The sequence below is a fragment of the Heterocephalus glaber genome, unplaced genomic scaffold (assembly GCF_053883595.1).
Source record: "Heterocephalus glaber isolate CG9 unplaced genomic scaffold, H.glaber_assembly_v1.0 deba00000768, whole genome shotgun sequence".
Lineage (NCBI taxonomy): Eukaryota > Metazoa > Chordata > Mammalia > Rodentia > Bathyergidae > Heterocephalus > Heterocephalus glaber.
This window is the reverse complement of record NW_028258162.1, coordinates 13,699,203-13,771,291: the sequence shown is the minus strand read 5'-3', so window position 1 is coordinate 13,771,291 and position 72,089 is coordinate 13,699,203. Positions and strand designations below refer to the sequence as shown.

Sequence of the window (72,089 nt, the reverse complement as noted above, 5' to 3'; positions counted from 1 at the left end):
TCTTGGCTTAAATTAATCTGAATCTTGTTGTCCTAATAAATCAAATCGTGACTGTAACCATTTTCCAGGAGTTCTGTGAATCCTTCTAGCAAATGCCGAAGTGGTTTTGGGGATTGGAAATTTACAGTCCATGTTAGGAGTGGGATGAGTCTGTGACGCTCATGTTCTTCAGTTTGTTTCAGAAGTTGGAGCATCTTGGGACACGGTAACTAGACAGCAAACATAGGAAATGAAATTCACTCAGACTGCATTGGACAGAAATGTGGTTTAGGGAGAAAAAGGATGAGAAGTTAAGGGCTGAACCTCTGATTCCTGAATTGTCCTAAGGTCGCCCATGATATGAAACTGCAATTGTGTTTGCAATCACTTAGTAGAGGTAAAAGTTACCAGTGGAATTTAGAAATGATGGGTCTAGTTACAAAGCAATTGGATTACTGGATGCATAAAGAAATGCAGATTAATAATGAAAAAGCCAGATATGCAGTGCATTGATTATTAATATCTGTAAAAGGTACAATGAAAGGAAAACGTTGTGGTGGATGCTGATAACAGGTGAAGTCCAGATTTCGGCTATAGCCAAATGACCTCAGCACAACCGCTAACAGGAAAATCATCATCTACATCTACACTACTGTGAACAGGCCTGATCTCATCTGAAGGTAATTCTTTTTTTTCCTCTGGTACCGGGAATCGAACTCAAGACCTTGCACTTGCCAGGCAGGCATGGTGTCACTGAGCTACATCCCCAGCCCAAAAGGGAAAATCAGGTAGAAAGAAAAGATTTCTAACAAAATGAATGAGGAAAAACAAAGGAAGACTCAAGGAACTCCTTCATTACAATGGGACTCTTAAATAATTACTAAGAAATTCACTACAAAACAAAATTCTTAATGCAGTACACTAGGCGTTTGGGTGGACAGATGAAACTCCCTGCTGGTCCTCAATGTCAAAGAGTCCAAAACACATCTGATGTATTTGCTGTTGATTGGAGGGATTTCACGAGTTTTAAGGAAATATATCATCGAGAAACCTGACTTCAAATCCCTAGTCTTGCAAACCAATCAGGATAAGGACCCACGAAAGGGCCAGGGCCTCCCAGCTTGGGCTCCGGGTCACCACCCAGGCCTCTGAGGCCACGTGCCCATGAGTGAGCAAATGACCAGGGATGCAGAAGAGAATTTCCTGGGACTTCTAGACACAAGGCTCCCATGCAGAATGGTTCCAAAGCCTGTTGCTGAGGGGCTCCCAGAGGCTGTAGTAAAATTGGAAGAATACAAGGATATGATGCTGGTGCCTTTAGGCTAAGGTACAGGTTAAGAGGAAAGCGGAATGTTCACGTAGTCTTCCTGAAAAGTCATTTTCTCTCCTTGTCTGAATGTGCCATGGAGAGGGAAGCTGTGTCTGCTGTGGACCACCTCGAGTCTAGGATTGTAAAACAAGCCATCAGACACTTACTCTGCAGTTTTGATCAGACATGCCAAATGCGATCACCGAACCCACAGGGTGTGTCACTTTGGAGCAATGGAGGACACCTGCTGGAAAGAGAGTTTCTGCCCAATATCCAAGTGGACAGTAGAAAAGCACTTGTGGCAAAACTCTGAGGGCACAAGTTGATGGTGACTGCAGATACTTTAGACATGAAAATTTCCACTTGGAGAAAAATAATAGCTTTCTACTGGACGTTAATGAAGCTGCCCCTGTAACTGAATATCATATGTATCTTGAAATATGAATACCTATCATGTCTTGGGTGGCATCAGAAAGTCTCTAATAGAGAGGGTAGTGCCCAGAAGACTTCTATCACAGAAATGGTCTGCACAGAGCCATGCTCTCTGTGTAGTTTTCTCTGACCAGTGAAGAATTTCTTGTTTCATGAGTGACAATCCAAGATATATGGATATTATTGTACTTGGAAAACCACCACACTAAGACTGGTGGATGGAAAGACTGACTGAAGATGATAAAAACTGATCAGCTCCATGGGCTGAATTGCCTACTGCTTTTCAGCTCCATGGGCTGAATTGCTTACTGCTTTTCTTGTAGAGATGGAAACATTAGATGATAATTAAAGACCTTATATTTGGAATTTTTAGGAGTTCGTGGTCAGTGGACAATGGCCTCTCCACATACATGACCAGGCAGAAGGACAATAGAAGTCGGACTATTAAAGAGATGTGTGCCTACCTGGGGGCTGACTCTATGGAAATATTTATGGGAATGTAAGGGCTACTTTAAAGTAGGACCTGTTAATGCACATCGGAGGAACTCCTTTCAGGATAACAATATAATTGGAACTAACAAGGGGTGGGTATCTTGCTGTGCCTAATTGACATTGCCACCTGAAATGCATGGGCAGGGATGAGCTGAATCAAGACAGACATTTCCCTCTTAAAATATCTGAGGCACAAGCTCTCAATGAAAACTGATTTGATTGCAAAAAGAAAGATTTAAATTGCAAATGACTATGGGTCAAGTCCTCCAAGGTAATAGCCCCACACTCAGGCAGCAAGAGAGACTGGTGCCGGAGCCCTGGGAGGTGACAGCGGGGTCCTGGCACCTGCTCTGGACAGGACTTTGCATAACTGATGACAGACACAGAAGCTCAAAGCACCGCAGAGCTGGAACAGAGATCCGATGTCAGTTTGCACCACCAAATTACATTTCTTAAGACCAATAAATCTACTTTCAACCTTTAAGGAATGGTTTGACATAGTATTACAAGCAATGGAAACATCCATTTTTAGACGTGGGAGGGCTGGATGACATGCCCAAGTGAGTGCAATGGACGATCCCACTGGACAGATCTCCCTCTCCCTCTCTCCATCTCTCTCTCCCTTTCTCTCTCTCTCTCTATCTTTCCCTCTCTCTCCCTCTCTCTCTCTCCCTTTCTCTCTCTCTCTCCCCCTTTCTCTCTCTCCCTCTCTCTCATCCTTTCTCTCTCTCCCTCTCTCTCTCCCTTTCTCTCTCTCCCTTTCTCTCTCTCTCTCCTTCTCTCTCTCTCCCTCTCTCTCCCTCTCCCTCTCCCTTTCTCTCCCTTTCTCTCCCTTTCTCTCTCTCTCTCTCTCTCTCTCTCTCTCTCTCTCTCTCTCTCTCTCTCTCTCTCTCCATCTCTCTGATCTTCGGAAGGGGGAATGATGCTGGAATAATTATACAATTTTTTCCACATCCCTTCAACTTTCTTTTTTTTATATTTAATTCAGTGGTCCTAAAACTAGAGCTACAACTCTGAGTTCTAGCAGTTTGGATAGTCACTTAGTAAGAAATTGTAACTGTATCTTTTTTTTTGACTAAAACAATATGTATTTTAGTGGTAATATGGAAGACAATAATCTCATTAGTATACTTACAGAATTTCACATGCACATACACTCTAATGTAAAATAGTATACTTCAAAATAACAAATTATAAAATCCTATAGCATTCTGTTCAGAATACATGAAAGATAACATTTTGAACATTATCATCATCTATATGAGATTTCTTAGGAAATTCAGGAGATGGTGGTCTACTGTGAATAAGAAGAGATTTAAATAATTTTTAACCCACTGGTTGAAGAGTCTTTTAAGACATTTTTACTAGACAATTAGGTTTGTGACTCAAAGCTTTCATTATAACTGTATCTTTAAGCTGTTGTTTCAGATTATGCGTTCTCCCCTCTTGAGTACAGCGGAGTTGACAAGAAATATAACTGTGTTGCCTAGTGAGTGAAATAGCTCACTAGCTCTGCATCTGTGTAACCTTACCCTATGTAAACAGAAATACACCGAGAGGGACTTGCTCACTGTGGTCAAATCCAAAGCCCTTTCTAAAAGTGGGAAAACTGTGGTCAATATGAGTGCAGGTGACAAGAAGACGAGGCACAGGATTGGAAGATATACGCAGGAATACATGAGTTACGCAGCAAATCAAATCCACTACTTTACTTATGCCTCGTTAAAGATTCAAGTAAGAGATGATGTTGTAACCCAGGCAACTGTAGGAAATGTCTGAAAGAAGGAAGCCACAGATTGCCACTCGTACGCTTGGAAGCTGGCAAGGCCAAATGTAAGGTCAAAGCTTGAGTAGCCTCATTCTAGGAGATTATCTGATCGTATGATGTGAGGTTGAGTTGGAGCAGCCATGAATGACTGAGTGGGAGTCTACAAATAGGTCGCTGTCTTGCAGCTCTTACACTGCAGGTTACGGTTACTCTGCCATATGGCGGTATAATGTAACTCAGGCATTATTGGCAAGGTTATAGTGCTGCTGCTGATGGTAGAATGTATTAAAGAATTGAATGAAAACCCCTCAAGATGTGATATAAATGGAAAATGACTGACAGAGGCTGAACCTGATCTACCTGCCAGCAAATCCCTAAAAAAGGTAGTTCTGCACAAGCTTGTCATTAAGGTCAAAATAGCAAAAGATAGAGCAGAAAAATGAGTTATCACATAACCTCAAAATACAAAAATGTATGTAATGGATTAGTTGTTGCTTTAGATCTATCCTTGCTTCTTCCAATGTAGGCATGCTGATACTATTGCTGTTTCCTTCATGTAAGTGTCATACAAAATGTAGATGTTCAGAAAAATACGATTGTTTTGTTTTAAGAGGGAGTTGGCCAGTGCCCAGGGGTGGCTTTTAAGGTAAAGAGCCAGGCTCATTAAGAGAAAATTCTGTGTTTTCCCTCAGCTAATGGGAGCTGCTGTCTGAGTCCTTTAAATATCCTGTCTGACAAGCATATCCCTGTCTACCGAGGGTCTTGGTCCACACTGGCTTTCTGTGAATTTTGGCGGGCTTGGGCCTGCAGCACCTGCTGCGCTTTGAAGGGTCTCAACACTAAGGTCAAACAAGCAGTCGTTCAGTTATGTGCACATGCCCACTCTGGTCACTGAGGTTGGAAAATCTTCCCTGGCTGGAAGTAGTCTGTGTGTATTGTCACATGCAATTTTGGGGAAAATAAGATGCAAAAGGCGTTGCCGTGCACGGCCTAATGTAAACACGGATTTATGGGCCCGCTTGGTAGGCTTGTGGTTTACTTTCAGAGACCCTGGCAAAATTGAGAATGGAGTCATTTTCCCTTCTCATGAATGTTTCCTGGGGGAGCAGGGGAGCAACAATACTATCCAAGGCAAACATCTAACCAATACACCCAATATCCACTTTCTTCAGACAATCAAGCTGTGCTAGATAAAAGCATACACAATATTTGAACTCCATTCAGAGACCCAAGTGTCATTTTAATATAGCTCAGCATAATCCAAACATCCTTGAGGGAACGACTGAAAATAATTATTTTAAAATCACTAGTAATACAGCTAATTGCACCACCTTTCTATATTTTGTAAATCTTTTATGAGATACCAAAAATAATGATTTAAACATACCTGTAGCTACTATTACAATTCTTCACTGTGAAAGATCCCTGTCCAGCTCACTCATACTCTTCCCCCTTATCAGTGGCCCGGGTAAGAGCAACACAGTGATGTTTTTGGAAGCATCAAATTTACTCTGTTGAGTTTGATTTTTTAAAAGATCTTCCTTACAACTCTTCTATCTCTTCTATTATTTTTAGAACCATGAAGTTTTAGCACCAAGGGTCATGTCAGTGACCATGACAAATCAGCACAGGGCCATATCACAGGCTGGAGCAGCCATGTTCCATTCCTCCAGCACAGATGACTGAACTGTATCCTTCTTCTTTAGCAGGGACGAAAGGGATCCGCTCCTCTGCCGGACCACATGCTCCCAGGGGCCTGCAAGCTAGCCTGGACCGCAGGGTAGGTTTTGAAGTGATCGTGATTTTGTCTAGAGTTACCATCCAGCTTTGACTGTTGCTGTCATTTTTCTTTTTTTCTTCATGCAATTCAGAGCTTGACAGATTTTTCTGTATTTCCTATCTCACAGAGATATCATGTTGCTAAAACATTCCCTGGAATTTGTAACACATATTTCTGTATTTTATCTTTGTTCCTAGTCTACAATCTATCCTTTTGTGCATCCCCAAAATGAATACGTACATTAAATTTTTGATCAAACAAGTAAAAAACTAGTTCTCCTTAGAAAACATATATTGTTATCTTTGTTAAAATCACTTGCTTAACCTGGTAGCTGAGGACGCTCTTGTATGCAGGCCAAAATTTTGACTACAGAATTGCTTACTCTGCTATGTCATGTCATTTGTGTGGCTCTAAGTAAAACTAAATTGTACTTGTTGTTCTCTGCTGGGTATATAGTATGACAGTGACCACATTCCAAAGGATTCTTCTCCCTGCATAGCTTCAAGAAATTCCCTTAGACATCATTCTGATAATGCATAAATGCAAATAACTGTGTACAAACTAGGCCAGATCAGAGCTCTGGTATAACATGTGCATTGTCAAATGTGTAAGTCCTGCCTTGTTGCTGTTATTAAGATGACTTCTAGTTATTTTTTTGCTTACATTCTTTTTTTTTCTTTTTTTTTTCCCCCATTAAGTTTAATGGTACACTTTAGGTATAAAATACAGTTACATTCATCATTGGGATCTTGTACCCTTACATGTATGTTGGTTCTTATTTTTTTCCTCTTCTCCTGCTCTCCCTTCACCCCCTCCTCCCTTCCCTATTTGCAAAGACTTTGTTTCCATTTTTATCTCATATTTTTTCTTTTCCCTTCTTTCCTTTCCCCTACCCCTCCCACTTCCCCTGCTCCTTCAGAACTTTTCTTCCTATTACACAATATCAATTATACATTTTTAAATTATAATATCAAGACCTAGGAGACATTACCATAGATTTTACAGAATTTAAAAGGATATAGAAAGCACATTACAAAAATCTTTTTTGAAATAAATTTGACATCTTCTAAGAAGTACCTTGGAAGACAAATTAATGCAACTGACTCTGGAGGAAATATAAAATTTGAATAGTGCCTATTAAAGAAAGTAAATTCCTAGCTTGAAAACCTACCTATATGACAACAGCAGGCTCATAAACATTTTAACTGATAAATTATATCAAACAATTAAAGCAGAAAAAAGAAGGAGCACTTTCCCCCTCATTTTAGGAACTCAACATCATGTTAATCCTAAAACTGGATAAAGATAATAGAAGAAAAAAGCATGAACATAGATAGAAATTTGTTTAACAACACAAACTATTAGAAGTCAGATCTGGCAGTATGTAGAAAGTGGTTTTGTTATAGGGATGGCAGTGTTGGTTCAGCATTGGAAGATCCACCCCCAAAAGTCATCATTTTAACAGAGGAAAGGAAAAAGCCATAGGATCCTGTCAGTTGTTGGAGAAGAAGTATTGGACTAAATTCTACAGCTGTTCATGGTAAAAGCTATCAGGAGACCAGAAGTAGAACAGAACCTTCTCAACAGATCAAAGACATGTACTCTATACTTTCAGCAATTAGCTTTTTTAAAATTTTTAGATAATATTAGAGTTAGAGAAAAGTTTCAAAACTAGTACAGAAAGTTCCTACATAGCTTTGGCTGAGCTCTTCTGTGTTGACATCTTATACAACTCTAAACAGTGATTAAAGGAGAAACCAACCTTCTACGTCACTGTTAAGCAAACTGCAGATTCTGCTGATTTTTTCTGTTTCGGGAACCACTGAGGCTCCCAACTGACGTTCGCAGTGATGTCTGCTCCATCTCTTGCATTCTATGACAATTTCTTCTTTCCTTGTCCTAATAACCTCGGTGATGTTTTCTGCAAACTTCATTCTAAAGTATATTTCTTCCTAGTTACTTCCTTCTGTCGTCGTTTCCTTTTCCTACATTTCTTGTACCACATTCCTCTCTATTTGCAGCCCAGCAAAATAGAACTTCTCCATTTCATTCCATACAGAGCATCTCCCTGCTCTGTGAAATACGTTCCCCCCTTCTCACCATCTCACGAGCCAATTCCGGAATGTTAAATGGCTCATTGCATTTAGGATATAATAAAAATATTTAATGTAGCCAATAATGCTCTGATATCACAGCTGGAAATTTTAGAAAAGGATTTTACTTTGTTGAAACCTCTCAAATTACTTATTCCCTAGACCTTGTGTATCAAATGCGGTAGGCTACTTTCACTTAAGCTTAAATACGTCCCTTTCCTTTGGAGGATTTCAGTCCATGTTCATAACTCTCCTGACAGATTTTCGTCCAGTTGGCACCCTGACTAATTCTTGCTTATTTAACAATCTTCTGTAGCACTGTTCTAGGCTTTTGATTAAAGCAGTGATCATACTCACTTAAGACACTGTGTGTAGCACAGTACCTGGGAAGAAAGAGGAACTCAGGAAAATTGACAGAATAAATACACAAATACCCCATTCCCTCCCTTTGGAATGAAGATTTCTATCTCTAAATGTATGAAAATTAAGGCAAATTTTTTTATGTTTTATATAAATTTTTAAAAAGCAGTCTGGAGGAAGATTACTGTTCATTTGACAATATATTGGCAAGACACAAAACATTCAAATTATATTACAAACAAACTTTTATTTCCTCTTTGGTTTGTCTCATATCCATTTCCTTTGTCTTTTTTGTTTTGACATTTTTCTGATATTTTAAAATTAAAATTATATGCATATTTGGCCCTGCCTCAAGTGACTTACACAGCCTAGAGAGATTTCTTTAATACTGGCCAAGTACGGTCATTCCAACTTCATAGGATTCATTGCAAAAGCACCATGTTCCAACTCCTGGAGCAGAGAGGATTTAGTAAGGGCAGTTTATCATTTTCTATTTCTACAAATGTTTTCTTCCATAACAAAATAGTAACTGGAGAGTTGGTATCAGGGAACATAAGGAATCTATATAGGATTGCTATGTACAAGAACACATATAGAAAATTTCTAGATAAAACTCTTTGTAACCATGAAAATATTTGTATTCTTAGTAAAGACATTTCAAAAATATAAGCAGTAATAAGAACGTGGGCTGAACCACTGTGCATTTTCTATTTAGCTATGTTATTGACTGTGTATTCCTCTCTCTTTTTCTCTCTGAATGTGTATTAGCGTCATTGTTCCCTTCTTTTCTTCCTCCTCCTTTGTAGCATAATTTTCATTCTCTTACCATTGCCAAATCAGAGTAAACTGCTGACTTTAAAGTTACTCAACACTAAAAGCTTCATCATTATTGTCTAAGCACAGTGTCATCTTACATATCTATAATTTAATGATGAAATACAGAAAATGTATTCAGAAAATATATAATATCATTATATATTAGAAACTACATATTTATATTTCACTGATTGTTCTGTTGAAGTTCTTTTTCAGCATCTTCTTCCAATAGAAAAGGCAATCTAGTTACCCTCATTCCTTTTATCTACTGTGTTTCTTCAGACTTTCTGGAATAACTCCTCTACCTTAGACTTTATGACATTTACAATTTTTAAGGAGTATAACAGTCATAATTTAAAATTGTTTCTTGTGTGAATTTTTAATTGCTTTTTAGGATTAACTGGAGATGTTAGTTGGCATAAATACTCTGAACTATCAGCCTTGCACATCAGAAGAAGTGTATTAGTCCCATTCTTAGAACATTAACTGTGATCACTGAGCCAGGATTTGTTATCCAGATCTCTCCATTGTAAAGTTACTTTTCCCATTTTTCATGAATAGGCAATCTCTGGTGAGATGACTTCAATCTATTCATATACACTCTTTTCCCAGAAACTTTGTACCAAATAACTTTAGGAGTCATTAACCTGTTATTATCACTATAGTTACTAAATGATGACTTTACTCTCTTGTCATTTCTTTTGCATTTATTGATTGACTCTGAAACATAAATACACTTTTCTCACCCCTACCATCACTTGTTGAAGTTCAGGTAAGCATGTAACTGAATATTAGCATTATAAATGTTAAATTAAACCTAAAACAAGATAGTATACACAATCAGTATATAATACAGAGTCTGCCAAAAAAGTGTATACACAATTCAGCATAAGAAAACTAGTATGGTTTATCAACAAATGTATGGGAGACAAGAGGAGATTGGGAATTGGAGAAAACCCTCTACACTGCTGGCCTTAGAGAAGAGATGGAAAATTCATGTGCAGCAATCTTGATGACCAAGTTCACCCAGGCAGCAGTTCGCCATACTAATAGATGTCTGGGAGCTCAGGGCCACCACTATGAGCACCTCTTCTAATTGTAGAGGCCAAAGGTAACTTGTATGACTCTCAGGATGGCTCAATAAACAGCAGTGCATATGCACTTTTGGGGGATGGACTCTGTATTATGTGCCCACTGGAAAGAAAACTCAAATTAAGTGTATTTCTGCTTTTATTCACTTGAAAGAGACAATAGGAAATCCATCACTTTTCTAAGGGCTACTTTTTTTTATCTAACTGATGAGGATTTTACATTACTTAGTATCTAAGTCTACTTTTAGTTTTAATGTCCACAACTTAAAAAATTCCATCTGTGTTTGTGTGGAATAAAAGATCCAACAAGGAGTGGAAATTTTCCCTGTTCTCTTTTAATAACAGCCAAGTTGATTAATTGCAATTGGCCAAAAGCTGTTTACAAAACTCTAACCCCATTAACTTATTTTGGCTCTCATGGAACTTTTAGAGTCACTTACTTTCCCTCTCCCTTGTCTATTTTAAGTTCATATTCAGCAGTTTTTCATTTTTGGCGAGCATATTTGGAAAATGCACAGATTGAGCACCAGAGTGGGAGGAATTATGCAGCTGAAAAGCACCTCGTGAAATGATCACAGTGCTTCAGCTTGCTTCAGGATTGATTCTAGTCCTGAAATTTCCACGTCACCATGGTCTGTGGGTTAGAGGCTGTGGTGCTAGACTCATCACTGAAGAAAGGACACTCAAGGCTTGTGATTCCCTGGAGCAGAGCCACTACCAATTTCCCCTGAGGTTCAGGAAAACCCACAGAAACAGTCAAAATGTTCGGAAACACATTCTTATCAAATTCTTCCCTATAAATTGTAAACTCATGAGAATGTGGTTGAAAAGCTGAGCACTGACAAAACACAGCCCCAGGAACCATTGAGGAATGATAATTTTTTAAATCATTACTAATTCTTAACAAGAATCAGAGACAGGATGAAAAATTATTTTGGGTACCATACAAAGAATGTAAAATAGTTGAGCATATGTTAGAGATTTCAAGTTTTAATCCCACAGCATCAGTATATTTGTTGATTCTCTTGGCATCGTTCAAACAATAAATTACATGCATACAAAACAATTTGTTACTTTCATGCCTGTCATTTTTAAACTGTAAATTTTAACTTGATAAGTATTAAGGACACTTTACAATTCCACTGTGATCTTCCTAGAAATAAAATATTCAGAAAAGAAATATACATGATAAATGGCCATTCTATCTATATCTGTCATCCATGTTTGATACGTATATGCTTATATGTGCATAAATATCTCTATAAATATGTGAACATAGTAGATCACTTTTGTTGAGTGCTTCCTCAGAAACAAGTGTCAACCACATCACAAGAGTTACACCTTCCCGTAAATCACGCCCTCTCCCTCCGTGGAACGGAAGTGCCAGAAAGGGCACTTGCCTGCCTTGGCTCCACTCTCAGCAGGGCTCCAGCAGCTCAAGGCTGGGCCCCTAACCCCGGGACCACCGGCTATGTTCCAGGGAGTCCTAGGGGCCAAGCTCCGGGTCCTCAAACCCTGGGGCACGGACTGCGATTTCAAGGACAAGGGAAAGAGTTCTTCAACCAGGCTTAAGACTTACAGTAAAAGGAGCATAAGCTGATGACACGGGCGTGAGCAGTGAGAGTTCTGTCTCTCACCTTCCACAGTACTTCTCCGGCTTGAAGAACCTCCATTAACATTTCTTGCAGAACAAGTCTTATGGAGATATATTTTTGATCAAGGTTTGCTGCTGCTGACTTCCGCGGTCATGGAGCCCAAGCGAGTGTCCTGAGTACGGCGCTGGGAGCCCCCGGCGGGCTAGACCGCCCTATGTGACTTCTGCGGGCGCAGGCTGCAAGGGAAGGATTCCCGGGACCTGAGCCACGCGATGGAGGCAGTGACCTTTGAGGATGTGGCTGTGACCTTCACCAGGGAGGAGTGGGCTTTGCTGGATCCATCCCGAAAGAAGCTCTACGGAGATGTGCTGTGGGAGAACTTTAGGAAACTGGCTGCCACAGGAAGAAACTCAGGTGACCAGCAAATTGAAGATGAGTACAAAACTTGCAGGAAAAGTCTAAGATTTTCCTCCAATCTTAGACAGAAAATTTAAGCACTGAGAACACTGATCTTCACCAAAGCCGTAAACCTCATAGTGATCGTTTCTCCCATGGTGAGGGGCACATGGTGGCATCGGTACTTCACACATCACAGACATGAAGTTCAAATATGCTGCTCATGACTAAGGATTTTATGCATCTCAGAGGCACTGAAGACAACAATGCCAGTAAGTCTACCATATACTAGCCCATAAAGCATTCCTATGCAAACACAATAGAATCACAATTATTGCACACATAGTATCAGATCATAGGGCAATGACACTAGAAATGTCAAAAATGTATACAAACTATGGGAACTCGAGAATACTATCTTCTATTAATGAGTCTCAGAACAAATGAAAGAAAACATGAGTTTCTAGAGTCCAGTTATAATACCATTTGTAGGAAAATGGAATCACCTTGAGACCATAATATTAAGTGAAGTAAATAAGACACACAAGCTTAAATAATACCTGGTTTCTCATAAATGAGAACCATAATATAAAACTGAAGTGCAGAATAAAAGATAGGCAGTAGGAAAAATCAAAATGAATGTTTGGCAAGTGGGTAATGAACTGAGAGAGAGGAAGGAAGGGAGGGAAATGAGATCGGAAAAGAGTGACAAATTGTGAAGTGCTGTGTACACGCACCAAGTCCCTGTCAAGCATGTGCTCATCGTGTACTACACACCTACTGTAACTATACACGAAGAGGCCTGGTGGATTCAGGAAGGGCGGGGAAGGGTTAAAACCATGTTACAAACTATGTACATGTACCAACTCCTCACCACACATGTAATCATCATGGACTACCATGAAGCAACTTAACAATTAAAAACACTGGACTTGGGCTGGGGATGTGGCTCAGCGGTTGCACTGCCTGCTTCTCAACTGCAAGGTCCCAAGTTCGATCCCCAGTACCAAGAAAACCAAACCAAAAAAAAACATCGGACTCACAAGCTTAAATATCACAAGGTCTGTCTTATATGAGTAACTAAAAATAAAAATAATTTGAAGAGAAACATACAAAATACATAGTAGAAAACAAAGAGAAAGTTCTTTTTCCAGAGTTAATGGGGTCAAGGGATGGGGGGAGGGAGAAGGAGTGGAGAGTGTATGAAGAAAGATGAAGATGTTTTCTGTCTGTACCAGCTTTCCATGATGACTGTGATTAGTATGTACTGGGAACATTTACTAATACAAACAAGTAATAAAAAATCATGCCCTCTCATCTCTGTAACAGTTCTATAAGGTGGCAATAGACATTGTCCCATTTTGCAGTCCAGGAAACCAAGTCAAAAAGTGATTAAGTTGTTCCAAGGTGGATCAGATGGCAAAACTATTTGGAAAAAGGCACTATGTGCCATACTGTTTGTTCCTGAAATTTTCTTTGATGAAATGACTTAATATAGACACATTTCTTTCATTTTCTTTTAAGGAATACTTGTAGCATTTGGATACATACATATAATTTGCATCTATATTTTCATTTACATATGGTTGTTTATATGTTTAAACATTCACAAAAGTGTGGTTTACATATACCTTTATTAATTTTTAATGGTATTAGGAGGCCAGGCAGGCCCTGTGTGCTGTGCTGAAAGACACTTGGATTGAGCTCTGGCTATGTTCTGTGATGCAAATGCTGTTCTGTTAGTCACTATAACCTTCGAACACTGGAAGTCTCATGATCATGGGGGTGGGAAGCAAAACACTTCTTTGTGGCTTATTATTGCAATTGTGGAAAGGGGCTGATCTAATTTCTGTTCCCTGGTGCCTTGTTCTGACTGATGTTGACAGCACAATATACTAACGGTGGATTTCAGGTACAAATAGAATTCTTGAAGACAACAACTCAAACTTAAGGATTTCTCCCTGCTGTGTTATAACAGAGACTTACGTAGGCTATTTTATCAAGCCGACTGTTTTAGAATGATGAAACATCTGGTGATACCAGGCTATTTCATGGTTGGGTGCTGCCTATGTCACTTTTTTTGGTTTTAAATGAGGTATTCATTAGTAGTGACTAGCAAGATTTTCTGAAATTTCATGAGTGGCGATTCACACAGAAGTGTGAAAGGAAGTGAAGGAAAATCCATATTAATATAGATAAAGGATTTCTCCTTTTATAATTAAGTCCAATGTAATCAACTTTCCACCAAGAGGACTGCTGACTCTTCATGGAATGATGCTACAAAAGTTGTTCAGTGTTTTGTCCTCTTTTAAAAAAGCAGTCACTCAAAAGGGTCAATAATTCAGCAACCCTGAGAAGTGGAATTCTATGTCATTGACCTATGCACAGCCTCCAGCCCTCCTACCAGGGCCGTGAAATTATCCTGGGCAGCTCTGGCTGGTGAGTGCAGGGTGAGACACCCTCTCCCCATACCGACTCAAGACAGATTCCTTTTTATCCTGTGCTACTCCAAAAGAGCCAATAAAGCTACCTCTTTTAAAGATATTCTTATCACCAATTTTCTTCTTCCTATGACCCCAATGAGGCAGACACCCCATGACCCATGGTCCACAGTCAGTGCAGATCATTATTTCTGGTCGCCTATATTCCTACATAAAAATACAGCCAGCTGCACGGTCTGACATTCCACACAGCGGAGGTTCCCTCTACTCCGCTCTCAAGGCCACCTGTAAGGGCTCTGTAACTGTCATGCACTTTCTCTTGATGTCAGCATTTCATTTAGATCAATTGTATCTGCACAAAGAGGTTTTTCTTCTTCCATTTACTGACATTTGAACCTCCCTGTGATGCCAAAGACTGAAATTGGCCAGAATCTAGTGAATAAATTCCCACATCTTAACTTTTTGGGCTTTCATTAAAACCTTGATTTAATGAGGATAATGGGTTGAGGGGACGTGAGGAAGCAGAGGGGAGGGCCTGGCACCATGAGAGCGGACGCCCTGGTCATGAATTTACTTGTGTCTTTTATGTGGGCCTCATCTGATCTTGTACATAGGCTTTCCGTACAGAATCAGAACTCGCTGTGCACATCCAGCCTTGTGACTAAAAGACAGCAATCACGATGTTAGGTCCCAGTCAGCATTACCCCGGGTGGGAAGGCCAGATGGTCAGTGTTTACTAGGACACCACAAGTGGCCAGGTACTCGGGAGAGAGGGAGGGAGAGAGAGGGAGATTAGGTGAGGTGAGGATGGCAGGGTTAATTTATCTCTTTGCATAGTCACTTTATATGTGAATAACAAAACACCCAATTCTATGCCTAAATGTATACTATAGAAATGTCATTAGCTGGGTTTGGTTGCGCTCACTTGTGACCCCAGCAGACAGAGTCTGAATAAGATGATTGTGAGCTCAAGCCCAGTTTGGACAACATAGTGAAATCCTGTCTCAAAAAAAACGGGCAGGGATGGAAGTCACTGAGAAAGCCCTGGGTTAAATCCCAATACTACCCCCTCAAAAAAAACAAAAGCCATACAACTGAATGTACGTGGAGACTCAGACTGGAGCTTACGCCAGGAAGGATGGCACATACACCGGCAGATGAGGCAGCAGGTGGGCTTTCCATTCCCCTTCCCTGAATTTCCACTGCCTGACCCATGACTTTGCCTTGGAACCTCTGCCTGCTCCTCTCCTCCTAGTCTTCAGGCCTCTCCGCTCCTGCATGCATTCTTTGCATTTTTCACTTCTACAGGTTGAAATACTTACTTCTCCAATAGGCTACTCTGCCAAATGAAGATTTACCCTCTCTTGTTAATTATGAATTTTCTTTAGGCAATTATCACATCCTTCACTTTCTAGGATCTGAGGGATAATAATAAAAATGACAGGATTTCTTTTTATGTGAAAATTTTACTCTAGAAGGTGGACAGTCAGCAAACATAATGACTTAGATGTTCATAAAGAGTGAAGTGTCACAAAAGATAAAACCAGGTATTGTAATGACACCCTAGTGCCAGTGACTACTCCAGAGCTGACCAAGGAAAAGCTCTATGAAGATTTGTAAAGAACCGAGGCAAGAGCGTTGATCCTTACCAAAGGCTTTTACTATTCGAGCTTTGAGTTTGTCGCTCACCTTTGAACAAACATTCCGAACCAATCTACTTCGTCAATAATTAAAGTAATTCTGTGTGTGAGTTAATGCTTATTTCTGACATAAATGCTTAATTTGCTTTTTTAGTATGATGTGACATCATTACCTTAACTTCTTGTAAAAATTATTTTAACCCCAAGAACTAGAAGCCAGGTTGAAACATTACTGGAAGAGGAGTTGCCAAGGAGAATCTGGCGAGCAGAGCGGGATGGGTGAGTTAATACTGCTGGCTTCTTGAGCACCTCGCTCATTACCTCTCCTCGGGTGCGTACTGAGCACCTGCGAGGCGCTGGGCCTGTCCCGGACAGCTGGGGTTCTCCAGTGCACCGGACGGACTTTGTAACAGGGAGGGAGCTAACAGAAAGCACTGAAGCTTCCCATGAAAACCGATGACCAGTGAGATGTAGAAAAGAAAAGGCAGGGCAGAGAACCTAGAAGCAGGAGGCAGAAGAGGTTGGAAGAAGGAGTTTGCGTTTCGCCCTTGTGCACGGTCAGTCTTCCCGAGAACTGGAGGTCTAGGGAACGCTTGTGCAGCAAGGAGCCTGGCTCCGTGCTTTGAAACTTGGGGTCTCCGAGCCGCACTGTCCTCTCCTCTCGGTGGTCCAGCCCCTCCCGTCCCCTCATGAGGGAGCCTCTTGCAGCGTGGCGATCTCAGCCTCTCCGTAGCTGTGGTCCGGAGGTGGCTCTGCAGCATGATCGGTGCCCAAGCACCGCTGCTGGTGTCTGCCCACACGCGGGACAAGACACAAACGCGGAGTAGGAGCGCGCGAGTGCCTGGCGCTCAGCCTCTGGGTGTGAGTCCGCCGGTCAGGGCAGGAGCGAAGCTGGTACCGGTACCGGGAGAGGGGCCCGGGTCCCTCGCTCCTCAGGGGAACCTCTGGGAAGCCCCGGTGGCCCAGGCCAAGAGCCCGGGCGAGTCGCCGTGGTCCCCTGCGGGCCCAGAGAGGGCTCGGGAGGCCCCGTCCGCAGCGCAGTGGGGAGCCCGCTTAGGGGAGCCCTGTCCCAGCGCCAGCCAGCCCACCAGGAGCTGGGGTCCACCCTCCCCGGGAAAGGACTCACAGGAAATCTGGCTGCTGCCGGCGGGAGTGAGCAGCGGGGCAGCAGAAGGGCGGCCGTGCGCGAGGCCAGGATGTTGGGGCTGGGGGCCTCTGCTGGCCCTTTGAGGACCAGTGATTGTTGCTGTTGTTGTACCGTGAACGAAAGGAAGTCACCGCAGGGTTTTAAACAGAGGATGGGCTTGATTTGCTCTTGTTTATTTCGTTGTTGTTTGCTTGGTTTGGTTTGGTTTTGCTGCGGTGTACCAACTCAGGACCTTGGCTTGCGAGGCAGGTGCATGGCCTCTAGCTAGATCCCGGGCCTTGTTTATTTAGTTTATTGTAACCCAGCTGAGAGATGATTCACACTGTATAAAATTCGCCCCTTTTAACGCGTATGGTTCAGTGGTTTTCGTCTTCCCAGAGGTGTGGAGGCCTCGTGGGTCTCACGTCACCTGTGAACGTGCTCGTCAGCGCTGCGCACTTGCGTCCCAGGGTGTGTGCTGCATTCATCTTGCAGAGCCGAGCTCGCCGCTGTGCTGAGGCCGTGGTGGAACGGGCCGTGCGGTGCTCTTGCAACACCTCAGAGAGAGGCCAGGATTGCCCGCCGGGGCAGCAGGAGGTGAGGAGAGTCTGCGGGGCCCTGCCCGTGTTGAGAGGCAGCTCCGGCAGGATTCCCGGACGGGGGGTGGGATGACGGCATCATCTCCGTTCTCACTAGGACGCCTCAGGAAACGGGAGCCAAGCGCAGCCAGCTGCAGGCCAGACACTGCAAGACGACTAGAACCCTGGTGACTCGAGTTTTATCCAACAACAGTGGTCTCCACCTGCAAGGGGTTGCTAACCCGAGACGGAGATACTTTGGGACGATGGAAGAGAAGCCGAATTGCACTGAGACCCCGAACCCCTCGAGCGGAATAGAGAGCTAGGAGTAGCGATGCCAGCGACGTTAGTAGGACAAGCACCTGCCATGAACTTACAGAGAGAATTAAGAATATTTAAATAAATTATGAAGATTGACCATCTTTTCAGGAAAACCGTTACTGTATGCAGCACAAGAAGACTTAATCTTTGGTAATTCTAGTACAGGACAAAGTACACTTTATTTAAATTTTCCATGCAGCATATCTGATTGCTGTATGGTGCCCTGTATTTCACAGCATTTCTCTATACTAACTGCTCAAGTGCAGCTAGCTTCTAGATTTAGACTATACTGAGTTTAGTTTTAGGTACTGTTCATTATTACAATATGCTACCATTAAGTAGTAGCATTAATTATAATATTTGTGAAAGTAAGTGTGACAAAATATTATTTCATGAAGATAGCTTTCCAAGCCTGTCTTCTCTGTGCTTCTAAGTGAAGACATCAATTGCATACCATTACCAGGTGAAGTTTTGCAGTAACTGTTCTCTCTTGATTAGATGTAGACATTTTGGGGTTTTTTTTTGTTTTCAGGGATGAAATAAAATATATTATTTGTAAAAAAAAAACCCCAAAAAAACCTTACAAAGAGAAAAGTCGCTTTTCATCACAGTTTCAGAGGTTCCTGTCCACGGTTGGGCACCATGGCCTTCAGGGCTCAGCTGGGGCGGGGTGGGCAGGGGACAAAAATGACGGGGGAGCAGCGGAGGGAGGGACAGCCGTCGCCCCATGGCTAGTCTGGAGAACAGGGAAACAGGAAGGGCGGGCTGTGGCCTCCAGGACCTGCCAGTGGGCTACCCGCCGGAGGTGCCACCCTTTCCCCCGGGGCCATTCTGAGCCTGGGCACATTGGCCTCTGGGAGACGCTTGAAGTTCAAATTCGAGCAATAACAGACTACTCCGAGAAAGGAAAATAGCAGGCAAGCATGTACAAACTCAGTGAATTCTGACAACCGAACACATGTATGGCTAACATCATTTAGGGATTGATGTGCACAGCTACATTTCTCCTACATTTTCTGTGCTCCTGCTTCTCTATTTCCTTGTTCGACTCTGTCCCTTCCCGTCTCCACTTCTCTCTGTCATACTCTATTTCTCCCTTTGTGCACATATTTCTCTCTACATAGACTTTTCTATCTGTGCCTCTGTCCTTCTCCATCTTTGAAGCGCAGGTAGAGAGCTCTTTAATTTTGTCTTCGCCAAACTAAAGACAGGAAAGTTTCTACATCGAGTTAAGGATTAGCGTAAAAATCGCGCACTCCTGTCCTCTCCGTCTGCTTGTAGAAGCACCAGCTTTGCAGCATGATTTGCCTCCCAGAGCAGCAGAGACTGCAACAGGGTTGAGGAGGGTACATTTGAGGACAGAGACGGCGGACAACTGTCCCTCCTCCTTTAGGGCATTTGCTCCCTGGAGGCCTCATTTCACATCGCCATTAAAAAGCCTGGAAAAGCACCTCATCCAACAAGCAGGCAAAAATGAAAGCAGGCCAGCACCAGGTGGCTGCCGTTAATTTTTAATTATATTCCGTCTTTGCTCTGGCTTTATTTATTGCCAAGCAACCAGAAGGGTAGACTCCGCCAGAGGGCCAATCAGTAGTTCTGTTAACAGGAATTTCTTTATAGTACATTGTTCAAAAATAGATTACAAGTGAGACTGACACAACTCAGAATAGTTTTTTTCCTCCTTAAATGTTACCATAACACAATCCTGTTTCAACAAAGCCAAGGTTGAACAAACCTGAGGTTAGCTGTAGCTCTTTAAATTCTTATTGCCCTCACTTGAGGAAATGTGTTCGAATCAAGAACATCAGTGTTCACATTAAAAAGACACAAAAAAATAGAAAACAACCTACTGACCTCTTTCTATCCAGTTCAACAACTATTCTTTGTCATTTGAAGGCTTAAAAAATAAAAGAGAATTTTGCTGCTATGACAGATTGCCTTTAAATCCTCCACATACATAAACTCCATACTTTTCGCCAAAATGTAATCGTCATGCCCTGGAACTGCCCCAGTCTTGGAAGGCTGATGAAATACTTCAGGTTGGCTGCATTCCACTGAGAAGATGCCTTATAGGGTGAACAGAAACTAGAGTTTGTCGAAGATGCTGTGATCTTCTGGGAGAGGCTGATCCAAGAATATGTGGGGTGAGAAGCGAAGCATAAAATTATGGATATCAAAAATCCTTCTTTATAGATATAATGATCAGGGGTAAAATTATACTGATAAATAAAATCAAGAGAATAGTATCATCACTCCAAACTCTCTCACAGTATAGATTCTAGGGTAAATCTTCAGATCACATGCACTCTCAAACACAGATGAAAACGATTAGAATCATTTCTCAATAACATGAAAACAAATCAGAGTAAGTGCTGATCCCCGGGGAGATACACTGAGGCCTAGATGATATGTTGATTGATATTTAAATATTATATCACTATAGGTTTTTATTGTATTTGTATCAGATTACACGCTATTTATCAAATGTGAGTCAATTTCAGCTTTTCTAAGACAAATGAAAAAACATTTATGTAAAAACTATCCCAGTTTTAGACTCTAGTCTAATTGGGAAACATGATTATTTTTTTTCCCTCCTTAAGTTTTGTTTTTGTGTATGTGTTGTTATTTTTTCTCTTTTCCAAGATGGTTTGCAGCTTGGAAAAGCTGCTACAAGGAAGTGTTTTACATTAAATTACATTTAGACTTGGTTTGAACCAAATGTAAATCATGATGTAAGTTCTAAGCATTAGAATTAGTGAACACAAGCAATCCACATTTCTGTAAGGAGTTACATTCTTCCTTTTTCACCAGTTTAATGTCTACTCAACTCCCCAGACTGGTGTATTTATTGTTAGAGCACTTTTATGTTTCCTGTCTAGCAGTTAAATCCAGAGACAATTTGGTCCATGTGCTTCTAATTTACTAACACTTAGCTCATCGGACTCTGGTTTTGTGGAGGAAATGTGATGTCCAAGAAGCTGCTGGGAATCACTTTTCTTGGAAAAAGGAAGTAATGTTCTTTTATTTTATAGTTCACAAACTGACTTCTAAAGATTTAAATTCATTTCAGATATATGAAGCCTCAGAGTTCAAGCATGTTCTAAATCTGGCAAGGTGTTCTTCCATTTGATTTGAATAATGTCACAGTATGAGGCTGAAGGCGGACAACAAAACCTCTAGTCAAAAAGGGCAGAAATTGAATTTCCAGCATTTCTTTCTCTTGAAACTCCCTCAAATTGAGGCCAAAATGCCTTTGTACAGACGTTATCAATCCATGATGTCATCTTTCCCAGTAATTCTAGAACAAAGTTTAAAGTATTTTGAGTAAATTTGTTTGATATTCTTAAAACACATTTTAATATTTTTGAGCATTTTATTGCTTCATGGAATCCTTCCAACTCTCAATAAACAGCATGTTTAAGTATTGGAATTTTGTCTTAGAAAATAAGATATGCATTTCTTTCGGTGTTATTGGAGGGAGAGTAGAGTATGCTGTTGAGCTCAAAGCTTTTGTAGCCATGGTCCTGGGTCTTTCTTACTTTCTCAGCTCTGATTTTGTACAAAATATTTTGTCAATGTGCAACAATTTCTTCAAATATAAAATGAGTGATAAAGCTTGATACCATGCGTAAAACACAAGAAACAGTGGTTGGTAGCGTATTATATCAACACATGCCAATTTCTTTCTTTTTTACTATGACTAACAAGAAATCTACTATTATAGTCAACTAATCCATAAAATGAGTTTTAAAACATAATTTTAATCACATTTCAGAGAGTGAAATTCCTTTAGCAACTGAGATTTATTATCTCACTGGAGAATTCAAAGTGTTTAATGAATAGTGAAACCACATTTCACTAGACTTTAAGCATATTTAATGAAAATTGTAATCACATATGATAGACTTTTGACCTCCCTACAAAAAGAGAAATCTGGGGAGTTTCTAAGCACACTCTTTCATTTCTCCCACCTCAGTATTTCTTTGATCACTGCTTGTCTCTCAGGATCTTATCAGGTACCACCAACTCTATCGGAAGCCAATACCAATTCACAAGGACCATTGTAGAGAGGGACAACTGCTATGTGGATGCTCATTGCACCACAAATCATATTCTGGGGGGAAAAAAGCAAGACTAAAAGACTGTATGTGTAAACATATTTATAAGGACTGTAATTTTCAAAATTTCGTATTTTCCTGCTGCTTTTGCATCCCTACAAACAAGCTGTAAGGACCACACCATCGCTATTTCCAGGAACTTGAGGCAGCAGGTGATGAGTCTGGTCCCCAGCAGAAGTTTCCTCCCCAGCTGGGTCCTTCGCGGCCCTCAAGCCCACGCTAAGAGCTTCTCCTGCCTTTGCTTGTGTTTCCCACTGGACCCGCGTAAAGTCACCTGCCTGCAAGTCCCCACTCTCATTTCCCCATCAGCTTGGTTGAGCCTGACTCCTGGGAGCTCCTCCACTGCAGCACGCTGCGCCTCCTGCCTCAGACATTTATAATACAATCCTCCAATTTCAGGCAATTCTTTCTCTGGGTGTTGAAGCAATGTTTAAAGACATCACAGCAACCACATCCCCGATTAACATCCCCAATTAATTACAGTAATCTTTAAAGTCCACCCCAATATTCAAGTTCTGAAAAAATACTTTTAATTTACTATCTTATTGAAACACACCAACATTCAAGCTATGCTTTGTTGTGTCCCGATAACCCAGAACTGGACATCATGCATGAACTACACAATAGCGTCGTCTTACATCGCTGTTTGTGGTATCATCTTACTCCCCATTGACAGCACCCCCAGTTCCAGCTGCCCCACTGCTGGGAGGTGCTGTCTCCCGCTGGGACTTCAGGGTCTGTTTTCAGCCATTTCTGTCTCAAGTCCTTCTACCCCTTCAAGCAGTTCTAGGCTTGCCTTTGCTGTGACCACACTCTAGTTTGCAGTCAAGGTGATCTTAACTGTGCATTTCATGAGCACATTTTCTCCCTTCTTGCTTTTAACCTGAATCTGACCTCCACTACCACTTTTTCTCTATCTATCTCAAGGAAAGAAATATCTCTCTGTATTGCTTGGATCACAACTTATTATTCACAAAACATTATGCAAAATTCTAATTTCATACAGAATCCAAATTCATCATTAACACAGAATGCCTTTATGTTTATATAAACCTATGCATAGGGTGGAAACAAAATGAGGACCTCAACATCCATTGCTTCATAGGCCAGGGTAGGTAATCACTGGCATAGACTAATAGACTTCATTTTATTCAGTGCCAATAATAGACTTAAAAACATAATTTCAGGCATTAATTTATATGGGAGTGAGTTGTTATTAAAATATACATACTTTAAATTGCTTCTTTAAAATAAATCCTGACGTTTTGTTCTATTTTCTTGTGTTCTCATCAGTGCTACTGTAGACTATGCTCTACCATGATTATAATCAAAGTGTATATTTAATATATTCTTGACACATACCTGTCATCATTTGGAACTAAGTTGACAGTAGGGCTTGGCTTGACCTATGGGAAATATTAGCAGAATGACACTGCTTTCTCCCATAGGTTTTCTTCTTCACTGATGAGAACTGATTTTTAGCAGGCAGTGCAACGTTTTTAAGGAGAGAAATGTACAATGAATACAATCATTATTTCATATCTCAGATGGCTCTCTTTACAAATATTATTTTCATATACTCCACCAAAGAAGGCATTTTATTTTCATTAAAGCATCACATTGATCTAAAAGTCGTTCCTCTAGAATGTGGTCATGGTGTCAGAAAATCTGTGAGTGCCTTGTCCGGCTGGGAGAGTGGAGACTCGTACATCACTGTCATACCGCTGAGGCATCCATAGAAGCTGAAATTAAAGCTGTGTCTGAAGACAGATTGACACCCAAGGCCAAGTTTCCACCGTCGCCTGCAATTAACGATGGGATTTAGCTGGACAGGCTCATCTAGACAAGTTGAAAAATTATTTCATATCCTGAACTCAAATGATTAATAAGTATTTTACTCCTCTCAATAAATCACAGATTTACTGAAGATACATGAACAGGCTTTTTTATGTCCAAAGTCCATCAATAAAGAATTTTATATATGTTAAGGGAAAAATGACTCCTAAGTTACAAATGTTAAGTGAGCTGTTGAATTTCTAAAGCATGATCCCAGAACTGTCTTCCCATCAAAGGTGTGGGGCTTCCTTGTGCTCTAGTAATTATTCAAAATCAGGACCTACAGGACCTATTTTCAGACTGTTCTGTTTTTCTGGCTCCTAAGTTGTTCTCTAGAAAGAAATTAAACTTTTGGAAAAACAACTAAAATCGTAAAGCGTGTGTTTCATAGATAACTTCAATCTAAGTACAAAGCTAATGAGTGTGCCTGATATATTCTGAAGATCGGGCAGCAGAAAAATTTCTGCATATAAAGTAGCATAAACCAGGCATGATTTATTCCCCTAAATAAAAGAAAATAAAGTGCAAGATAATGTAACAAACATTATTATTATTATTATTATTATTATTTTGGTACCGAGGATCAAACTCGGGACCTTGCGCTTATGAAGCAGGTGGCAGAACCACTGAGCTAAAAATCCCCGGCCCCACAAATATTAATTAAGAAAGTTGTTAATAAGAACAACAGAACTTTATGTGAAATTACAGGTAAGTTTCTATAAACCCATGGCTACTCCTTTGCACAAATAAAATTTGTAATGATTACTAGTTAACAATTCGATATTAAATTTAAAACAATCGTATTTAATAATGTATAATATATCACATTTTGGATAATAATTTGATAAGCAGATAGTGTGCTAAACTATTAGACACAAATGACTAGATAAAAGAGACATCCTATCTCAGTACTCACAAGATCTTCACTACTTGCCTTAATAGATACCTGAAATACTGGCTCTTTGTATTTTCCTAAAAGAAAATATATGAAACCTGGTCGTTGTTAAATACGTCGAAAAGATAGTGGGAAACTGGTTTCATAAATGTTCTGCACAATTAAATATCAATATTTCTTCAACAACAACAACAACAAAAAAACAATTGCAGAAGACTCAGACTTTGTATGTGCAACTTACTGTGCCCATGACTAGGTTTAAAATATTTTAAAAATCACATAAGTTCTTCTCTGCTCTCATGAGTTCCATCCTCTAAAGGCAACCTAACCATGTAAATAAGTAAGTATCAGATGAGCATCTTGTGGCAGTGGGAAAAGGACAGAAGGAACCCAGCATCCTGTAGAACATCTCAAAGTTTGAGGACAGATGAAGTTCAGATACAGCCAACTTTCTAGAGTGTGGTCTTGGAAAAGTTTTCAGATGAATTGCAACAAGACTTACGATGGGAAACCTGATGGGAGTAGTCATAGAGAGACCATTCTAGATGGAAGGAACAGCAAGTGTAAGGTCCCAAAGCAGAAAATTTCTAGGAGTTTAGAGAAACTGATCGTAAACCAGTAGGTCTATACTGTAGACAAGCCAGCATGTCTCGGCTCCAGTCATTCATTCAGGAACCCAAAAGATTTTATCCTCAACAGAGTGGACACTCTGGATGAGATCAAAAGAAAGAAATAGAATGGTCACACTTTCCTCTGTCTGCTGTGTGAAAAATGGGTCGTAAATATACAGGCTCTTGGATGCATCAGTTGACAGCTATTTTCTGAAACATAAGTAAGAATTAACAGTGGCTAGATTTAGCTTTCATACTAATTTATAAAGATGTACATGTATTTGAAATTATAACCATTAGGAGTTACTGAGGAAACTCAGCCGCATTTTTAAAATAATATTTGTTTAAAGGAATTGTCAACTGATGCTTGCGTAGTTACGGTTGATCTCTTAATTTTAAAATTCACGTTGGCAAGTTGACCAGGGTGCAGGAAAGGGCGACACACATTTAAAAGACGCCAGCGCTTCTGAGCTAAAGACAGTGAGCGAGTTTGCTGTTCATACGGTAAAATAACTGCATTAATAGTTCATCTTAACAAACGTCAAGTTTAGCGATATCTAGGCAAATAAGCAAGAAAATAATGCAATGTATTACTTCCACCTTACAACCCCATAAAGCAATGAATAATTCTGCTTTAAGAAGTAAGATTCCACAAAATGAAAACATTTACCTTGGTCTTAATTGTTGATTATAATTTTGTCAGTTAGGTGGGAGAAAAAGGACTAGTGCAAAGAACAAATGGCATCTGAACGTACGTGCACATGTGCTAGGTCTCACATCAGAAGAGGTGAGAAAATGTGGATAACGATGTAACTGATTATACCAGCGATAGACAGACAGTGCTGGGGCACAAATCCTTAAAGTTGGCTAAGCCCAGATCCGGAAGATCTCTATATTTCATGCTAAGGAGCTGAGATTCACGAGGCAAGGACAGTGGTTGGATGTTTTTAGGTGTAGGAAGGCAACAGTTGAATCTTAAGAGGATGACAATAGTGCAAATGATGACAGTGCAGGTTAGACTAGTTCCTCCTCCAAAATTAATGTTGGAAAAACTATAAAAGTTAGCAGAAAACATGGTCTGAGCACAAAGCAAATGCACAGTGAAAAATCCAGAGATGCTGAAAAACAAAGGACAATAAATATGCACTTAGACTGTGCAGACTGTGAATTGCTGGGAAGAGCACTGTCTTTGTTGCCAGACATCGTGGGGAAATGTCGAGTGAGAAGAGCAGCAGCAGCCACCTCTGCTCGTGCTTGTCTCCTGTCTTACATGCGGACGGTGACTGCTGCCCCATCCCAGGTAAACTGGAAACAAGTTATCCTAGGGCAAGGAGCTGCTGGAAACAGGCGGTCTGCTAAGCTGTAGGTGCTCTTCAGCGTGCCCATGCATCTTGGCCATGCGGCGCCATCCCAGTGCCTCTTCTGGAGGTGACAACCAGCCAGGACAGTCCTCCGCCTTCCTCCACAGGCTTCACCAGACACGGTGGGGGCATCCCAGAAAAAATGAGTTCAAAGGTCAAACGACTGGATTGCTGAGTATTGTGCATAGAATTGTTATCTACAATAAATAGGAGCCAGACAGAATAAAAAACACTGGCAAGGAAGTAAGACTGATACAGCCGCAGAACGATGCATGCGGAAGTCTCAGTTGAGAAGCCCTCAGATAAAGACGCGGCACAGGATAAACATTTAAAGGTAGAAGCATCGATATTTGGGTAACAGAAGCTCTGCTGTTAAATAATAAGTCAAAGAAGTTGGGAAATGTTTGAGATAAGCAGGATACATTACTTTGCGTTCCCTACTGTAACAAACACCTGAGATAAATCAGCTTAATAAGAGAAAGGTTTATCTAGGCTCACAGTTATCATTTGATTCAGTTCTCTTGGGTGGACGAATAATTTACATTTTTAAAATAAAACTGAAGCAAATTCTTCAACTGAGACCATGTCTTGAAAGCTACTGTTTCCAAAAAGAAAAAGTGAAAAATCATTTGATATCATTGATTGTAGATTACTATCAATTAGGGAGAAAATTGTACATCTATAACTTCTAATAAAGTGGACAATATGTACTTCAAAGTTCATGTAAACATTTTGAGATATACAGAGCAGATTACCTCCAAAGGTAATAAATCAAATTGGCATCACTGGAAGGAAGAAAATAAGAAAGTAGTATTTTAAAACCTAAATGGAAAAATGAAAATTTTGAATCTCTAACTTTATAGTTAACCAAAGTGTTATGCAAATTAAGGTCAAAATACTTGTACTTGCAATAATATTTTGTGTAAATTTAGAAATATTGATTGGAAAAGGCCAAATTTAAAAATTATTTTGGAAGATATTTTCAAATAAATTCATACAAATTTAGTTGAAAATACAAAAATAAGATTAATTTATTAAAGGCTATTTTACAGGGGGCCTAAAGAAGTGGAGGAGTATTCATAGTAATGGTGATAGTCACATTTATATCAATAGGGCTAGGTTATCCAGCCAGATTGGTTGAATGCCTGTTGCATAATTGCTGGGAAGGTATTTTAAAATGTTAACATTTATCATCAGTAGAACTCATCTAAAGCAGATTTCTTTCTATAATGTGAGAGTCAGGCTCAGGGCTTAAGAATGTTGACAGGTTTCCCAAAAAGGAAGTAATTCTGTCTCAGGATTGCACATGGAAACCCTGTGGGGATTTCAGCTCCCACGCTGCCTGGCCTGCCCCAAAGACTTCAGACCCAAGCTGAGCATCAGCTCATACCTGAATCGCCAGACTTCCCGCTTGCTTTACTGAGAGCAAACCTGCTAGCCTCCCGCACCCGGGAGACAGTTCTTTACAACAAACAACACATCTCTCTCTCTCTCTCTCTCTCTCTCTCTCTCTCTCTCTCTCAGATAGTTACAGTTATATATGGTTATATCTATATAAGTATCTAGGAGATATGTGTAACCTCTAATAACTTACATCTCCTAATATTTATGTATCTTCTAATAACCCCATTTCCCTGAAGAACCTGACTAATAATTCAACAACACAGAATAAAACAAAAGGAGAATCCTAGGCATAGGAACATTGTGTTCAATTTTGTGCACATACGCTACCACACTTGTCATGTAAAAAAAAAAATCCATAAAATTGGTAAGAGTTTTATTTTAAAGCTAAACACCTAAACAAAAAATCTTGATCATATGGTTTTTATAAGAAAAAAAGACCAATTCACTAAATGTAGGGAACAAGAAAAAAAGTAATGAAAATCTGATGCACAATACACAAGAGGTGAGAAAGGTCTCCATATAGCACAAAAATAAAGTAACACCACATTTGGTTCTAACAGTGCATCAATATCTGTCATAATGGGCATAAATAAAAACAATGTAAAACCTTAAAAGGAAAGAAAATATTCCATATTGCAAAAAAATAGAGACAAATGACATGATCTCGAAAACCTACTCACTCTCCAATATTTACAAGATCTGAGACTGTACAGGAAAGGGCAAAAAAGTCAACAAATATATTTACCATGCTTACTGCTCCTTCAAAAGCTTACAGGTGATGACAAAAGTAAGTAAGAAAAGGTGTCAAATATTTAAATAACATAATTTCCATGCGTGAACTCTTGTGTGCATTTATATATGTATATTTACATATATGAACAACTCTATAGGCTATAAAAAAAAATATTTTTGGACATTTAAAAAATTAACCATGTAATAGCCACTAAAAAAGAAAAATTTCCAAGATGTCAAAATTATGACTTTGTTTTCTAAAAAAGACTAGAGGACACTCACAGTTCTTGAAACTCAAGGGTCTATTATTGGATAGAATATCCATAAGTTTGATTTTGTCAGATAAGTTTGATTTTGTCAGATATGTTTAGATTTAGGAAATTCCTTAATTTTATATATATATATATATATATCTGCTATAAATATTACATATTATGCAAAACTTTTGAAAGATTTTCTTTATGATTGAGAAAGGGCAAAATATTCAGTATCATTGCTGTTGTATTTGAAAGGGAGAATTAGATTTGCTGATTATATGTTTGAAAAGCAAAAAAAATTAAATAATTGTTAGAATAAATAAGAGTTTATCCCAGTTGACAATAGATCATTAGGTTGCGAACCCCATGTAAGTTTATTGTCATTCCAGGTGGAACTGATGAGGAAAAAAATAATGTACTTGAATACTCTTTCCCCTTCTGACCCCTCTCTAGGATTTGGGCTTTTCTGTAAGAGATCCAGAGTTACCGCCTTTGCCAACTGTCTTCCTATTTTCATCCTCTGAAACAACATCTGCCTTCCACTGGCATGAGCGCAACGTGAAAACGCCTCTGCTAGAGCCAGTTTGTGAATTTGAGTCCTGACATGAGGTATAGCCCAGCTATGGACAGAATGAGAGGAAAGACACAGAGGAGGCAGAGGTGACGGTGAGTGACATGCTAGTGTGACGTCAGGTATTTTCCAGCTCAGGACCATGTGTCCACTGCCACACCAGGTTACCCAGCTTCTCCTCACCCGAGGGTGCTGGAGTGGCCGCTGCAGGACTGAGCATCATTAGCCTTCCGTTCTATCACTGCTCCTCGATGGCGCCAATCCACAGATGCTGATAAAAGTGAACTGTGCACCAGCCTAGTGGAGTGTGACAGGAACATTGTCAAAGTTTGGAATTCACGTAACATTTCCTGGTTTTGTTTTTGGTGGGAGGATTAAAAATTAATATTTTAAATATATTTATGAAAATTTAAAGTGTTTCTATTTAACACGATCTATTATTGATTCAAAAAGACAGAATTCTAACAAATTATCTTTGAATTACTTATTTTCATGTTCATGGAGAGGCAACTGATGTGATAATATTTTAGTGAACTACTTTATTTAAAGTACATCATTTAAATGATGTAGTTCAGAGAATTTTAACTGGCTTTGTAGTTTTTTAAGAATGAAAGGGAAAATTCACACTAAATAAGGAATTCTAGAGGCTTTTGTTGTGACCTGTTACTTATTTAAATTTGCCTCTGCCTAGAGAGCAGAAACTCAAATGCAGCATTCTGCTTATCTTTGTTTGTTTATTCTCCAGCCTAGCAGGCATCCAGTAAGACTATGATAAGACAAAAAGACACCCTATCACTGGCCTCTGTCTTACTGCCAGTCAGCTTACCTGGTGAGAAGTGTGAGAGTTGATTTGGAACAAGATACTTGGAGGATTGGTTAACTGATTCACTTCTACCAAGCAACAACTATAAATACAATGAGACTAAAATGATCAATTGCATACCTACAGTGGACTTAATACCATTAGATTCACACACCTGCTCGGTCAGTGTGAACGCATGGAGCTAGCTGGTAGAAAAGGGTTGTGCTTCTCTCTTCAACCCCCAACCACCAACAAAGTACAAAAATATAATTCTCTACCATTCTTTTTCTAACAAGGACATCATCAGATGTATTAGTCAAACTTGGAATCTCTCCAGCACTAAAGCTTACATCTAAATTTAGAACTAATGAGCTCTCTGTATGTCCCAAACTGGAAAGCACATATTTTCTTTGCTAGCCTGAAGGAGTATTCAACAAAATTCTGCTGCCAAATAGTGTATTAATAGCTCTTATTTAGTGTTACTGGCTCACAAAACCCGTCTCTTCTTTGCTTGGAAAAATATAAACATAGTCATCAGGGAAGAGCAACAAGTCAGTAAAGAAAACTGGTTTCTGGGAATCATGGAACTCTCCACTGCATGGGCTTCAAGTGGCTTCCAGCGCAATACTCCCCGACTGCGAGAACTCCTTTCAAAATGACTTTGCTGGGTGATCAGCCGGGCTTCTAGATGCCTTCACTGGCAAGGCATTCTGGTGCAATTTTAGTAGCTCTAATGGAGAACCCAGTTGGCCCAAATCCCAAATCCTCCTTCCTATCCCTTCCCCGATTATTCCCACGTTTGCTCCTTGAGGAAATTGATCCCTATTTCACGTGTATTTGTAATGCTTAATGGTGGTGAAGTGCTCCCCTTCTCCAGCGTTCTGTCTCCTCCACATTCTAGTTTTCTCTTCAATGCCAATCCCATCCGTTCCTTAACACTTCCTCTCCTATCCATTTGCCAGAGTGTATTATCAGCCTGGAAACGCTCTCATTATGCCCCAAATAATACAGCTTCTCCACCAATGATAGCATGATTTTTAAAAGAAGACAACTGAGGCTGAGTTGTCCACAGTGGATTCTCCGGGAAGGTTCTCAGTGACTGATCACAGAATGAGTGAGTGACTATTAAAAATGACACGAGATCAAACCTGCGACCATTTTATTGATAGAATCAAAGGAAGTGATTTGAGGCCAAGGAGATGAAAAAGCTTAAAGATACTTTCAAGACCAACCTTTAGAGGTTAGTGGATGGTGACACTATTAATTTTTAAGTGTAATGTAAAGGATAGAGACAATTTGCTAACTAGTTGGAGAAAATGCATAGGACATTAAATATATTTTGTTAGAAATATTTATAAAAATTTCCAGGTCAATAAGTATATGGATTAATTAAATTATCAATGTATTATTACATACGACAGCCTCTCATAGTCTGCTTCTCTCTTCTAAGTGTAGCCCAACATGAATGGAGCTTAATGAGTTTGGGATGCTGAAATGTAACTGAATTCTTCTTTTTCATATTTTCTGTCCCCTTTCTGGATCTTAGTCACAGGAACCATCATGCAGCAGATCTTTCAGTTAGAAAGATGTGGTCTTATCCTGTGGCCCTTTTTCCTTTAATTTTTGAATCCAAAATGTCTATGAAATCTGGACAATTTTTCCCATCCTACTGCTACTACACTAGGTCTGTCACTTGGTATTATTTGAATACCTATTGTTATTTTATTGTTTCCCATCTGTCCACTCACCTTGAGCTCTGGCCCAATGGTGTTCTGGAGCTCTGGAGGTTGTAATGTGGGGCCCAGAACTGAATGCTCAGGAATCTGTGAGCCTGTAAAATAACAGCTAGGATAAAATGGACCACAGCAGAATTATTCACACTATGAAAATTTAAAAAATAATGCAAACTAGGACTTGGAGGTATCTTCTCTCTCTCTCTCTCTTTCTCTTCCCCTTTATCAAAAAACTACTGATTTCACCTCTCTAGCCCCACTACCTTATCTTTCTAAAGAAAATAAAAAAATTAATATCAAGAGGTGCTATCAAATAAAATATGCATGTTACTTTTATAAATATAAGGTCATGACTGACATACTGTACTGTAAACACGAAAGTCTGCATTACAAGTGACTGCCCCAAGACAGACAGACAGACAGACACACACACACACACACACACACACACACGCTTCTGTCCACATACTGCAAAATGGTGGCCAGGCCTGGTGGAGAAGGTGGTTCATTTGACTTCAGGGTTGGTGAGAGTTGTTTTGGTATAGAGTCCTATTCAGTAGCTCTTCAGAAATATGACCAAGAAACCTAATTAAAATTTTAATATATTGTGGGTCTTATGCCTCAGTTGAGAACTTGCAGGATTCACATATGAAAAAATGGTGATCACTAATGTTGAAAGAGAGGACTTTCATCTCTGCTTTCTCCAAAGCCAATCTGCTTTCTGAAGTGAAAGTCTTTGTTATATTCTTACACAGAGAAGTTGAAAAGATCTCTAGTAAATTTACTTGATGTAAATCAGAGAAAGAAATCAATTTTTGAACTTTGAAAGCCAATTCTTGTGTTTCTGAAGCCAAAATATTAGCAGAAATTCTGTGCCTTTGCCCAGTTTTCTTCAGGTGACCATGTACACGGGCAAAGTAAATCTGAGAACACGCCTGTGCCCAGGCCTTTCCATTTTAACTCTCAGGCCCTTTTAACAACCAACCTATCGATAACTTTATTCATAAATGCACAATTTCCTTAAAATTACTGTTATGATTTGATCTTGTCTGTTCAAAAGGTCTTTCTGTGACCCAATTCCAGGCCATCTGACTAATTTCAGGGTTTTTCCATGAGAAGAAAATTCTTGAATTTGTTCTTACAGCTTACAATTGCATCAACAATATGACGTTTTGGCCTTCTATCATTCACATAGTTCGTGAATTTAAAACGCTCTGTTGGCTTTCTCTTGCCAACGGGAACATTGGCATTAAAATCTTGCTGAAATGAAAATGGCTGTGTGAGGAACTCTGGGGGTGAGAACAAGGTCTCTGCATTATTTTGAACACCGAAGCTTGACAGACTTTGGCATCAGGTCAGGAAAAGAGTCAGACTCTTAGCTGGAGACAGAAGCGTCCCTTATCACCCACCTCTAAGATATTAAGTACCTTAACTCTCCATCCTACATGGAGGATGATTAATTTCTTGCATGGATGATGATGGATGGATGATGGATGATGGATGGAACAATGTTTCTTGTTATTCTTACTCTTATCTTGGGTGGAGAAAAAGTCTAAACAGACAAATAAGCACTCGAGTCAGACATCCAGAAGTGCTCTACATGTTTCTCCAGTTTTCTCTCCAATAGGCAGCCAGCTTGTGGTAGATTTGTGCCTCAACATGTGATCAGCAGAATAACAGCATCAGAATAATCTGGGGACAAATTGAAAATCCATTGCCCAAGGCTGAATTGAGATCCATCAAATCAGGCCCTTCATTTTAGGAAAATTTGCATTAGTAAATCAGCCCCACACATACAGTTTTAATGCTAAGGATTCTGAAAATTTGGCTATCCAATAAAAGAAAGTATTGTCCATCATCACTGGTCTACTTCCTGAATTAAGTACCTACCATTGCCTGCTTGAAAGATGGAACGGTGGCTGTGGAATGGGATTGGATGAATAAAAGCTTATCATTCTTCATCTCGAAAATAATTATAATTTTCAGGAATAGATTGCCTGAAAAGTGCCTCAGTCTATTTTAGTCTATTGCAGGCACCTGCTATGTGTTCCTGAAATGTTATAGTTGTTTATAGGAATATATTGCTTAAAATAGGCATTGGATATAATCATACACCTTGCAATATACTCTTATATAAAAATAAAATAAAATAATTACTGCTATTTTCTTGAAATTTAAAAAACACTGCTTTTTAATTAGTTTTTGTAATTAGTGAACAATCATAATTTTGTAATTAGTATGCAATCATAAAATTATGCCTGACTACTTTAAAAATCATTATTTGGTGAGACTTTAAAATGATATTTATTTAAAAATGGTAGTGAAAGAAACCTTGTCTCAAATTTTTTTTTTAAATGGAAATAAGCTGGAACTATAGCTCAGTAGAAAGGCCCAGAGTTCAATCCCTAGTGGAAAAAAAAAAGAGCTGTATGTTTAAATATGAAAGTTGTAGGTAATTGATTCCTTTAGTGGACTAATTGCTGTTTTTGTTTCAGACCAAAATTAAACAATACTTCTGTATCAATTTGAACAGGGAGATTTATGCAGTAACTTAAATAACCTCACAGTAAGTGTCTTCGGGAGTTGCTGGCTGGTTTTCCTGGTGAAGTATTACTTTGGTCAGCTGGTATTCAGGGTCTGAGAGCCATGCTCAGTAATCTGAGATTCCTGCAGTAAAGCTTCGGTGCAATTGATTTAGAAGAGATAGTGCTGTCAATTGGGCCATTGATCTTTAAACTGCACAGTCCCTTTGTATGCAGTGGCATTAATCAGTTGCAGTTACTCCATTGGAAACGTGCTAATTAATAAACCTTTCTGATTAACTCCTTGATATACCCTTGACCCAGTTATCATTACTATAAAACATTTTAAAGTATTTTATCATACGATACAAGTAGTCTATAAAAAGTTCAACAGCCACCTAGAACCTTGCAACACCATTATTTTTCAGATATAAAAGAGACAATAACTATTTAGAAAATATTCAGTTTATTCTGCTGAGGTTCATGAAGCCAACACAAGAAGCCAATTCAACACACATGGTTTGTGTGTTTACAGAAGTGAAGAGGCAGCATATGAATGAGGACCCTGCAGAGCAGAAGGTGCTGGGCGGGAAAAGGAGACACAGGGCCCTACCGACAGACCCTGAGCTCATGTGAGCGCCAGCAAGTAGTGAGCTTCTCTGCAAGATTCACTTATTTACATGGAAAAAATTCAAGACAATGGGCTACTTCATTTCACAAAATCCTTAAAGCCTTTCATTCTGTGATTCTCATTTTCTATAACCCCTATTTAAAGACAATTCACTTGACCCAAGCTTGGGCAGCTCTACTCCTGCACCCACCCTGGGGATTTTCCTAGGCACGGGAGGGATGATCAATACCACAGGCCCATGTTTCAATTTTTGTGAGGAGTAGGAGAAACCACCTCTGATGACCTAGGTTGCAAAGGAATTTGGCTTCACAGATACGGGAGGTCTGTAAGATTTTCAGGAGGGATTAAGTGTAATGCCCAGAATTTACACAGCCAGAAATGCAGACAAATAAGCAGGCTACAACCAAGCTTGAGAAGGCATTCTTACTGTCTACCCACCTATGCCTCAGCACAAAGGAGCACCTTGTTTCGGGCAGGACAGCCTGTGGAAATGCACGCATAGGGCTCAGACTGCTCTGGAAGGATGAGTAATGCTTGCAGTTGTCTTGACCAGAATTGAAAACAAAATATTTGCCAGGTACCAAGGGCAACAGAGGATCTTAATCTGGTGGGGGCCACATCAAACTCAGCACTGCAAATGGGATGCCAGCTACAAGTTTAAGGGGCCCACTGACAGCCGGCACGGGGCATCTGCTTCATGCCCAGCCCATCTGCTTTAGCTCACACGTGCGTGCGATTAGTGAAGACCACCATCCCTGTGTGCAGAAGCCCTCCCTCCGGGTGCTGTGGATTCACATCATTCCCGCTGAGAGACTGCACTGTTCCTGATTCAGTATCTTGGTGAAGGGGCAGTTTCAGTGGCTTCAACTTAGCATTCTGTCTACAGTCTACAGGTTTTTGTATCCTGCTCATCTGAAAAGTAGTGTGGGGAGTTTCTAAACTGTGAAATATACTCATCCCAAGTGTACCCTCATGGGCCAGGCAAACAGCTTCTGGACAATCTAGAGAACCCTGGGCCCAGTGTAAGATGGACAAGAGGACTAATATCATTTTGTGGTCATGTATCTACCTCAGGGAACACTTGCACGTCCTCCAGGAAATGGGAGGCCACTGGCTCAGTGTGGACAGCTGGAGCTTTGCTGCGAGCCTAGAGAATTCAGCAGAATCTTGCTTTCAAAGTTGTCAAGAGACCCATACAGTATTCTCTTCCAAGCCTAAGGCTCTCACTTCTCCTTTATTAAGAATGGATACTGGCGTTGGGTTCACCATTTTGATGGTCCTTTGTGTGCAGAGTATTGAGAAGTTGAGCCCTGTTGGTGGCGAGTCATTTCTGCCCTCGCTAACCGTAATGTCCATGTCTCTCCACGACCAGTTGTGCCTCAGCGCCAGACCTGGTCCTCAGACACCTTTGCAGTGGCCTCTTGGCAAGTGAAGGGGGTGGCAGTGAAGTCTTTGCCTCTCAGCCACCCCCATCTAAGCCATCACAGTACCTGGAGGGAGGGGTTCTGCACACAGGGATGGTGGTCTTCCCTAATCACACGTGTGAGCTACCTTTGGGCTGGGCATGAAGCAGATGCCCCGTGCCAGGTGTCAGGGTGTCCTCTTAAACTTGTAGCTGGCATCCCATTTGCAGAGCTGCATTTGAAGTGGCCCCTACCAGATTAAGAACCTCTGTTGACCTTGGTATCTGGCAAGTATTTTTTTTAAATTCCCATGAAGACAACTGGAAGCATTACTCATTGTTTATCATTTTAGGACATCAAACTGGCTGCAAGAGGTGAAGGGCTGTCTGGTGCCCCACAGAAGCTGGAGCCTCCCGGACCCTGCCTGAGGTGACGCGAGCCCATCACTGACTTTCTTCAACACACTGATTGTACATTCTCAGAAACCGATCAAAAATCGTAGTGACCTTTCAATATTACCAATATTACAGACACATCCTGATCCGCTCCAGTGAGGGTCAGTAGTTAGAGACATTGGGACCAGGCGTTCTTGTGGCCATGATTGAAAGAGATCAGATGCTGCTGTCTCACCCTGCAGATCTGCTGTCCAGAAAACATCCTAAAATCAAAGAGCAAGAGAACTGCGTTATAAATTTTGTTGTCAATCCCACTTTTTATTATTTGATGTTTATTAGAAAGAGAAGCAACAGACATGCAGAGAGATGAAGATATTTTTGTAAATAGGAATATAACACAATACAGAAATTAAAATATTCATTTAAAGTCAAGATGTCTCACCTGTTTCTAAGAATAGATGTTTTAAGATTTTTTTTCATCTATAATTCTGTTTTTCACCTATGGGTAGGTGAAGCAGGATTTGTATGCCCGTGGCTGTAAGCGTGTAGGACCCAAGAGGTGACCAAGCCGCAGAAATCCCCTCCGACCTGCTTCCTCGCGCCTGGCAGGAAGCGTTCGCGAAGAGCTTCCTGGGAGTTGCCCAGCACCAGAGACAGCGGGCGCTGGTCTCCTCCTGCCCGCTCCGCAAGGCCTCGACAGAGGTCGCTGATGATCACACGACTGGGAGGCTCAGTTGCCAACGCTGACCATGGACCTCACTACTGGAAAAGGCAGAAACAGGCACAGCACGAATATGGGCACGCAAACAGCAGCGAGCAGGTGCTGGTGGTAGGGTCCCAGAGGCAGAGCAGGCACCTCACAGAAATGAGGCTCGCCACAGGCTGCTGCTCTTTTTTAGTAGCCCGCCGAGCCACGGCTTCATCCTTTCTCATCTCTTGTCCCCAGGGAAAGTCTTAAAAGACCAAGATCTTTCAATGGAAGTAAAGAAAATAATTGGAAGAACATTGAAAGCAGCCTTTTGCAAGGGAAATTCGAATCTCCTTGAAGTATTTCCAGCTTTATGCCAAGTAGGGGACTCTACTATGCCATATTTGCCCGCAATATCTACCCTCGGGTGCATAGTTTTGTCTTTCATTTTATGGGCATTGTGCTTCTGTACACTGACTGTCAGGGTTCGGTGCGTACTACAACACCAAGAGCTCAATTTACAACACGCTAGGTGCCAGCCTGAGAGACCGCTGGCCAGCAGAATAAAGCAGGCCTGGCCTTGGTCCCTGCTTTCCTTCCCCTCCTCAGGCACCAGGCTTTAACTGACCTCTTACGCAGTGTGGCTGAGGCAGGAGGATGAGGTTTCGCAGCCACCCTGAGGCCCTGTTCAAAAAAGCTGGGACTGGAAGTTCTTTAACCACAACTTCAGGTTGGTCCAATGATGAGAATGACAAATGATTGGCATGTGAGTGGAGCCATGATGTCAAGCACAAAGTGGAGATGATTGTGCACCACGGATTAACGAACACTGAAGAACAATGGCCCCAGTAGGGCGCTGCCGTGTGTCCTCTGGTGCTGTGCTCACCGTGTCAGTGTTTGGATAACGGCAGAGACTAACAGTGATGTGGTCCAAAGCATGAGCTCCCACAGTGAGGTCTGACTGAGCCACGATTGCCGACGTCCACCTGCCAGGGACGAACGATGGAGCTGAGCACCTCCTGGGATGCGATGTCCCTGGGGCCAGCCAGCCACTTACCAAGCTGTTCGTGTCCCGTTTTTCATCCTTTCAGCTAATGTGGAATCAACACGGAAGTGAAGTTAGCTTTGCCTTTTTAACCTTAGGGTGTTCAATCTATAATTGTGGGGATTGATGTCTGATACACTGACAGCGCCCTGTGAAAAGTATTTAAACCAAGAGACAAACTTGACGGTGACAAAGGCAAACCACGGGTGCACAGACCCGGGATACAACCGAACCCAGCATTAGCCAGAACCCGCTGGCCCCGGAGAGCCACAGAACCAGTGCCTGTCACCTGCCTTGTGGTACATCCCAGATCCACGCCAGTCACCCAGCTCCGGTCTGCACCATTCCAGGCTGTTTTCAGAGACGGCGTTCTCCCATCAGATGACACCGCAGGACCGCGTAACGTTTACCCGTGCCTGTCTTGGTTATTCTGGTCTCTTCTTCCCAACAGAAGGGTGGGCCAGGAAATAAATCATGTTATTTATTTATGTTAAAATTTATTGATTCCATTCATCTGGAGGAGCAGGGCTGCTGTTGAAGAGTTGGCATAGGAAGCCTATTTGATGGTCGGTTCCTGCCCCCAGGGGCCACCAGAGGTGTCCGGTGAGAGCAGATCAGTCTTCCCGGCTGAAGGCAGAGTGTCAGCACAGGATGACGAGACCACAGTGGACCAAGGAAAGGGAAAGCACGAGCCCTCCTTTGATTGAGGGATGAGAATCAGCATCTGGAACCGTAATTTTTCCCATCGTCCTTCTCAATTTAATATTCTCTAACCAAAGAGCTCCCATATTACAACAACATTTGTACAACAAGGATCAACTATTTATTCTTCTAGTGTGTACTTTGGATCCTAAACTTCACTCATAAAGCTAGGCTGAGGTTTAAATGAAACATTGCATTTTTAATGATATACATTTCTGTCACTATCAGTGCTAGCATTTATACCTTGCAATGTTTGTAAAGTTTTTCATTTTTGCTTTTCACTCTAGTCCAGTGGGCAGACCAGATGAGCGTGCAAACTCATGCTCATGTACAAACACCACAGTAACATCTGGCTGCTTAGAATTTCTGAGTTGCGATATGCAGGGAAGAAGGATTTCAAGAGAAAGGTTTCTCTTTTACTACAAAAGCATGCAGTTTGAACGACCTCCATATGTCACTGGGTGGACAAGGAGACAGAAAACAATCTTCGGTTGTTTTTTCTCTCTACAATGCCAACATCTTCTACTCTAGGGCTCAGTGCTTTTACAGAATATCTCTTTTGTTTTCAGCTAAGGAACACATGGGGTTCTTGTGCTGTATTCAGAATCCAAAGAGCCATTACTGCAGAAGTGAATAGCGAAGACTGAACATACATTATTGTTGGAACACTGAAGAGTAAAGGCTAATGTAAAAATGGCACTTAGTGAGAAAATACAGAGAGGCAATAGAAGGCTCTTTGGAAATGAAGGACAAGATATCAAGGATGCACAATTATGATGAAAAGACTCCATATGGCCAGCATGACTCTGTTAATAAAATTTATCGAAGAAAATGATCCTTTTCTTTCCACAGTTATTTTCTTATTACTCTGGCAAAACCAGTAAATGCCTTGCACCTTTTAGACGTGCCTTGCTTTTAGTGCCTATATAATCTCTTTTATCTGAGTCAGAAGCCAGGTGGCCAAATATCTGGATCTAAGTGGTCCAGGTGCCGTTAGAACTCAAGTGTCAAAGCCACAGCCTTTTTTTTTTATGGAACTGCATTATCACTAATTTGGCCTTGGGTGCCTTTATTTAAAGAACAATACCTGGTTTTATCTACAGCTGACAGAAAGAACACATTGCACGAAGGCTGTAAAAGAGTTCTTGCTTTTGGTTTGAGGTCATTCTACTGCTGAGTTTTGGGCTCAGGATTCTGATCCCAATCCTTTAAAAATCTAAGAATGTGCTGAAGATTCTTACCAGAAAAAAATGGAATTCTCAAGGAAAATCCAAAGATAAACCAAGAGAGAGCTCATTTTTACTTTGTGTTAGAAACATCAAAAATGTATCACTTTTCCTCTATTTCCCAATCCCTTGTTTCCTTGGATAACCTGATAGACACTAAGGGGAAGGGCATCATCTCTAAGTGTATATCACTCATATCACACTTACTTCAGGGAAAGAAAAATAAAACATTTGCCAGTAATCCTGTGTTACTTCTGGCAGCTTCATTACATCCTGATTATAGCCCCTGATTTTTTCTCCAGCACTTAATGCCTTGATTGTAGCTGTGGTTTAGGCTGGTCACGATTCTTTTTGAATTTATAATTTATGAATTGTTTTTAGGGAATACTCTATATGTTCCATGCTGTATCCAGCGTGTTATAATCGCATTAGGGTAATTGGCATGCCTCTCAGCTCATGACCCACTTTTTAAAACTTAGGAACTGTACAGTTTTGACACTCACAGATCTGTACACAATACCTTACTCTTATGAACCCAACCAATGCTTTTCTGTTCCATGCCCATTGTGTAAGTGTTAGAGATCACTGTGCAAATGCACATTGAATGTCTCAAAATGCCACAGAAAATCCTATGCCTCCCCTGCAGGTACACGCTGAGACACTAAGGTTTTCTGACTCATATGCTGAAATATCTTAGTCTGGGAACTTTCCTTGATGCTGAAATTGCTGACAAATGTGTATGTTCATTTACCAGCCATGTTTTACATACCTGGTAACTTGCATCCTTCTCTTCTTCTCTCCTAAAGGATTCTGGCAAAGTTAATAGGGAAAGAAAGGACAGAAAGGATGATTCAATATATTAATACAACATGAAAACCAGTAGCTCACATGCCAGTCTTTCAGTAAGCTGCAAACATTTCCACAGGCACGTTTATGGGCAGTAAGCACTTTGATTTTGGACAAATGTTAGAGATGGGAAGAGAAAAGGAAAAGTAGAAATATATATTATATATTATATGTATTATTATTATATTATATATTATAGTAGAAGTAAAGAAATTCCTGGGTAAAATAGTGGTGTGTTTCAGCACGTTTGCATGCCTATCTCCTTTTCCCACAAGTAATGATTTTTTGAATGATCACCATAATTTGGCTAAGACATCATTGCAAATAATTTGTTCATATCAGAGTACTAACCTAAAGTATCAACCGACTTATGGAAAATTGTAAAGGTTCAGAAACACTGGATTTGTAATTTTCAAAGCGTTAGGTAATGAACTCCTTATTTGCATCTTTGAAGCAACAAGAGCTCTTGCCTTTCACAAGGCTCACTCCTGTCCATGACGCCTTAGGAAAAAGTCCCCGGCAGCCTTACATGGGAAGACACTAAATTAAAGTTCTCAGTGGAGTTTTACGTCACCAGAAAGTGGATGTGGTCTTAGTCCAGGAAACTCTTCTTGCTAATAGAATTGTTGACAAATATGCTAATTTAAAGTCATGTTTTACAGAACCTGAAAGTCATCCATTTTAACTGGATCATCATGGGAAATTAAGGGGTAGACCTACATAAACACATATGCTGTTCCAGATTGTAAGTTAAATTATGCTTCTTGCTTGCAAAAACTTTGCTTGATTTAAAAGAAAAAATATCCTGTTTTAAAAGGTCAAAATTGCTGTATATAGGCTTCAAAGAAATCTATAACCGACAGTTTAAACATTATGATTATTTCTGAAGATAAATTAGTGCCCCAAAAGGTAAATATTTCATACTTTTACTTATGCTATACATTTTTAAATCTATCTGCCTTTAAATTTCCAAATGACTTTGTTTCAGAATTAATTAAGTAAAGGTGATTTCCAATGATTTTCTGTGTCACAACAAATTCTGAAATATCTTGCCCCTGAAAACTAGATGTAGTTTTCTCATGATCTTTTCTTGTAACTTATTTAGAAATGTTTTAGAGCCATTAAATCTAACTGTTAAAGGAAATGTTGACTAAAATGTATTCTACCAGTCCATCATCAGGAAAAACTGATGGAAACATGATACTACGATTACGAAGGGCAACTATAAAATATAAAATGCAGCAACGCTGTATCATGCATACTATTGTCTCACTGATAGGGAATCTCCCATTTTAATCATGGCTCCTATAAACCATTTCACCAAAGGCATCTTTAGCTCTTTACCTGCTGCAAGTTCCCTGCTAATATTCATAATTGATGGCAAACCTAACAAAAATATTATGACCTCATCTAGATTCTATAAAATTGTCTGGCTCAAAATACTTAATTGATTGATATATAAGCTAATATTCTTCTTTGCCCACAAGATAATAGACATTTAAATGGACACTAAATGGCTTCCTCTAAAGTGATTATTCCTTCATTTTAAAGAATGAATTCAAAGCTGCACTCTAAAGATTAAATTTTCTAAGTAAGTAGCGTTTATCGTTTGTTAGCTGTGACACAGGCAGACTGAGATTCTGAGTTGAAAGGCTCAGTAGAAATGAACGGAGTAACTATAATTAGTTAAAAATGAGTAATTCTTAGCTGATTCCTTCGCACGAGCATAACCAATCTAATGTTTCGCTTCCTGTGAAATCATGGTTAAAAGGCTAATTGTTAAGGCTTTATTACAACTTAATTGTTATATGTCTCAGCTGAGTTCATAAATTATTAGCCATATCATGCCCATTTTTTGAGTAGAAAAGCTTTATTTAGCAGACTAAGGAGGGCCACGAAACAAGGCCCTGGCCTCTCCTGAACCTGCTCTCCTTCGCTCTGTGTCTTTCGGGAACGTGGACATCAGCAAGGGAAAGGAGAAGGGCCCGACAGGATGGAGTGTAGAAAAATGGACTGTTTCATACAGCCACAGGCTCTGAGCAACTGTTAACTTCGCAGAATTTTCTCCGTATTTCATTCGCGGAATACAGGAGGAGATGTAGGTGAAGCAGAAACACTGGAATGGAATCGGGGCAGAGGAGTTCTGAGTCACTGCTCGATTTTCCACACAGCAGAGAAGAAAATAGGGACGAGGCCATAGCTGCCTTCTGAGCAGGATTGCCTCCCTCCACTCCCCGGGGCCCAGAGCCACCTGCGGCCATACTGGCTCACTGGGATCCTCCCGCCCGAATTCTGTGTAGTCTGATTGCTCCTTATCCTGGGATCTAGCCTCGCCACTGATGGACACTTTTCAGGGCACAAAACGGCTACCATTTTTTTCTTATAAACTCTTCCAATTCCGTCTCATTATTTCTTATCATCCTTTTTGTACCCTCTCATCCATCTCCCTTTTCAGTGTTCACACCCAGCAGATATTTGTGGACATTTATTATGCTTTTCCCCGCTCGTCACTTAGAAGAGTTATTCATACTGAATTCATTTAACGTGTCTTCATAAATCAATGCAAACAGCCCCTTCATCATTTTCATTGCTGTTCCCTAAACTCCCGTCAGGTTTCTCCATGTCTTGCACACACAATTAGGAATCCAAAGGCCAAATAAATACTATGTGAGGGTGCCAGCTGGATGGAAAGAGACTTTGCTGTCTTTTTCTTTGCTCAAGGTGATAATCTAAAGGTTGCAGTTTTAAATGCCAGGAATTCCCTGAAAAGAATCCACCATCCTGCCCCTGAGAGACACAGCTTCCACAATCATATGGTTGGTTAGCTTGGCAAGAGCTTTAGCTCAGCATAGCAATAAGGATGCTCAAGCCTCAGTTTAGACTCCAGTATCACAACAGATGTTTCTGTCAGACACCACTTCTCTTATATGAGCACACCTCAACATATAAAAATATATTCATTGCACTATTATTTGAAAATAACTAGGTAAATGTAACAGAATTAAAGGATTATGAAAATGAGAAGTTCCTATGTTACTTTTTGGAATCAGTAATATTTGTGATAAAGACAGTCCAAAGTCACATAAAAATAATGCTAATTATAAGAGTTTGTCACAACATTAGGAAAATTTGCTTTCTACATTTCTTAGCATAGTTTTATTTTGAAGTTGAATTTTCCCTTTTTAAAATTCTTGTTCCCACCCCCCATCCCCATACCATCCTTGCCCCAGGTACATGTCAACACACACACACACACACACACACACACACACACACACACACACACACAAAACCTGAGGCACGTCATACTTCCCTTAAATACTGCAGCCACAGCTGGGCAATGGTGGTTCATGCCTGTAATCCCAGCTCTCCAGGAAGCTGAGGCAGGAGGATTACAAATTTGAGGCCAATCTGGACAATTCAACAACATAGTGAGACCCTGTGTAGAATAAATCATCATCATCATCGATGGGGATGTAGCTTAATGCAAAGGGCTTCAGTACCCAAATACCAAGAAAAAAAGTAAAAGAAACCTCAGTTCAGGATACATCAAGAAAACAAAGAAACCCACAAGCAACACTTCACAAAGAGGAAGAAGCCATAGATTTGAAGCTGGCTTTGTCACGCCCTGTCAGCATTCACTGCTGAACATGTTAATGTGATGACTGCATCACTCCACCCTTTTCAAGTGCTGCCTGCTTGGGACTCACCACTGAACGATCTGTGCAAAGACTGAGTTTTCTGGACAGGAGAGCCTGCGCGTGAAAGCTTCCCCCCTGCCTGTGGGCTGCACTAACTGACGGTGCGCTCTCCCGGGAGGAGGTGGGACAGGTACGGCCTGACCTTCCCCACATTCCCTTCTACTCTGACTCTTCTCTCTCCCCAGAGTGCATCCTTGCTTTCCTCTTGTACGTTGCTTCTAGAAGCCCTCTACTATAAATTTTCTATATGAAATTTCAGAATTTGTTTTCTAAAGAAAAAGACCTAAGGCAAATTTGGAGTAGTTTAGCAGCTGACTTCTGAGCCACGCCTCACTGCGTCAAGTCACAGGACACACTGGGCCCAGGGCTGTGCACACAGATGGACCCTGGAAGGTGAAACCTAGCGTCTCTGCACACGCTAGCTCCCTTGGTCTTTGGCATATTTCCCTGACTTTACTTGGGAAAGGGAGAGTTTGCAAGCTTAGTGGCTCTTACCTGAGTAAATGTCTGTCAGCTGCCACCGGGTTCAAATGTTAAAATGCTTCTAATGTGATGACTTACAGACCGGTTTCCTTAAAGGTTGGAGAATACAGCCCCTTAATTCCTTCCCAAGGAGCACTGTTTCCTTCCATCGTTCCTCACTGCCACCAACTGAGCGTGAGGTGGCATGGCGGATGCAGTATTCTTACCACTTCCTTAATACCCTGAGTCATTTGGACTGCCCCTAGGACCTGTTCTGTCGCATTTTCAGGAAGCAGCTTATACACCGGCACCATAAGCCACACAGAAATCACAACATGCTTCCTTTTCTTTTTGATTTAATTATTTTTTCTCAGTTTCCATAAATGAAAGATAACATGCTATACTTGTCTTTCTGTATCTGGATTATTTCACTGAACACGATGTTCTGCACATCCACCTTACTGCAGATGACAGGATTTCATCCTTCTTTGTGATTGAATACTACTCCACTGCAGCTGTATATATGTGATTCGTCTTCATCCAATCATCTGTTGATAGGCATCTCGGATGATTCCATACCTTAGCTACTGTGAAAACTGCCACAGTCAATCGGGACATGCTGGCATCTCTTCTGCCTGCTGACTTCATTTCCCTTGGATATGTGTCTAGAAACATTTTCAATAGAGCCTGTTTTAATTTACATCCCCCACAAACAATTTATAAGGGTTCCTTTTTTCCACATGCTTTCTCATTTTTAAAAAAAAATTTTTCATAGTGGCTATTCTGATGGACCAACTTATTTTTCAAAGGAGAATAGGGAATGACCAGAGCTATTTCATACTTATGGAACAAGAAATAGATATCAATTTGTTTTGTATAGTTCCTGAGATCATACTAGAGCAGCATATTAGAATATGTAACTTTCTGCATTACTTCAAAACCACTAATGCCTGAATTGGGTTGTATTTACTTCAACTGAAAACTAATGAGAACTTCGAGTATCTATTCTTCCCTAATCAAACCAGGGGCCAAGGTTCAAGGATTTGTTCTTGGTGGAGAACATAGGTGGGGGAACATCCACTTCTTTCTATGCCTACAAAGAACTACAAGCAATGCCACTGACTCTTCCATGGACCCTAATATCTTTGTTTGCTTTTAGAGTTTTGCTTTACTTCCTAAGAAGCCAGTAAAAGGCTTCTGACCAGTAGGAGAACAAGGACAGGAGCTTGGCACCTGGACTGCTTGGTGCAGGCTTGTCTCATCCCGATGCTTGTCCTGAGGAGCTGTCAGGTTGTGGGCATGCACCTGTTCTCAGAGTGCATGCCCAGGCCTTGTGCGAGCCATCCACCCTGTCTCACGAGCTGTCAGATGTCGAAAGAGCTTGTAGTGTGACTAGCTGAGAGCACTGCCATGAGCTGCGGATCGCCCTGCAGCATCACTCCAGCCTCTACCCTGCTCCACCAAGGGGAGACTGGGTACTCTCAAGCCCTTCCCTTCCCCTTCCTTCTCACACCTCTGAAAGCTATCCTGACTTGTTTTTCCCTTACAATTCCCAAGTCAGTCACTTCTTTCATCCCCTTGACTGTTACCTTAGTTGGGACTATGATATTTTCAACTTGGACGGTAGGTTTATCCACACCTAATCCACTATGCTCTCCAAAACCTTCCTCACTCTACAGACAGATCATCCACCCAAACGCAATTTTCCTTATACATATTCCACCCCAGCTCTTACCATCCTTGATGGTCACTCATTGCTTTCAGAGGAAAAAGTCTGCAACATGTGCCCTGCACTTGCTCTTTATCTTCATTTGGTATTGCGGTTTCCCACACCCTTAGCAATCCAACAGCGCTGGTCCTGGTAGTACAGAGAGGCCACCACACTGGCTTCCACCATCCAGCTTTTCTTCCCTCTGGAGGTACCGTCCTAAAATTCTTACCTAGCTATTTGTATTCTTTATTTGTATTTCAGACTTTAGGAAAGATATACTGGGAAGCTTTTCCTGTCTTAGATAATTCCCTTCATGGCTTTATAATTTTATAGAGAAATCATTCTTTACCTTCAAAATATTTATCTCAATTTATAATTATACACCCTTGAGAGCAAAGCTATGCTTAATGTCAGGGTTTTCATGACTTTGTTTTCATGAAAGCAAGTTACAAATATGACCTTGTAAAATAAAGGTACATATATTTATTTCAATTCTAAATTTCTATGCTTCTATCTTTTAAAAAATATCTTAATTCAGTGAGATATACCACATATTTTCCTAAAGACAAATAAAGGAATAACTGTTGATTGTACAAGTGTTGAAAATAAACTATTTTCTTTTAAACTTAAAGAACTTGCATGTAGTGCAGACTGAAAGCATTAACATTTGTACCATGTTCTTTTTTGGCTTTTTTTTTTTTTTTTTTTTGGTACCGGGGATCGAACTCAGGTCCTTGTGTTTTTGAGGCAAGCGTGTACCATGTTCTTGAATGTCATTTGCATTCAATCCTTTGATCTATTTAATATTTCTAAAAATTAATGAATTTCAGAACATTTCTCTAGTCAATGTAACATATTTGAAAATTAAATTTGTTACTGTGATTTTTACAGACTTACACCATGGACTGTCTCCAGCCTGTATCTCTAATAAATATACCAGAATGACTTACACACTATTTCTAAATATATATTGTTTCAGGATCTTTTTCTAAGATGTTTAGATGAAAATCTCTTTTTAAAGACTTTGCTGAAATCTCACCTTCTCAATAAGAGAATTTTTTTTCAAAACTACTATTATCATAGCAGTTCACATTATTTGTCATATGTCTGCCTCAACTAGAATGTAAACTTCACACAGATATGAATCTTTGTCTTTTGTTTTATAATATGTCCAAGCAGTATGAATATTGATTAAATGAATGAGAAATAATTCCTTTTCAAAGATAATTCTATGATATGAAATAAAACTGTTACAAAAAAGGATTCGTTTTTGTCTAATTGATTCCAATGTGCCCTAAAACTCATTCAAGCCACCTTTCCCAATCTGTGGATCCTCATTAAATTTGAAACTTAGACCATCAGAAGCTGAAGGACAGGTCTATTTTAGGACACGTAAAGTCTTAGGGACTTGCCTTAAACCCTTCTTGATTGAAAGAACAAAAGCAGACATAAACAAATAATAATAACAAAGTACTCTCCTTCGAAGATAGTTTTACATGTCTCCTTAGAGAGCATCCAGTGTGCTTGTGTTCCTCAGTTAAGGGTGCGAAAAGAAATTCCCATAGCCTGGAGTGGCTTACCCATCAGGAATGGATGTTTCACATATCTGAAGGCTCAGGAGACTAGGGTGCACGTACTTGCAGGTGCAAGGAGCCCACCCCCAGGGCGTCGTCCCAGTATAGCCAGCTCCCCAAATGTTGTCTACAGAGCCCCAAGTCTGCGTGTGGCTTTTGGAGGGGACATAGTTGGCTCCATTGCTGTTCAGTGATGCATCTTAGACACCTGTGTTCCTACGGCATCATTAACCTGCTATTGGCTAAGCTTCCTGTTACTGTGTAAATACCTAAACAAAGTATGATGCTGGTTAAGAAGCTGGGTTTAATTAATTCTGAGACTGAGAGGAGCCAAAAGAAAGTGTGAAATATGTATGCAAAATTTCCAGCTTTTCAGTAGTAATCCTGGGTCACAAAGTCATTAACTCAGTGATACAGTTCATATTTCTGCCCTAATACAACATCTCAAATACTCCACCAAACACGCCCGTTCTCCAAATACTGACATATGACGTGAATTATTCATTTTCCTGTGGGAGCCTCCATAGTATCTTTATCTGTAAGCACTCAACTTTACTACCTCTAACCAAAGAGAGCAAGCTTTTCATAGAATCAAACTACAGACATTTTCAACATCTATGTAAGGAGAGCAGATAATTACTGGCTAACACTTTAGACCCCAAACACAGCAGAAATGATTAATCATTTTCCCCACGACTATGTAAACTATTTTTAGCACTTCAGGTAGCAAGACTTCAAGGTAGCAAGACTTGACTCTGTCCATGGGAATGAACAAATTTTGATTGGAAAAGCATTTTCCTTCCCTAACATAAAGTGGAGATAGAGATGAAATTCTCACCCACCTTTTTCTTGCCTGGAACATGGACAAAAATGTTGCAGCCCCTGTGCCACCACATAAGAATGGCATCAGGAGGCCAAGGATGCCCCAGAGCCTTGGGACTTCACATGGTGGAGCAGTTCAAGCACTGATCAAGATCGATCACATCCCCTGGGCTTCTTGGCAGCTGCTCTTAGGAGCAAATACGTCCCCAAGGGAGCTAGCTCTCCTCTATTCAGACCCTAAGAAATGCCAGAACAAAAGGTGGCATGTTTGAAAAGATTATTATTAATCTTGTCGACAAACAGTTTTGGAAAGACATATGTAAAAAATACTCCAAGTGGCCTGGGAAAGAAAAAAGACTTACAGTAATAAAATACATGGGAGAGTATGGAAATTTTAATGGAGATGGTGGTAATCTATTTTTAATGCCTGTGTTACATTTAAGGTTAACTATCACTTATTAGCAAAGCGATGCTAAGACTCATACTGAAGTTTATACATATATTAATCATTAATTATTAGCAGGGATCAATTTTCTATGAAAATCTTTTGTGCTTGCCTAATTGAGCATGTCCATCCTAACCCTTGTATAGCCCTCCTTTTTTGCGGACACTTTCAAAGAAACAGTTACCTTTAAAGACCTGTGGGATTACTGTGTTATATTCTGAGTTATGACCAAAGAGTGTGGCTACAGAATTATTGGAATGGCTGTGACTCATTTGAAATTGTTTCATTAGAGAGACCATAGGTGGTAACCTCTATAACAACAATTGTTGAGCCTCCATCAAAGCAACTTTTCAATACTGTGATTGAAAAATTACATCAAAGTCAGAAAAAGTCCAACACTGAGGTTTCTAGTACAATTCCAAACAGTAACCATGCAGTTAAAATGGTGAGTGATAATAGTAGTTATATTCTTTTTTTTGCTAAAGGGCAAATATAAGTTTAAAAATGTGAACCATATATTTTCTATGTTTTATTCTCCCTAGTATGAGTGCCATAGTCTAAAGACATATAAATTCATACCTATGAGATACTGAGGGAGATTTCCAATATTAGCCCAAATCATTTTGAATGTTCAAATTGTGGATAGCTACGTTGGAAAGGGAATAAAGAAATTCTGCTCTTTTGAGAACTATTGTCTGTGACAATAATTCAAGGCAGGGTCGTCAATTCTAAGTGCTTTAAATAAGTGCTTCCATGGGGAAAAAGGCAACCTTGATCAAACAAAAGGAATTGTGGACTTGGAAGACCTGGTGGTTAATTACTACCATCGCCACTGGCGTTTTAGTATTTAATATCTTATGCTGTTCCAGGGGACAGCAAAGGTTGGCCTATTCGAACTTAAGCTTTAGCATCAGCCATCCCTTCTTTTTAATTAGAAGTTCCATGTCAGAGGTGATTTTATTAATGTTTCTGATCTTCCAATTAATCTTTTAAATTGGGATAGTAGTGTTGGCCATAGGGTGAGATGGTTTGTCACAGTGTGACGAATCTAACAACACACATAAGGCACTTACTATGGTAAGCAAGCAAAAAGCATCCTTGAGAATTGTCGAGATGAAAAGAGAATACAATTTAATATGGTATTGTTCCCTTGAATGGTAGGATTCAAAATGAAAATGTCATCAGCTTTCCTCTTTTCCGATCATGGATGCATTTTTATTGTGTACATTAAGACACTAGAACGTCCCCTAAGATGTCAAGAACACCTTTCAGACATCAGCCTGCACAACTGTTCTTTATGAACAAAGTACCTCAGAAAAATAACTGTCACCATTCTGGAGGAGAAGAGTAGAGAAGTCCTAAAATTAAGCAGATATAATTTGGTAGGTGAAATCTCACAGCCTGGAAGCGCAGGTAGAATGGTAGAGAGGAAATGACACACATACAAATCTGCAGGAAGGTGGGGTGGGTCAGTAAGAATCAGTTGCTTTGAGAGTGACCAACGATTTTATGAGAGTAAACAGAAAAATTGGTGTGAGACAGGAGTGTTGAGCTCATGCATCTGGCTTCCTAAAATCCATACTCTGTAAGGGTTTGACGCCTAGGGTTAGGGTGCAGGCGCTGATCCTGTCACCGGGGCTGTCTCCCTGGCGCTGTCAGCTTCATCACTCCCCAGGCCCCACTGCAAACGCCATCTCATTAGGGGTTTGGGATTTGACTTGTGAGGTTTGAGGGGACAAAGTCCAGCCCACACCCGTCTGATGCAAGCTTCGTCTCTAACAAAACTGTTTCAAAGGAACCAGAGACATCCTAAAGTTTTCCTGGCTGGCATAGAAGACATTCAGTGTGAATGTCGCTGCAGCTCCAGCGTGCAGCTGAATGGAGCACACTCCTGAATGAGGCACAGCTGGTTACAGACCGAGCTTACTTCGTATTCACTGTGTGAACTTGAACAGAGTTGGGATTCACAAACTTGCAGTTTTCTCACCTAATAAAAGGGTAGACTTACCACACAGAGGAGAGTGGAATGACTTGGCAGATAAAAAGCACCGGATACATAGCACTTACTCAATGAACATTAATGGAAATAGTAGTAACCACTAATTGGCAGAGCAAAGCTAATCTTCGTATTGAAGTTAACACACATGCTAACCATTAATTATTAGCATTATTCCATTTAATTCAATTATTTCATTACAAGCATTCAGTTTCAACCCATAGCTAATATTTGGACTGAGATATAAACAATAGTTTTTCCAATCATAAGTTGGAGAACTTTTATTCAGGTTTAAAATATTTATCATTATGAGCTCTAGAAAATATTGAAAGAATTATGCACTAAATATATTCCGTACTGCATTCCAACCTCATCAAATTAATTAGTCTTTTGTGTGCTGATGTACAAAATAGACTTTAATACTTGAAAAATATTACCTAGGCACAATTGCTCACTCATGCTTGTTTTTGTGACTGGATATAAGAGGGACGGTGGAATGCAGAGACCCTGAATTTATCAGGTCTCACTAAAAAGTGGCCAATACAGTATCTTCTGAGGTGAAGCAAAACTATTATGAACTTCTGAAAAAGTTCCTGTTGAAGAAGTGATTTAGTTCAGGCTACTGTAACAAATTCCATGGACAGGTTGATTACACAACAGAAGTTTATTCAAGGTTTACTTTCAAAGTCCGCTGTAATTCTAATGGGTTTACCTTTATATGTGGCTTCTTGCTTTTTCTCAAACTGCTTTTAAGATTCAATCCTTGTGTTGGACTTCTGCCCTGGAGAGGCCCTTTGCTGATTGTGGCTTTTAGAAGTTCTATATGCCTCACTTATCTGCATGTTAACATTTCCTCCCATATTTGGAAAACTTTCTGCTGTGATTTCTTTAAACAGAATTTTTATGCTGCTCATGACGTCTGATTTTTCGCTGATTCCAGTTATTCTTGGGCTAGTCTTCTTCATGCCATCTAGCAGCTGTTCAGTTTCATTTCCATGATCTCTTGTTTCTAAGGTATCTTCAAGTGTATGGTCACCCACATCAGCTCTGTTATCAAGTTCTGGCACTTTGACCTCACGGTGGTCACTTACAGTGCCCATACTATATTTTTACGTTCTTTATTTTTTAACTTTTAAAAAAGCAAAACATTTATTGGTACATTTTAGATATATGTAAGGATAACACTCATCATAGGGAATTTGCACCTCTACAAGGTACAGCCCACCCCTTTTCTGAATACTCTCCCTCTCCTCAAGGCCCAGTCCCTCGCTATGTACAAAAGTTCTGTTTTCAGTTCTTGATAGCAACCATTCTTATTGAAATGAGATGGAATCTCAATGTTGCTTTAATTTACATCTCTAGAAATGACCAGTGATGTTGAACATTTTTCATATATTTATTTGCCATTTCTATTTTTTATCTGAGAAGTGTCTATTGATTTCAGATGCCCATTTTTGGACTGGGTCTTTAAATATGAGGAGGCTGATTATTTCAGTTCTTTATACATTCTACGTATTAGTCCTTTGTCTGAGGAACACCTGGCCAAAATTTTTTCTCACTCTGTGGGTTGTCTCTTCACTACGTTGGTGGTTTCTGGGGTTTTTTGGCTGTGAAAAACCTTTTTAATAACATGAGATCCCAATTGTTGATTATGATATTTCCTAGGCTATTGGGGTTTTGTTCACAAAGTCTTTGCCTACACCTATGTCTTCAGGAGTTCTAACTTTTCTGTCTTCCAGCTGGATTAGTATTTCTACTTTAATATTTAGATGTTTGATCCATTTTGATTTTAGTTTAGTGCATGGTGAGAGACATGGGTCTAATTTTAATCTTGGATATGTGGAAAGCTAGTTTTCCCAGCACCATTTATAAGGAGGTTACCTTTCCTCCAGTGAAGGTGCTCTCTCCTTTGTTGAAGACAAGGCGCTGAGTGTGTCTGGAGCTGCTTCTGCATCTTCTAATCTGTTCCATTGTTCTTGGATCTTCTTTTTGTCAGTACCATGCTGCTGTTTTTCACCACAGTAGCTTTGTAGTGTATTTTCAAGTCAGGGATTGTGATGCCTCTTGTCTTGCCTTTTTTACCCTTTTTTGCTTTTGCTAGTCTAGGTCTCTTCTAGTTCCAAATGAATTTTAGAAATTTTTTAATTCTGTGAGATATGCTGCTGGCATTTTGATAGGGATTGCATTAAATATGTATAACAATTTTGTAAGTATGGCTATCCTTATAAAAAAAAGAAAGAAAAGACTCAAATCTATGCAATTAGGAATGAAAAGTGTGAAATCACAACAGATCCTGAAGAAATTCAGAAGATCATCAATACTTACTTTGAGAACCTCTATTTTAATGACATGAAAAACAGAAGAAATGGACAGATTCCTAGATACATGAGTTACCAAAGCTGAATCAAGAAGATATAAAAATTCTAAATAAATTAATCAATGAAACTGAAGATGTTATTAAAAACCTACCAACAAAGAAAAGTACAGATCTTGATGGATTCACTGCTGAATTCTGCAAGAAATTTAGTGAAGACCTAATGCCATTACTTCTCAAACTCTTTAATGAAATTGAAAGGGAAGCAATACTCCCAAATTCATTCCCAAAAGCAAGCATTACCCTGATAAGAAAACCAAAGAAGTATCCAACCAAAAAAGAATACTATAGGTCAATCTCCCTAAGGAATATAGATGTAAAATTCCTCAATAAGATACTGGCAAACAGAAAGCAGCAAATCACCAAGAAAGTATCACCATGACCAAGTAGGAATTATCCCAGGAATGCAGGAATGGTTCAATTTACACAAATCAATAAATGTAATATACCATATTAACAGAGCCAAGGACAAAAACCATATGATTATCTCAATGGATGCAGAAAAATTATTTGACAAAATTCAACACCCATTCATGATAAATGCTCTTCAGAAAATTGAAATACATGGTTTTTTCTCAGTCTGATAAAAGCCATCTATGATAAACCAATAGCCAACATCATATTAAATGGACAAAAACTGAAAGCTTTCACTCTAAAATCAGGAACAAGATGAGGATGTCCACTATCACCACTATTGTTCAATATAGTTCTGGAAACATTAGCTACAGCGATAAGACAAGAGAAAAAAATAAAAGAAATAAGGATAAGAAAGGGACAAGTTAAATTATCATTATTTGTGAATGATATTCTACATAGAAGACCCCCAAAACTCCATGAAAATACTTTTAGATTTAGTAACCAAATCTAGTAGCATAGCTGGGTACAAGGTCAACACTCAAAATTCTATAGCATTCATGTACACAAATAAAAAACTCACTGATAGAGAAATTAAGGAAACAACCCCTTTCACAATAGCATTCAAACAAAAAAAGGAAATACCTAGGAATCAATCTAAAAAAAGAAGGATAAGACCTTTGTTTTGAAAATTACAGTACTCTGAAAAAGGAGATCCAAGAAGATAACAGAAAATGGAAAGACATCTCTTGTTCTTAGGAAAAACCATACTTTCAGTAGAATTTTTTCTCTCCTGGATTTCTGTTTAGTACCCTCCTAGGAACTCTAATTTTTTGCTAAACTGGTCACTCATGTTTTGTGTTATTTTGCTATCTCAGCTAGCTTTTAATTACTCCCTTCTTTAAGATAACTGATTATTTTGTTTATTAAGTCAATTATCTGATTAGTTATATTATTTTGACCTCACTGAGTACCTTATTGATGTGCCTTCATTTCTTCTTATTAATCTGTTTTGTGTCCTCTTTAATCACTTCATATAATTCAATTGTTCGGTTATTATTTCTTCACCATTGAGGCTTCATGGATCAGCTTTGGCAGAGTTGGGAGTTTTTGGCTGCATTTTGTTGCCTTATTTTTTCATGTTTCATGTGTGTGTGTGTGTGTGTGTGTGTGTGTGTGTGTTTAGTGAGTGTTGAGCATAAATCAAATTGGAAAGGGTTTCTTGCTAGTATGGAGAATTTTTAGTTACTGTCTGCTTTCCAGTGATGTACTCTGGGCCTGGCTACCTATAGGTCTTTGCCTCTGTCACAAGACTCAACCACCTGTGTTAATTTGGAAAGAGAGAGTGGAATGAATTTGTCTCAATGCCCAGTTTTCCGGAGATAAACCAGAGTAATGTCAATGATACAAAGATATGCAGGATATTTGCATACAGTAAAACCCAGGTACTAGTAACAACTATGCCACCATTGACAATAGCAAAGTCATCAGCAATGAAAATAGAGTTGGAGACAAAGCTGATATTGATGTACTGTAAGAACCAATAAAAGTTACCACTCTACCACCCTTAACAATAGAAAAGAAATCTCCTGTAATCTAGAAAAAAGGAACTCAAATATTTGACATATAGTACAAATCTACTAAATGTAACTATACCACCATTAACAACAGAAAAGATTTCAACAATAAGAGGATACTGTCAACTAAATATCTAAAAATTTAAAAACCTTGATAGTTGTACTAATAAAATGGAAGGGTGGGAAAGGAGAAATGAGAAGAAAAATTTGAAAAGTAAAGAAAAGATGAGGAGAGGAAAGAGTAAAAAAATAAAATTAGATAAAAGTAACAGAGAAGAACAAACATGATAAAGAAGAAAAACAAAAAGAGAGAAGAAAGAAAATTTTAAAAAATGGAAGCGAAAAGAAAAAAATCCAAACTCACAAAAATCAACAAAGAAAAAGAGAAGAGTCCAAAAACTTCCTCCATGTGTGTCTGAATGAGTGGTTTTCATCCAGGGACTGCAGTACTGGAATCCACCGCTATGAGGGAGCCACAGTGAGCCACTAGTAGATCCCATTTTATTTCCAACTCACTTTTCTGTGTATGAATGCTGAGTCCTGCCCTATCTTTCCCATGGGCACTGTCCATTAGTGGTGTCTGTGCTAGGGCTATATTCACTCTGGCCTTTCCCAGACATCTCTTGTGGCAATTCCCACCCAGTCACTCTGGTAGGGCGACCTAAGAAACCCTGAGGTGTAGTCATGCTGTGACTTCTGAATCCCTATGTAGATCAGTCTTATTTAATAGCTCCTGGTTAATCATTCCCAAATACATATGCTGGGCACTGCTCTGGATTTCTTCTCCAACTGTAGCTTGCCATGCAGAAGGAGTCCCTTCCAGAGTAAAACCCCACTCTGTTTTTGAAGTCTACAGTACCTGTGGGACTTTCTCAGCCTGACCTGTTATTTCTCCTGGATCTGCTGACTCACAGGGTTTGCCTTGTGTTTTGCAAGACAAGCCCGGGTCTATGGGAGGCAGGGGTTAGGATTCCAACCCTTTTCATTCTCTTCTCTGCATTGTCTTCAGATTCTCCAGTTTCTCTGTGATTTCTCATTTTACCCTGGGCTCTTTCTTACTTCCTAGATGTTTTATTCTCTTTCTCTTCATTAAGTTGTGGTTTTCCAGATCCTGAGGAATTGTGGTGTATTACTGGATTCTACGTCATCATCTTCCTTCTCCCAAATTTTTTGAAATGAGGAGGCTTTTTATATTATGGCCAAATGTTTATATTTTCTTAGACTACACGAAAAAAATCTAAACTAATGACAAAAGGCAGTCAATCATACTTAAAAAAAATAATTAATACATAAAATGTAAGTGGCCAGCAGAGACATTTGAACTACTGACAATAAGTGTAGCTACTGTGCACAGCACAGTGAGAATTAGGGAAGAAAAGCAGAAGGCTGTATGACATCAAACAGGGTTTTGAAAAAAAAAGTCACTTACAAAAAGAGCAACTTGGCTTCCTGTATGCTCTCTGTAATTGGTATTCATGAAAAATGAAATAAAACAGAGACAATAAATATATCCTTCAACAGGAGAAGGTCAGCACAGCTGCATAAAGAACAGAGCTCTGGCAGCTCAAGCTGGAGATGTTTATGACCCTTCGGACTCATTGGTATGGATTAGATTCTTTTAAGTACTGATATTGAAGTAACAGAGTGGTGTAGCTGAAACTGCCTTCATGAGTAGTATGGTGAGCTTGTTACAGTAGTAACACTGAAGATTTTTGCTGCTGTTTATATACTTAAAATGCTGAAGCCAGGGATATACTTCCTATTTGCATTTGTCAATTTACTAAAATAATGAAATGTTGGTATTCTACTGAGACACAGAGAGAGAGAGAGAGAGAGAGAGAGAGAGAGAGAGAGACAGACAGACAGACAGACAGAAGGTGGAGAAGGAGGAAGAGGAGGCCAGAGCATGCTGGCAGAGAGCTCAGAGTACCGTGAGCTCTGGATCTGATGTGTAAAGCGGTGGATCCGATCATTCACAACACACACAGGCACACAGACACACAGTCACACACACACAGGAGGAGGTGAAAGAGGAAAAGAAGAAGGAGACGGAAGCGGAGAAGGAGGAAGACAGAAGGAATGAGAGAATGACAGGCTAAGGCAGACACACCCATACACACCTGCTCGCCCAGTATTGCCTTGTAAGGGATTTCACGAGGCCAGTTTGCTGTTGCAGAGGGAGTTTTACAGAACTTGGAGCAAACCGGAGGCACTCCAGTGGCGCCCAGACTTCTCCCAATTCAACTATTTTCCAGGTCCACCACAGTCCTGTCAAAACCAGCAGCACCACCTCAGAACTCAGAGATCTGTCAGAATGCATGGAGATTACTTTAAATAATGGACTTGAAGGGTAGTTTTTAAATGGCATTTTGTGGGAATAGCTAATTAGCACAGGGGGAAATATCCAATACTGGGTGTATCTATAGGTTTCATAATATGAAATGTATAAAGAATATTACATAATCTGAAAATTTACATAAATATTCAATTACATTTTTAATGAACATCATGTTTTTATATCCAATAGAATCCATAAAAGTAATATGATACTTTACAATATTAAAGTAATTTAATTTTCCAAAAAAGAATACATATACATATATGAAGACAGATAAGTGGTGAAAATAATAAATGTTTTTAAACAAATACAAATCATTTGACAGAGCTAAAACAATACTTCTTGACCAGTTCTAATTCCTCACTTTAATAAAAATGTTGTGTTGCCTATAGAATAAAACAAAATACTTAAGTGTTTGAATTTGTATTAAATGCTTTCATTTCTATGATAGTACCTACAGGGTATCCCTGAATATAACTTATCAAAACCTCCATTTATGGAGATATTCAATAATCTATCTAGATGCTATGCTTGCATTTGTTGATATATTGAATTTCTTTCTAATTCACATTAATTATTAAAATTGAGTTATAATTTATAAATTACATAGGCAAAATATAATCAATGATTCAGCTAGATGGTCCAATATTCCTTCCAGTATTAACAATCTATATTCTATTCCAATATTCTAGAAACCTTTGATATTCTTAGACTGAGCCTGAAAAATGAGCTCTGCTCTCTCATGGAGAAGGAATTCATCCACCTCATGCAGAGTTACAAACCAAAGGCTTTTCAAACATGGAGTTGACGTCAAAGACACATTCCTCTTTACTCTCCTGCTCCATCAACTTCAATATCTGGTGATAAAACATATTGTAAAAGTGCCCTCCATTTGCAGACCATGGTCGAGAATTTTCTTATTCTATGATAGCACTGTCACAAAAAAACTGGCATAAAAGGCCAAAAGAATTATTCAATGAATTATTCAGGCAGGCATTGTTAAAATGATTATTGGCTCCTGCGTATGTTAAGGTCCTCGATTCTTTATTAAAATAAAAATATTTCTTAACCTAGAGGTGATTTTTTTTTTGCAAAGTCACCAATAAATGATAATTATACTCATTTGTTTGTTTTTGGAATCTAAATGCTGATTTCACAGAGCCTTTAGGGGTTTCTGGAAAATCTTCAAACATTTCAGATTACAAGATTCACTAGAAATCCTGATGTAATTGTTTGGCCTTTGTATACAAATAAAGGAGCTCAGGAGCATACATGGAAAAAAAGAAAAAATTAAAGCAAGAGAGAACTTCCTCTTCCAGCCAAGACAGAGTAACTGGGACTAGATTTACCTTCCCTTTCAACTGAGAATCAGATTGAACGTTAGAAACCAAAGTGTTCAAGACCGTGGACAGTAGACATCGGAGTGGAGGGGCCCAGAGAAACAGGAAATAAGTGGGGTAGGCCCCAGGTTTCCGCAGCTTTCTTCCTGGAGACAGTTTCTAGACAAAGCTGAGGGATGGAAAAGATGTGCATAAACATTAGAAAAGTGGTCCCCGAGCCTCACATAGAACCAGGATACTTCCCACCCGCAAGCTGAGGAGGAAAACCTCACAATCGGGTGTGCATGAGGTTCCGCCTCTATCAGTAGGAGAAAGGTAGTCCTATAATGAGTGCTATTCTGGTTCCATAAAACTAAGAATTATTTTTAAAATCTCAAAAGATTGTATTATTACCGAAGAATGAAAGTGAATCTCAGGACAGAGCTCAAGAATATTTATAGAGATGCAAAAAATTATTTATGACCCCAAAAGATAAAATTCAAAATGGTTAGCATCTAATAAAAAATTATGGGTTTGCAAAGAAGCAGCAAAATATAATTCATAATGAGGACAAAGGAGTCAATAAATTGAAACTAACCGAAGTGACACGTACAGAATTAAGGGACAGATACATGAATAATTCTAACTGTATTTCACATACTCACACAGCTAGAGGAAAGTGAACAAGTTATACAAAGACACAGATAATATTTTAAAAGCCCTCCACTGAAATTCTGAATATAAAACTACATACCCGACACAAAAATCATGTTCTTCATGAAAAATAAAGAACACAAAAAATGGCAACTTTGTGCATAAGTACAAGTGACATTTTCTTATTATTTAATTGCTTTTAAAAAAGATAATAGTTTGCTTAAAGTAAAAATACTGTATAAGAAAAAAGAGCATATATGGTGGTAAAACATGGTAACAATTATAAAAAATTCAAGAAGCAGGAAGTATGAAGTCCTTATACTACAATTTAAGTAAGGTAATATCACTTGAGTTCACACTGTGCTAAATTAAAGATACATCCCATAACTCCAGAAGCAACTGCTAAAACACACGGAGACCCCCACGCACTCCCAAAAAGAGACATAGGCAAGAGAAGGAGATACTATTGAACAACAAAATTATTGAATTAGCCAAAAGTAAAAAAAAAGTGAAAAGAGAAACAACAGATGCATCACAAAAGGCAATATGCTAGATTTACTTCAGACCATATCTACAGCATGTTAATATAAATGGTCTAAATAGAACAATTAAAAGCCATAGATTCTAAGATTAGCTATAGCAAAAAGCCACTCAACTATCACATGCCTGCAAGACACTCTTTAAATATAAAAGCACAAATAGTCTAAAAGAAAACTTCGTACCAAGCTACTATAAATCAAAAGATAGCTAACTGGCTCTAATTTCAAAAAAAACGTTTATTTCAGAGCAAAGAATATTCTCAGAGACCAAAAAGCCATTTGAAAATGAAAAGATGCTTCAGGCCAACACAACACACTCCTGATCATGTCTGCTTATCAGTGCGGTCTGACACAGGTCTACCCAAGACTCGAACTTCCACACCAGAGCTCTGAATGGCAGAGGGTGTCTGCTTGTCTTCTCCTGAGTGTACTACGTCCTTCGTATTTTTCGTGGTAGGATTTAATTCCATTTTGGAAACTGTCCTCCCTCCATTCTGGGCAGTTGCCCAGACTGAATGAGGATGTTTAGCTATCAACCATCAGACTATTTTTCAAGGAACCTGAATCTGTGTGAGGAAAGAGAGGAAGAGAATGAAGCACTGACAGATTCCTGTCAATCTCTCTTGAAGGCTGCTCATGGCTTCCAGCTGCCCCAACCCTGATTTTGCACATTACTCAGGTCTGTCTTTAATTGTAAGAGCTGAATAAGCTGACATCCATCTACATTTCAGAGCTTAATTAACCTTCTCTCAGGTCCTCATTAAACTCGGCTTTCTCCTACCGCCTGATGTTCTTTGAATGTGCTGAGCTGCTTCCTCTAAAGGCATGGCCCATGTTGCACCCTCTGCCTGTTCCTACACTCACACCTGGCACTGGCTCCTTCTCCCCTGGATTTGAGTTCAGTCATTCCAGAGAGTCTCCTTGAACCCACACTGGTACTGCAGTGTGCTGGCCCAGCTGCCGTTATTCTGTTCTCTCTCACAGGGGTCAGTGCAAATTACCTCCAGCTAAACACAGCCCACTGCTGCTTTACTCCGTTTTTGTGAATAAACCCCTGTTGAGTCACAGCTACCTGTACTGTTTGTGGCTAATTTCATATGAGGATGAAGATTGGAGTACAGCAGTTGCAACAGTATGTCTTGCATTGCCTAAAATACTCTCTGTGGCCTCTCTTGAAGTAAAAGTTTGCTGATTCCTGCCTCTTAATATTATTCTTTTTATTTCTTTATACAACTTATCATCATCTGCAATTATCTTGTTCTTATTTTTAGCTGATTAATATCTGCCTTTCCCGACACCATAAGTTATGAATAGTAGGTAGCTTGTCTGCTTTTAATCAGCTATGCATCCTTAATGTCTAATCCAATACCTGCTGAGCATAGACTGTAACACATATTTGTGGAATGGATGAATGAATAACTGTATCTCATCAGGGATTCAGCAAGACAATCAATTCCATCTCTAGTGTTCAATATGTACTATAGATGAGATGCTCTTCGCACATTCTTCTCTAAGGCACCCTGCCTTGCACAATGCTTTGTGAATGCTTTGCAGCCATATTTCATGTATCAAGAACCAATCTAGTCTCGGTACAGTTGGCAGGACCAGGAGTGGGTGCTGGTAAAAAGGAGCAATCGTGGATGAGACAGCCTTCTGCAGTCCTGGAGAGAGAGATGAGCTGTGTGCTTTGATAAGTAGATGTTTTTTCAGGAATTTTATATCAACAATGTGACTTCAGAGTTGAATTTGTCTCTGTTCTGAGATGCCTGAAAGATTGATTTTTATTCATTCTTACATTAAACTCACATTTTACTTTAGCTAGCATGGATATATACCAGATCTGTTTTCAAAGCAGCATACTGAAACATACCTTATATCAAAACTGTGAAGTAATAAACAAAGGACAACCAGCTATACTCTCAAGAGGAGGTAATTTAAGATGTAACAGAACTAATACGGGGTGAGGCTGCAGTTATGGGCACCTGTAAAAAATTGAGAAATCGTATTTTTCAACCACTGATGCTAGCCAGTTACTTAAAGATGAAATATCGTGTCAATGAAGTTATGAATGATAAGAAAATCTTCTAAGCATGATAACAATAGTGTTTTTGTTTTTATTACATGTGTACATAAATAAAATTTACTATCTAGAAATTTTATTTTTTAAAAAAAGAAATAAAAAGTGTGGTTGCATTACCTTTGTGCTCCCTAGAAGTTGTCTTCACCACAGTTACTATTGAAGATTAACTGAGTTAATTAAGCACTTAACTTATATTCCACTTTACTCTTATTTCTAGCAATATATCAATTAATAAAGCTGTCAAAGTTTATGTGATTGTGCATGATAATCAGGTAGTACATTATTCATACAGAGGAACATTAAAGACACTTAGGAATTTTCTGGAAAATATAGATTAGAAAACACTTAATATCAATAGTAGTTTAAGAAATTATAATTTGTCCTTGAGCATGATTGCCAGATGCTGTAAAAACCACTTCCGTGAAATATAAAGCTTCAGTTAAAGGAAGTCAAAGCAGAATTCTCCCCTGCATCTCAGACTCTCATTGTAAGAAAATTTCTTTCAAATATATCATGTTGGAGAATGGATAGAAATGTACTGGTTTTGCATTAGCAATGTTTTCTGTTTTCTGAGACTTGTCATCATACAATTTACTGTTATTTCCAATATTTTTCTTATCAAATATCTCATATGTCTAAGTTTTCCCAGCTATTTTAGTCTTTTTCCTATTTCTTGTATAATCCTGCTGCTTATTTTACCAATTTTCTTTTTCTTTTGTTTATGTATTCCTGGACATCTATTGCTTTGATCTGTTTCTTTTTCATCTGTCATGTGATCTTTTCTCTTTTTCAAGATCAATCCTAAAAACTCATTTATTTATTTTAGATTCTTTAAATATACTCCCCACTGATATGCAATCAAAATAATAAAAAGAAAAGAAAAATGGAGATCAAAATATCAAATTGGACTTGTTATATTGAAACAGTTACTCATATATTTTGTTCAGATATAGTCCTTCAAAAATACGAAATTACAATCATTTGTTACAATAAAAATATCCCATCAAAGTATTTGTAAATCTATGACACGATTTTAAGGGTGATCCTGGAGATAATAAAAGAGATCATGAATCAAGGGAAAATAATAGTTGCCATAAAACAATAGAACTGCATTTTATATTCTTCATCTAACTTCTACTTTATTATCACTGGCATGGTCAACAATATTGATTTGAAGATATCTGTACATCCATAATATGCAGTCAGAGGAGGTATTCAAACAAATAGATGAGACAAATGACTAGAATGCACATGTATAGGATGTAAGGATAACAGATCAAAGTCAGAGGAGACCTTTCAGAATGCGACTCATGCATCTTGACTTTTCAGTGAGCTGGATAATTAATATATTGCAAACAGAATGAACATTAAGTGAGAAGAACCATGAGAATGTGACAGATTCTATAAATTGTAATTGGGTCAGTACTACTAGAAAATATAGTTTCCCTCGAAGAGTGCCAGTAATGCCAGGGATGAGACTGTCAAAGACTCTGTGAGCCATACAAAGCATGGTTTATCGCCCCAAAAAGGAGAAGATCTGTTAAAGCAGTTTAATCCGGGAAGTCATTTTTTAAAAGTCGTGAAAAAAAGACATTAGCCATCCAGGTAGAAGATGGGTGGGATGGTGTCCTAAGTGGAGGCCGAAATGGAGCAGTGAAGCTCTGAACTAGGAGAGTTGAGCTGAGAGGAGAGAAGGGAATTTATGTCTGACATGCGCTTTGCAGAACGTGTGTGCTGATGAATGTGCAGGAGGAAAGATGCTGATTGTAGGTAGGTCACAAGTATCCATATTTCTGCCTGTTTATACTTCTTCTTTTGATATTTGTTTAATATTCTGCAATTGTTTTATCAAGTATATATTTTTTATTCATTTACTGAGCTATTTTAAGCATCACCTTGAATCTTTCTTTTCCTTTTCTGCTACCTGCCCATAGTGGAGTCACCTACCTTTGAGAAGCTATTCCTTATTTTTAAATTTGTTTTATAACTACAATATTTTTATTTCACCCTCTTTGTCAAACCTGAAAATATTAAAATTTTCATTTAACATATACTTTGGTAATTAATTTCAAAGAAGTAGACAGTAGTAAGAATTTGATGTAATTTAGGTAATTATAGGACAAATAAAATGAAAATTAAAATATATTTAAATAAGTCTATCTTAACAGTCATTTGAGCTCCAATTAAACGTATTTCCTCTATTCAAAAACATGATGCTGAATGCAATCTGTTTTGTTGCAGAAAAGCGTGGCAGATCTTGCTTCACAGCACAGGTCGGGGTGACTTCTGAGCAACCAGGTAATGGTTTCTCTGCTTCTAAACAGTGAATACCATACTGTGTGGATTGAAAATAAAAGTGGATAAGTGTTTGAGTGCTCTTGGACGTATACCAACAAGAGAGGTTTACCAAGAGGTTGATTTTTCCTGATCATTCTTAGAATAAAAAAAGAAAAAAATACTAAGATTGGTGTCTCTCAGTATATTTTCCATAAGGCTACATTTATCACTACATTTATTTTCAGAAAACCAGATTGTCTGTAAGTTCCTGAATGTATTCCAAGTATCTAACTTGCTTTTTCACTTTCTACGTTGCCTTGGCAATTCCTTTTCTCTATAATTCTGCATCTAAATGATTATCTGCACTCAGAACATAAAACAACTTACTTAAAAAGTATATGAAGATACCCATAGCCAACAGAATTATTTTCTTTTCTTTTCAACTAATTAATGATATAAAGGGGCATATTGGTCTTCCATGACCTTTTTAATTTACATTTATTGATTTTCTAAAAAAGGATAATAGTATGGCTAACGTAAATTTGCTATTTAATATTGTACATTATTCCAAAGCTTTAAATAAGAAGTTAAATATGTTTTAAAATACAAAACTGTATGAAATACTTTCCAAAAAATTCTCACAACATATTATGAAGTTCAACAGAATTATTTCTTATTATAGTTTTAAAAGAGGAAATTACTTCTAGGTTCTGAAATGGTTCATGATCCTACTATCTAAAAAAGATCACCATTTGGTAACTGCATAACATCTCAGATATTAGTTCTTGGCAAATTTCTCTCTAGGGTACATCTTGAATACTGTGGTGTTGAGCAAAGTGATTCTACATGAATTTTTCTGGAATGAATAAAACATCAATGCTTAAAATTGACTTAGAGAACCAGAAATATTTTAGGAGATCATCACTACCAAAATATTTTATTGATGTTATGGTCAGTTGATACATTTAATGACAACCTATCTTATGGGACATTGTGTTAGACAATATATAAAATTATTAAAACTGATGAATTATATGCTTAACCATGTTTATTTCATGAACTGCAGACCAAGATAACCAGGTTTCTTTTAAATATGCCCAGATGTTTCTTTCCCCTATATGACAAAGCTGAATATTTCCAATTCTGAACTTAATAACATTCCTTTAAAAAGTTATCCTGTGGCATCAAGACTCTAAGAGGGAATTTCCAATAGAACATTTATTTTCCTTTGGGCATAATTGCTGTAGATGAGGAACTAGAGTACACACATATAAAAAAAATACTACTGAACTTAATACACATAAAATATAACTTGTAGTATAAGAAAACAGTATGAAGCTGTATTTTCAAACGTGTAATATACATATATTCAATGGTCTTGGAGGGCATATCAGGTATTTTATTTTGTTTCAGTGGCTCTGGTCTCTGATTTCACAATGAGTGTATACTACTTGTCTCAGTTACTTTTCTCATTGCTAATCCAATATACTCAACAGCCAAAGATAAAGGAGGAAAGGTTGATTTGGCTCACAGTTTGTAGAGGTTTCAGTCCATAGTTGCCTGCTCCAAGGCAGAGTGGCATAGCAGATAGGCATTGTAGGAGAGAAATAGTTCGTGGTGGGCAGAAGGCAGCAAAGCAAGCAAGCAAGGGAGAAGACAAGCTTCTTTCTGTTCCTTATATTGTACCCAGGCTATAGGAATGAGGGCAGTGCCAAACCAATCAGTGGACTGATTTAGTAATCATCTACCCTTAATCCTAGCACTACACCATGAATCATTGACACACACAAGATCCAGCCACCTCTGAAAAAGCCCCACTTATGACTGCCTGAGGCTTTGGGGCCATCTAGACACAGTCATAACACTATTTCTAGAGAGGATAGCTCAGAAATATTAAAGTTGGCATTATTTTTCACATCTGTGAGTCCCTTATTCTCTGTTTCAGGAACATAAAATATAGGTAGCAAATCTCTGTGGAGGTAGAATCCAGGTGATTTCTCTGACAGTCTCCATTAAATCCAGTCCCTCTGGCTGTCCCAGGCCCTTCCACAGCTCATCATTCTGTCTTGGCAGACTTCATGGAGCTCTGTGGGTTCAGCTCTCTAATTTCTTGTGGGTAGACAGGTCCTTACATCTCAGGAAATAACATGCCTCAAAAATCACAACAGATTCCTTCTGTTCATACAATAAAGACAAGTTAACTAATTTGGCATTTTCATTGCTCCATAATTTGGAACCAGTGTTTTACTTTTGACTTCTCATCCACTGTCTCTCTGTCTTGTCTGTGTGAGCTGCTACAACAAAATACCACAGACTGGGGTTTTGTAAGCAACAGGAACTTGTTTTGGAGGCTGGGAAGTCCGAGACCAAGGGGCATGCTGGTCCCATGTCTGCTGAAGGGTCACTTCCTGGCTCCCAGGTGATACTTCCTTGCTTTGTCCTCCTTCCCATGGCAGAAGCAGAAAGATGTCTTTCTGGAGGTTGCTTGCTTTTTGTTTGTTTGTTTGTTTGTTCTTCTGCTGCTGACAATTGAGTTCAGAGCCTTTGCACTGAGCTACATCTACATTTGGGATATTTTTTTTCAGGCTACTAATCTCATTCACAAGGACTCCATCATCATGGACTCTAAACTCTTCTTCAGGACTTCACCTCCTAATATCATCACTTTGAAGATTAAAATTTCAACTCATGAATTTCCGAAGAACAAAGATAATTAGGCTAAAGCATTCACCAATGTGTTTTATAAAAGCAAAATGAACAATTCTTTTTTGCACTTCACTTCTTTTGAGTGTAATTAGAATGCCCCATGCTTTTGGAAAACAATTACATTTCTTAACATTTTCAGAGCATCAAGTGAGGCTAGGGCATGGTACCAGGCACGTGAGTCTGCTGGCCTTTGGGAGGGACAGATACAGGGCCGGGTATTTATGGCCTCATGCCATAAATTCTGCAATAAGACTTAGTGTTCAGGATGTTAGGATTTCTGTAGGAAATGGCACATAAAATGAGATCGAAAAGATTAGAGGGAGTTAGTTATATTCGTGAACAGAAAATAACATTCCAGAGAGAAGGAACAATCATTAGAGAGCTTTGACACTGAGAAATCTCAGAGCACTTTGCAACAGCAGTAAGTCTCTTCGTACCTTGTGCAATGGGATGGAAATGAATGGGAAGGAAATGAATGGGAAGGGAATGGAGTAGCAAGCAAGGACCACACCGAGGCAGACCTTGAAAGCCAGGTACTGTAGACAGCAGCCTACGAACAGCAGCATGGCCCTTTGGTGAACTCCCTGGGACCACACTGTGGAGGATGCAGGGCAGGAGGAGCAGTGAGGTTAGCAGCAGGTGAGGTCACCATGTGAATGAGGAAGGCATAGCAACCTAGCAGACACATGGCGCTGACCCGAAATCGGGCGGGGCTTGGGTGCAGAAGTTACCGGAGTTCAGAGGCATCAAAAGGTTTAGATTCAAGTTGACCTGGCTGTCAGTTTTTCTGTTAAGGGTAGGAAGGAGAAATCAAGTCAAAGATGAGGCTCAATTATTTTCTTAAACATTTTTTTTTTTGTCATCTGAACTTGCAGCGGAATTTTTATGAGGAAGAAAAATAATAATATAATTTATTGTTTTGATTCACTGAGGTGTTCAGGGTCATCTGTTATTGCAGTAGATTTATCTTCTATACACATTTTTATACAGTCTTCATTCCTATAAGACTATGTAAAAGCTAATGAGAAATTAATGGTAGAAATCATTGTATTTTTAAAAGTAAATCAAGTTTATTGGGCCCCTTTGAATTTATAAATGAAGAGGTCTTACTGCTACACTGAAGGAAAAGAGCATTTTCTCTCCCCCTTTTCCTGTCCATTTCTAGAGTGAAAAAGGCTTATAGGAACTGGTAGCTATCCACTGGCAAAGGTAATGATTACAGCTAGAATTTTCCTTGAATTTTACTTCTATGTAAGAGTCTATGAATCAGCTGCTTTTGACTCTCATTTGCAAATGTTATATTTTACTACTGTCAAAAAATGATTATTTTTGAAAGCTGTAGCATAATCATAGGGGTCATAGAGATAACTAGCTTTCTTGTCAAATACAGTGAAATTAAACTGAACATTTATCTTATAATAAAGTAGCTAAAAATGTCACAGTCTAATGGTGAAACTATACCAAACTTTATCATTTTGTTCGCATTATTCCCATTAATTCTCTCTTTCTCTAAGATACATGTCTTGGATCTCTCCTTACTCCTATCTCTGTTGAGAGAATGGAGTGTTATTGTGAATATTTCATAGATATTTTACCTTCCTTTAGAGTTTGACCTATTTTTCTTCTGGCATATTTATAGCTTTCAATGGTACTAAAATATGTTACAGTTGGGCATGTAGTACATAAAGTAGCCTGTTCCCAGTTTTTGACAATTTGATAAAATAAGTTCAATTTTCCTACTGGCTCTTATGGAGACATATGTGGAATCCATGTTCCAAATAGTATAGAATAAACAATGCCCAAAGACTAGTCTAGTCAAAGCTATTCTGAACAATTTAAAATGGAGAATGTGTTCACAGGGAGGACATGAAGTATTAGAGTAGATCATGTTATCATGTCACTTAATGGAAAAAGGGAAATGTAACATAATTGCTCACTGTGGTATAGTAAAAAGTTCTACCCACACCACTAGCAATAAGTGTTAAAGATTTGCATGATTATTTTTTATAACACTTTTAAGACAATCGAGAAAAAAGAAACACAGAGCTGAAAATAGAAGGTTGAATTCCTAAGTTATCACTTAAAAGAAAAGCCAAGTTATCCCAGGGGAGCTTTATTCCCTTTAACAATATGTATGTGAATGGTTATTGTAGTGTGACTTTGGCAAAGGAACTTAGCAATGAGATAAAATAACAGCTGTATATTTTGTGCAGAAGTTTGCTTAGGAAGGCAGTTGCCATGGGAACGCCTGGCAATAGAGACTTGATTTTGTGCTGTATCAAACTGATGAGTTTACTTTCTCCAGATTATTTTTCTTGTACTGGCAACTTTGGAACAGGGAAGAACTAGTCTTTTTCAGACATTTTTGCAAATTAAAAACAATCTATTTCATTTTAGAAGAGAGGTGGAAAAGACTTTATTGACAAATCCCTTCACCAATGAATCACATATTTAGATACCAAAATGCATATGATGTAAATTCAAGATATTTTGAAAGGGCTCTGCCTGCCTCAAGCTTTTGCATTATAGCTCTGCTTTAGGCAAATGAATCACATTCAATTTTAAATCCTCAGAAATTTGCTTAAAATAGTTGCAGCTGGGAGATGTAAAAAAATCTTATGAATGAGCAAAAACGAAATGAATTATATTCCACAGGGAAGTCTCTCAATGAAAAATCTGGTAAACAGGCTTGAGGGGAAAAAAACGGGAAACAGATGCTGACTGATAAGAATTTGCTGATTTTAACTGGGAGACACCAGCATGGAAGCTCTGGGTTTGAAGGATGGTCAGCTGAGCCGCTTTCTTCCTGCAGGTGCTCAGTGGCAGAGAACTGGAATATCTTGATCAAAAGATAAAGTGCATTTTGCCTCTGAGATTTAAAATGGCCACCAGTTTCACTCAGATCCAGGAGCTCAAGATGGCCAATGTTACAAAATACAAACTGTCACACAGCCTCCGAATATCCACACTCCCGTGTCAGCGCCATGTGTCCCTGCGGAGTGGACGAAAGCCGATTCACATTCCCATCTCAAGCACCCTCCCTTAGACAAGCGCAGCAGCCCTGGGGAGGGAAGTGTTGTGTTCTGCAGCGTGGTCGGTAGCTTGGTTGGATCCAACATAGGTAAGGATTAGCTTTCATGTCTTAGGCTTAAAGAAAGCTCAGCC

General features: G+C 39.3%; 1 long non-coding RNA gene across 1 annotated transcript; it reads right to left on the bottom strand.

The window, feature by feature from the left end:
- Positions 1–24,719: 24,719 nt before the first annotated feature.
- Positions 24,720–46,398, bottom strand: LOC147829107 (uncharacterized). The gene is made up of 7 exons (XR_015449701.1): positions 46,192–46,398; positions 37,931–45,434; positions 37,600–37,751; positions 33,965–34,229; positions 32,553–32,635; positions 30,186–30,299; positions 24,720–27,146 (listed from the first exon to the last, which is right to left on the bottom strand). It is a non-coding gene; the product is annotated as an uncharacterized LOC147829107 (long non-coding RNA).
- Between the last annotated feature and the right edge of the window lie 25,691 nt (positions 46,399–72,089).